The 72089-nt window shown below is 42.5% G+C and overlaps 1 protein-coding gene across 2 annotated transcripts; it reads left to right on the top strand.

Annotated features, from left to right (window-relative positions):
* The first annotated feature begins 17150 nt into the window (after positions 1 to 17150).
* Positions 17151 to 44244, top strand: LOC138663554 (oocyte zinc finger protein XlCOF8.4-like). 2 transcript variants are annotated; one of them, XM_069749797.1, is made up of 7 exons: positions 17151 to 17192; positions 25910 to 26059; positions 26189 to 26368; positions 26446 to 26569; positions 26658 to 26755; positions 26958 to 27048; positions 42825 to 44244. In XM_069749797.1, the coding sequence occupies exons 1-7, from the start codon at positions 17166 to 17168 to the stop codon at positions 43508 to 43510; spliced, it is 1356 nt and encodes a 451-aa protein (XP_069605898.1). In that variant the 5' UTR covers positions 17151 to 17165; the 3' UTR covers positions 43511 to 44244. The 2 variants fall into 2 exon arrangements, with proteins under 2 accessions (XP_069605898.1, XP_069605897.1); XM_069749796.1 differs by having other exon boundaries at positions 42822 to 44244.
* Positions 44245 to 72089: the final 27845 nt, after the last annotated feature.

The following is a 72089-nucleotide window of genomic DNA, read 5'->3' as shown; positions in this document are numbered from 1 at the left end:
GGAAACCAATATGGCTAAATAGAGCTGTAAGGGGCGCAATAAGTGACAAAAAGAAAGCATTTAGAGAATTAAAGGAAGTAGGTAGTGATGAGGCATTAAATAAATACAGAAAATTAAATAAATTCTGTAAAAAGCAAATCAAGGCAGCTAAGATTGAGACAGAGAGACTCATTGCCAGAGAGAGTAAAAATAATCCCAAAATAGTCTTTAACTATGTAAATAGTAAGAAACTAAAAAATGATAGTGTGTAACACTATTGTAGGAACTCTAGGATTCTGGTAGCGTGGGGCAATGAACAGACAGAGATGGGTTTCTTTAGTGCAAATAGTGTATTTGTACCACAGCAATAACACCCAAAACAATATACTGATAACCCGCAATGAAACAAGTCCCTTAACCATATACAGCAAATCGGAAGAGTTCTTAGGGCAGAGTCCTCGGCAAGGTGAGTGTGACAGGTAACGTGGTGCAGATCCAAAACACTGTTGGTGCAGAAAGAGTCAAATCCAGGTATGTAGTAAACACAGGGAAGTCCAGAACAAATTCTCAGGTTAATCCCAGGTGTGGCATGAACACGGGTAAGTCCAGAAACAAGTTCTCAAGTTGACCTCAGTTGTGGCATAAACAGGGGTAAGTCCAGAACAAGTTCACATTAAGTATACTGGTGTAAATTCCAGTAGCTCCCACCGGGGGGGAGTAAATGAAGGATTAAGTAGCAAAAACACAGTCCAGCAACATAGTTCCAAAACACAGTTCAAAAACAGAGTTTTCTTACCAGGAGGAGTGAACCAAGGGTTAAGTTCCAAAGCCAACAGACTGAGAGTGTAGCTTACATAGGCAGAGAATGTTCAGAGCCACGGGTAGAAGCACAGTAGAACAAGCAGCTGAGCTGAAGAGGAAACGGAAGCAGAATACTCCAGCAAAGAGGCTGACACCTGAGCCGGGTTTTAAACAAATGAACAGGAAGTAGGGCAGACAAAAACAGCAAACTCCATCTTAACAAAGGGCAAAATCATTCACAAGGTGACTTGGAAAACCCGGAAAACTGACATAGTGTTGGCCCCCTTAAAAATAGTCTGGGTGAAATGGTGGAAATTGATGAGGAAAAAGCCAATATGCTAAATGACTTTTTTTATCAGTATTTACACAAGAAAATTCCATGGCAGACAATATGATCAGTGATAACAAAAATTCCCCAATAAGTGTCACCTGCTTAACCCAGCAGGAAGTACGGCAGCTCTAAAAAATCACTAAAATTGACAAATCTCAAGGCCCGGAAGGGACACACCCTTGAGTACTGCAGGAATTAAATACACTCATTGATAGACTATTGTTTTTAATCTTTAAAGAGTCCATAATAACAGGGTCTGTACCACAGGACAATAAGGGGATAAAAACTGAACTCGGAAATTATAGGCCAGTAAGCTTAACCTCTACTGTGGGTAAAATCCTGGAAGGCCTGCTAAGGGATGCTATACTGGAGTATCTGAAGAGGAATAACCTCATGACCCAATACCAACATGGGTTTACTAGGGACCATTCCTGTCAGACTAATCTGATCAATTTCTATGAAGAGGTAAGATCCGGACAGGACAAAGGGAACCCAGTGGACGTAGTGTATATGGACTTTTCAAAAGCTTTTGATACTGTGTCACACAAAATGTTGATACATAATATAAGAATAATGGGGATAGGGGAAAATATGTGTAAGTGGGTTAAGAGCTGGCTCAGGGATAGGAAACAAAGGGTGGATATTAATGGAGCACACTCGGACTGGGTCACGGTTAGCAGTGGGGTACCACAGGGGTCAGTATTGGGCCCTCTTCTTTTTAACATATTTATTAATGATCTTGTAGGGGGCATACAGCGTGGAATTTCAATATTTGCAGATGACACTAAACTCTGCAGGGTAATCAATACAGAGGAGGATAATTTTATATTACAGGATGATATATGTAAACTAGAAGCTTGGGCTGATAAATGGCAAATGAGCTTTAATGGGGATAAATGTAAGGTCATGCACTTGGGTAGAAGTAATAAGATGTATAACTATGTGCTTAATTCTAAAACTCTGGGCAAAACCGTCAATGAAAAAGACCTGGGTGTATGGGTGGATGACAAACTCATATTCAGTGGCCAGTGTCAGGCAGCTGCTACAAAGGCAAATAAAATAATGGGATGCATTAAAAGAGGCATAGATGCTCATGAGGAGAACATAATTTTACCTCTATACAAGTCACTAGTTCGACCACACTTAGAATATTGTGTACAGTTCTGGTCTCTGGTGTATAAGAAAGACATAGCTGAACTGGAGCGGGTGCAGAGAAGAGCGACCAAGGTTATTAGAGGACTGGGGGGTCTGCAATACCAAGATAGGTTATTACACTTGGGGCTATTTAGTTTGGAAAAACGAAGGCTAAGGGGTGATCTTATGTTAATGTATAAATATATGAGGGGACAGTACAAAGACCTTTCTGATGATCTTTTTAATCATAGACCTGAGACAGGGACAAGGGGGCATCCTCTACGTCTGGATGAAAGGTTTAAGCATAATAACAGACGCGGATTCTTTACTGTAAGAGCAGTGAGACTATGGAACTCTCTGCAGTATGATGTTGTAATGAGTGATTCATTACTTAAATTTAAGAGGGGACTGGATGCCTTTCTTGAAAAGTATAATGTTACAGGGTATATACTGTATACTAGATTCCTTGTTAGGGTGTTGATCCAGGGAACTAGTCTGATTGCCGTATGTAGAGTCGGGAAGGAATTTTTTTTCCCCAGTGTGGAGCTTACTCTTTGCCACATGAGGTTTTTTGCCTTCCTCTGGATCAACATGTTAGGGCATGTTAGGTTAGGCTATGGATTGAACTAGATGGACTTAAAGTCTTCCTTCAACCTTAATAACTATGTTACTATGATCTCTGTGTCCTGTGTAAGAACTATGGAGATCGCGCTATTCTTCTGTATAATGGGGCACGGTGCTGGGGCCTGAATATGAGACCTTGTCTGATCTCTGTGTCCTGTGTAAGAACTATGGAGATAACGCTATTCTTCTGTATAATGGGGCATGGTGCTGGGGTCTGAATATGAGACCTTGTCTGATCTCTGTGTCCTGTGTAAGAACTATGGAGATCGCGCTATTCTTCTGTATAATGGGGCATGGTGCTGGGGCCTGAATATGAGACCTTGTCTGATCTCTGTGTCCTGTGTAAGAACTATGGAGATAACGCTATTCTTCTGTATAATGGGGCATGGTGCTGGGGTCTGAATATGAGACCTTGTCTGATCTCTGTGTCCTGTGTAAGAACTATGGAGATAGCGCTATTCTTCTGTATAATGGGGCATGGCGCTGGGGCCTGAATATGAGACCTTGTCTGATCTCTGTGTCCTGTGTAAGAACTATGGAGATAACGCTATTCTTCTGTATAATGGGGCATGGTGCTGGGGTCTGAATATGAGACCTTGTCTAATCTCTGTGTCCTGTGTAAGAACTATGGAGATCGCGCTATTCCTCTGTATAATGGGGCATGGTGCTGGGGCCTGAATATGAGACCTTGTCTGATCTCTGTGTCCTGTGTAAGAACTATGGAGATAGCGCTATTCTTCTGTATAATGGGGCATGGCGCTGGGGGTCTAATATTCCTGTACAGGGGTCTCTGGAGAGATAATCTCACCCCAGCCTTCTGGATTGGGGGGAGGGAAAAGGGATTGGGGACATTTTACTGTAATAAAAGTGTTTTGTTTTCCCCTTTTTGTCTGTAGGAGGTAAAGAGCCGTGGCTGAAGATGCTTTATCTCCAGAAGGCTACAGAGGAGGGAGCATTGGCAACTCTGAATGTCCACATCTATTCTGGGACTGGGAGTTAGGAAAAGGGGCAGGAGGACATTTTTGGATTTGTTTTCGGGGTCGGGGGCAAGAGATGTAATATTTGTCCATATAGTATAAATATATGAATACAGTTACCGTAGGTCCTGGAATATTTGGACAGTGACTGAATCTTCGTGATTTCAGCTCTGCAGGCCACTAATTTCGATTTATAATGCAACAACTGAGATACAGTTGAAGTGGCAACTTTCAGGTTTAATTAAAGAGGTTGAAAAAAAAATATCCTGTGGAACGTTTAGGAATTTTTCTACAAATTCTCATTTCAGGGGCTCACAAGTAATTGGTCAAATTATCTTTACCATAAATAAAATGTTCATGTTTAATACTTTGTAGCTAATCAGATGTAGCCCCATAGTTTGTAAGCTTGCGAGCAGGGCCCTCACTCCTCCTGGTATCTGTTTTGAACTGTATTTCTGTTATGCTGTAATGTCTATTGTCTGTACAAGTCCCCTCTATAATTTGTAAAGCGCTGCGGAATATGTTGGCGCTATATAAATAAAATTATTATTATTATTATTATTAGCCTGGCATCTGACTAAAATGGCTGTGTGAATACTGAGCTCCCTCTCACCCAGAGCCAGGTTAGCAACGTATGCATTCATTCTACTTTTTATGGCTCATCCCTCACATGTAACACCCTCCATGATGACCCGAGGTAGAAGAAATCAGGAGAACCAAGGAAAGCTGGAGTTTTACTTCACAGAAGCCCGGAGCAGCAAGGAAGGCACTGAGACCTCCATTAACAGCCAGATCTCCACGGACGGTGTATTGGACACCTCCAGCGGAGTTGCGCTCTCCACCCGCAGCGAGTATGGGATCCATGGGTCTCTCCCTGCAGCAAAATCACTCACCAGGTTCAAGATATAGTCCCCTGGCAGACATGGAGGAGGATGTAGTCCCGTCGAGGAGGCGGAGGGATATTTCCTCTCCCACAGTTAACCAAGCTGCACACAGCCAGAGACTAGGTGAGGAGCTGCAAGTGTCAGCAGGGGAATCAGCCAGCTCTGCTACATCCAGTACTACACTTGAACTGGCACAGTTCAACACGGTTATACTGTGATCAATGACATTATACACTGGAGCTCTGTATATAGCGTCAGTGTAAAGGTAATACAGTGATCACTGGTGACATTGTACACAGGACCGCAGTATATAGTATAAAGTGTATAGTGTCAGTGTACAGGTAACATACTGAATCACCAGTGATGTCTCTAGGTGAAGTCCTTCATCTTTGCTTTTCATCTTCACCTGGCACAGACCACCATCACTTCTTCCAGCCAGGGCTCATCTCTGCAGGAAATAACACAGTTAGCTAGAGCACCACTTGCAGAACACATTACTTAATTTTTCCCAACTTCTAAACTACACCAGACGAAGAAAAAAAGGCGACATAGTGTCGCTCTGCACAGTAACAGGACCGCCTCCCACATTTAAAACATTATCTTCAAAAAATAAAATATATACATCACTGCAATAATAATATTCCTTAATTAGCCCTTATGGTAATAATATCATCCATCCTGGCCCCGTGTGTTTCATTCCTGGTTCCAGCCATATGTTCTCCCATCCTGCCCTCATGAGCATCCATTCTGCCCACATGTGATGTCCCATCCTGCCCCATCTGTCCTGTGATCCTGCCCCATCTGTTCCGTGATCCTGCCACATCTGTCCTATGATCCTGTCTCCATCCTGCCCTGTGTCTCCATGCTTCCCCCTGTGTCTCCATTCTTCTCCCTGTGTCTCCCATCCTGCCCCTGTGTCTCCCATCCTGCTCCCATGTCTCCCATCCTGCCCTGTGTCTCCCATCCTGGCCCCGTGTCTCCCATCCTGCCCCATATGTCTCCATCCTGCCCCCATTTCTCCCATCCTGCCCCCTGTGTCTCCCATCCTGCCCCATATGTCTCCATCCTGTCCCCATTTCTCCCATCCTGTCCCTGTGTCTCCCATCCTGCCCCATCTGTCTCCATCCTGCTCCCATTTCTCCTATCCTGCCCTCTATCTCCCATCCTGCCCCATTTCTCCATCCTGCCCTGTGTATCCATACTTCCCCCTCTATCTCTATTCTTCCCCCGTGTCTCCATTTTTCCCCGTGTCTCCCATCCCCGTGTCTCCTTTCTTCCCAGTGTCTCCATTCTTCCCACTGTGTCTCCATTCTTCCCCCTGTGTCTCTCGTCCTGCCCCGTGCCGCTTTCAATAAAAATAAACCTTTTTCCTCACCTGGCCGCGTTCCTGCGGCGATGCTCCCTCCATGCAGTTCAAGCGTGCACTTGCCGGCGAATGACAATGACGTCAGCTGCCAGCCTCCGATTGGCTAGCGGTTTTTAACTATTGCCGTGCGGGCCCAGACGCAGGTTCAGTTATTGCACCGGCAAAAGCCTGCCACTGGGGTCTGATGAGCAGAAGAGACAGGGACCGATGTGGGGCCCCTCTGCTCATCGGGCCCCATACGCTAGTCAGGGCAGTGATGCCGATGGCGGCCCTGTTCAAAAGATTTGTCCCCCAGAATTAAGACTCTATAGAAATAAAGGGAGAAAATGGGCGTCTGTGTGTTGAATGTAAAACGACAGTTGCTGCCCAAAAGGTCCTAAAGATTTAGAGGGACAGCACCCAAAGAGTCGCTCTTAAAGGGGACAGCAACCATAGAGACGCTAAGGTGGGGCAACCAGATAAGTTGCTCTAACATCTGTAATTATAGCAGCGGCTGTTGCAGAAGTAACTGGGGCCTCATTTATGAGAATTGCCTCATAGTAAGATCGTTCTAGTTACCTATAGCAACCAGAGTGCAGCTTTCAGCACTGAAGCTGCTGAGGTAAAGTGAAAGCTGAGCTCTGATTGGTTGCTATGCACAACTAGAACAGTCTGACTGGGAGGCAGTCACACATTTTCTGCTTTATATATATAGATTCACCTATTAGATCTCTAATCACCTTCAAAAAATTTTTTTACAATACACCTAGGCTAGGCAGCTTTCAAGAACAAATGCATAAAAAAAAAGGGAAAAAAGCTATTGCCGTAAAAATGTATACACTTTATTAGGGAATTTATTTAAAATACATATCTCAAATGTTATGGCAAGTAACAAAGAACAATAAAAACTGTGAAGACACATAGTACAAAATGAAAGTAGGCCTGACTCATGTGGTAAAATGTGCCAAGGGTTAGATTTGTCTAAAGGAGCCACAATAGAAAAATAGCAGAAAAATATATATAACACAATAAGTTGCTGAAATTTATATTAGAAAGGGCTGAAGCCTCTTTAAATGGTCAAAAAAGACCTGTGAGATAAATTTACAATAGCATGTCAAATGATTGCGGATGTATAAAGTGTCTCGAAGGGGTGGTCTCGAAAAAGCTGTACGCGAAACGCGCGTCGGGGACTCTGGCCTGAACTACAGAGGTAATGTGTCTTTGCCACTAGTGCTTCATTTATCCAGCTGGGTTATCTATAGCCACTTTATTCCCTATGTTTGCCTCCTATAGCTGCTAGTCAGCCTTGCTACCTGTTTTTTTCTCTTGCACTTGCACTGAGACACTTTATACATCCGCAATCATTTGACATGCTATTGTAAATTTATCTCACAGGTCTATTTTGACCATTTAAAGAGGCTTCTGCCCTTTCTAATATAAATTTCAGCAACTTATTGTGTTATATATATTTTTCTGCGATTTTTCTATTGTGGCTCCTTTAGACCAATCTAACCCGTGGCACATTTTACCACATGAGTCAGGCCTACTTTCATTTTGTACTATGTGTCTTCACAGTTTTTATTGTTCTTTGTTACTTGCTATAACATTTTAGATATGTATTTTAAATAAATTCCCTAATAAAGTGTATAAAATTTTTAAGGCAATAGCTTTTTTCCCTTTTTTTGATGCATTAGATCTCTAATCAGTGTGGTGTGATTGCTTAAGAGTCATAACACTAAGGCTGGTTTCACATTTGCGTTTAAAAACGCAGCGTTTTAAAAGCATCCACAAGAGGTGGAAAAAACGCATATAAACGCGTACAAACGCAGCGTTTTTTAGACGCATGCGTTAACGCATGCGGTTAAAAAAACGCCACGTTTGTATGCGTTTACATGCGTTTTTTCCTGCGTTTGCGTTTTTGGTGCGCATGATGAGAAATTTCACAAGAGAAAAATAAAGATAACCAGACACCACCAATGAGACTAAAGAGGGTGTATATGTTGGGATCTCTATATATAGACCCTAGGGCTACTGAAATTTTAACAGTTTGCTACTGTATCCTGTGTCATGATGGATCTTCGCATGGAGAGCTTTTATTTCAAACTGGATTTCAGCTTCAAGCTTTTTCTTGCCTGTGCTTTTGCTTGGGAGCAAGACAGAAATCGTGAAAGATGGAGGAGACAACGTAGGCGTTTTTGGAGGCACCCCATTATAGAAGTACGTGAGAGCCGTGGAGCCTATCACAGGCTCTATGCCGAGCTAAATGCCAACCCGGAGAAAATTCATGAATATACAAGGATGCCGCAAGACTCATTTCGGGATTTGCTTGCTCGTATCCAAGGAACCATACGGAGACAGGACACCCAGCTCCGTAGAGCGATTACACCGGAGGAACGTCTGCTAGTTACATTAAGGTACGTTACAAATCTAAACCCAATGACAGTCCAAATTTTTTGTTTTCACACATGTATGTTTTGGCTATTTACCTATCTTTCTTTAGCGTAAACACACCATAAATAAAATAGATTGTAATTTTTTTTGTTTATGTTTTTCTTACAGATTTCTGGCAACCGGAGAGAGTATATCATCCCTCCACTTTCAGTACCGGCTTGGAATATCCACCTTGTCCGGAATAGTTGCGGACACCTGCCGGGCTTTGTGGAATGTACTCCGGGATGAGTTTATACCCCTACCCACCACGGACATGTGGCTTGAAATAGCTGAAAAATTCAGGAGTGTGTGTGATTTCCCCAACTGTTTAGGAGCGGTGGATGGAAAGCACATCCGCATTATCAAACCTGCCAGAAGAGGATCGGAGTTTTTTAACTATAAAAAATATTTTTCTGTTGTGCTCATGGCAATAGCTGATGTGGACTGTCACTTCATTGCCGTGGACATTGGAGCTTTTGGCCGTGGCAACGATTCCCAGATTTTCAAGAACTCAGATTTGGGCCGGCGTGTGTATGGCAAAAATTTAAATTTTCCCCCGCCACAACCTCTCCCCAACACTCAAGGTCCACCTCCGCCATTCGTTATGGTTGAGGATGAGGCCTTCCAGATGTGTGAAAACCTACTGATGCCATATTCCAGACGGAAATTGAAAAACACTAGAAGGATCTTTAACTACAGACTGACCAGGGCCCGAAGAACAGTAGAGTGTTCCTTTGGCATTCTGGTCGCTGAATGGCGCATTTTTGCATCAGCCATAAATCTAAAAGTGGAAACAGTCGACGAGGTGGTCAAAGCCTGTGTGGTTCTCCACAATTACATAATGACTAAGGAGCGACCCAACATTGAACTGGATGAACCAGTTGCACACCCACTGCCCGAATTCCAGTATCACCCGCTGCGGTCAACTGCAGCCGTTGGTCACATGCGGGACCAATTTGCTGCCTTTTTTTATTCAGATATTGGACGTGTGTCATGGCAGGACAATGTTCTGTAAATGTCCTGTTGTAATTATATCTGTACCAGTAATTTTCTACAATGATAATAATATTTCTCATTAATAAACTTTAGTTTTGTTTGTGTTGACCATCTCTCCTATCTTTTTCCTCTCCAAACCAAGGTTGTCCTAAAACTGGCAGTATTTGATCTGTCTTTAATATCATTTTTTGTAATCCAAAACCAGGAGTGGGTGATAAAGGCAGAGGTGCTAGTTATTATGTTAATATCATAATTTACCTCTAATTGTTCAACTCCTTGTTTTGGTTTACAAATACTGATATAAAACACTGGCCACATACTGCTAGTAATGGCAGCCATGTTGCTTTATTGGTAAGCTTGTTGACGTCATTGCGTCATGATTGTCTTCTCCTGTATCCATTGTACACAAATCGAAGAGACAATCACTGTCACACTATCTATACTCATCAAGTCAGGTGTCAGAAATAATGAATTCATGATAAACATATACAGGCTCATGAATTCACTATTTCTGACACCTGGGCAAGTGAGCATAGATATGTAGCATGTGGCAACCATTGTCCCCTCAATTTGTGTGTAATAGATTATGTATAAAGAAGAGAAAATGGTGGTTATACAAGGTAGTTATCTACTCAACAGGTCAGGTGTCATAACTAATGAGTTTTTTGACACCTGACCTGTTCAGTTGAGGTCTGCACTGTATTTCCACCATTTTCTCTTCAGACTGCCACACTAAGCACAGACAAAAAGAGATTATGGAGATACATGTAATATTTTTTGGCCCACCTCATATCTGTATACTAAAGACACACAAAGCTGCAGTCTTTTTATTTTTAACTACTGGAGATATGATGTAGGCTAAAAAGTGTGTAACGACTTTTCTTGGCGCACGGTGTGTGTTGCCGGCGGCGATAGACACAATAAACCAAACATAATTGTGGCAAATCAAACTTTTTTTATTTGGTTAACAACTGAAAAAAATTATTTTTTACTGCGTCGGCTTGGGGTAGAGTGATGTAAACGGGGGGTGTGAAGAACTGAGGCCTGGCTAACCGTGGACGACGCAGAGGTGGCAGGAGAAGGGGCAATGAAACTAGAAGGGTCTGGAAGTTCAGGGATGGGGCTTGACACATGAGAGGCTTGAGACGCACTGGAAGGGTGAGACAAAACTGACATTACAGACACATTGGTAGGTGAAGGGGGAGGAATGCCAAGAGTCCTCTGTTTTTTTTTTCTGTTTTTTTTTGGGGGGTTTGCCTGGTTGGGGGACGTCTTGGTGGGCTCATATGCCGTGGCGTGGTGGCGGGTGACCTGTCATGGTCCGGCTGCACTGTGTCACAGTCCATAGCGATTGTCGAGCGGACGGCCATGCCAGGGTCCTGCTGCATCGTGGTGGGGGTGGTACGTAAAGGCATGCCAGGGTCCTGCTGCATCGTGGTGGGGGCGGTCCGCAAAGCCATGCCATGGTCCTGCTGCATCGTAGTGGGGGCGGTGTTGTGAATTCCGCTCTTGGGCTCCCTCCGGTGGTTGTAAGTGGCACTTTTGTGAGTTCTGCTCTTGGGCTCCCTCTTGTGGTTTCTAGTGGTGTGGCTGCTCCTTGGAGTTGGCTGTCTTCAGCTGCTTCCACTGATCGTCTCTGCTCTGCTATTTATGTCTGCTCTGTCCTTCAGCTGGTGCCACTTGTAAATGGTTCCTGGTTGGATTCACATCTCTTTGGATTTCCCTGTTATCCTGACCAGTTCAGCTAAGCTAAGTTTTTGCTTGCTCTTTTCTGTTCACAGATTGTGGACTTATCCGTTCTGTGTTTTCTATGTTTATCCAGCGTTATCAGTATGAATTAATTCTGTCTTGCTGGAAGCTCTGGGAAGCAGATTTACCCTCCACACCTTTAGTCAGGTGTGGAGATTTTTAGTAAACTCTGCGTGGATTTTTGTAGAGTTTTAATACTGACCGCACAGTATCCTTTCCTGTCCTATCTATCAAGCTAGACTGGCCTCCTATGCTAAAATCTGATTTAATTTCTGTGTATGTTATTTTCCCCTCCTCTCACCGTCAATATTTGTGGGGGGCTATCTTTCCTTTGGGGATTTTCTCTGAGGCAAGATAGGTTTCCTGTTTCCATCTTTAGGGGAAGATAGATCTTAGGCTGTGCCGAGGGGTCTAGGGAGCGTCAGGTACCCCCCACGGCTATTTTTAGTTGCGCTGCTAGGTTCAGGGTTTGCGGTCAGTACAGATACCACCTCCTTCAGAGCTTGTCTCATGTTGTTCCTAAACCACCAGATCATAACAGGGCGGTCCGCAAAGCCATGCCAGGGTCCTGCTGCATCGTGGTGGGGGCGGTCCGGAAAGCCATGCCAGGGTCCTGCTGCATCGTGGTGGGGGCGTTCCGGAAAGCCATGCCAGGGTCCTGCTGCATCGTGGTGGGGGTGGTCCGGAAAGCCATGCCAGGGTCCTGCTGCATCGTGGTGTCAGTGGAGGAGGTCCAAGCAGGAGCAGCAGTTGTCATCGTGGTGGCGGTGGGATGTCCAACTGCACTCGTCATGGTGCTGGCGCTGTAGTGGAGTCCTCCTGTGGAAGGAATAGAGGTGGCCGTGCAGTGGTATGCAGCAGAGGTCGGCATTGAGGTTAATCGTGATAGTGAAGGCACAGTTGGATATGCCGCCACTGTCTGCTGGAAATACCGACTCTGCTGCATAGCCTGCACGTAAGCAGCATTGCAGGCCTGCATGACACTCAGCTGGAGATCAGGAGTAAGGTGCTCCGACATGCCCTGCTCAATTTGGTTAAAAAAATGATGAGCTGGCCTCTGGAGGTCGGCTTTCACTTCATCAAGGCTTTTGGTGACCTCCTGGATACGGACATTCAAGAGGTTATGTGAAACATCCATTCGGTCACCTAAAGCCTTGATTGCTTTGTGTAAACCGAGCTCAAGTGCAAAAACTCGGGCATGAGTGACCTGTCCGAAGCCCTCTGCCGCTGCCGGGATGAGCCCCAAAAAAGGGGGCAGTGGAAGAGGACTGCGAAAGGGGAAGACCTGATGGACCAGCTCCCTGGTCTCCAGTTAGTGTGGAAGGCCCACCTGCTGCTGCGCTGCTGGATGGCTGGGACGGGTCCGTGGCTGTCGGATGAAGGACCGCTCCAGAACCTGGGCCGACAGTCATGCTGTATGTGCTGTGAAAAAAGGAAAAAGAAAATTAATACCAAAAATTAACCAGACGCAAAATCCTGTGGAATTTAAAAATACAGATTATGGCAATACACCACAACCTAATGCACATGATAAATACTTACGTTCTCTGGGCAAGGACCGGTCTTAGAAATGACAGAACTCGATGGTATTTGTATTGTCTGATCCTTGCTCCTGAACCACTGGGAACACGATTCTCTTCACGCAGGTCATTGTTGAAGCTGTCCTTCATCGAACGCCAACGTGTTTTTACTTTGTCCACTGTTAAAAAAAAAACCTTATGGTCAGAAAATGGACTTTTTGCCGTGCTCATCCAACTGTGTGTGATGAGAGAAACTCCGTAGAGTTTCTTTCATCACACAGAGTCGAGTGAGCACGGCCAAGGTCTCTGCTGCTTCACACTGCAGTGCAATACTTACCAAATGCAGTTCGGACCCGTGTCGTGGCATTATCCCAGCCATCCCACATCGCTTGGGCCACCTCATTCCACAACCGCCGGATCGTGGTGTTGTTCGAGTGCAGTGGATCCCGGCTGTCCCACAATGGGACTCTCTCCTGGACCAGGGTGATAAGTAGGTCATTGTCTATCAGGTTATGGTCCAGTTGTGAAACCTAAAAAATAAAGAAAGTCATTAAAGTTTGCTTAATTACGTAAGGAAGATTCAAGAATATTACACTGAGGACAGTCAGCCTTGTATACGTACCCGCTGCCGTCTTTCCACCGGACCTTGACTCCGCTGCTCCTGCCCTGTCTGTGCCGCAGTAGAAGAGCTCTAAAAAAAATGAAAAATCAAATTGTCACATATGTCGATGTGACAGTGAATACTTACCAATCTGACGAGGCAAATACTCACCTCACTGACATGCTCCACTTCCGACTGTCGTGGCTGAAACTCCTCACCAGATGAAGAATCCGAAGACGACATTCTGATGCATGTTGAAAGAAAAAAATGGCAGAAATTAGGACATGTAGAGACAGAAAATAGAAAATAAAGGCATTGGCTAGGATATACTCACATTGTTCAGGGTCTTGTCCTCCAAGATATGGCCTGTCCGTGTCTCTTCAGCTTCAGAGTCTGGTGGGAAGTGACCTGCAACTGTCCACACCCTCCCTTTTATCATCTTGATGGTGGGGGGTGGCTTATCAGTGTCTAGACATTGTTATCTTAATTGAAACGCATGCGTTCAAAAACGCAACAAAACGCATGCGCTAAAAAACGCATGCGTTTACATAGACAGCAATACGTTTTTTTTACGCAATCGAACGTATGCGTTTTTTTGTGGCAAAAAAACACCTCTCGAAATTACTACATGTTGCATTTCCGCACCAAAACGCAAGCATCGAAAAAACGCATGCGTTTATATGTATTAAAACACAGCGGCAAAAAATGCAAATGTGAAACCAGCCTAAGAACTGGTTTTTAAAATGCTGCCCCAAAAACGACCTTCTATGGGCCAAGTTAATCCAAAAGCTAAGAAAGTGAACCTTCTCAAACAGCTGAGACAAGTGAACAATGTGAGTCCTGGCTTGAAAAGAAATGGATGAGACAGGCTGAATCAAAGCATGCAGAAACATCAGAGCAATGGGAATGTCAGGCAGGCTGACTTGAGTTTGGAAGTTAGGTCACATCTGAAAGTCATAATAAGCAAAATGGACCTAATATGAGAACATTGTTCAGCAAAAAAGGTTTAACTTTAAATCACATGGAATGTGGTGGTCAAAAGGAAATGTCAGTTTGCCATCTTTAACTCTACCTCCTAAACCACTTTTCTCATACATGGCGGGAACTCATGAGTCTAAGCCTTTACTGCAAATTATTAGGAGATACAATTCATCTTTCCAGATGACATCCTCTGGTACTACAGCTGGACTCGAGGAAGCTGCATTTATGCCGACTGTAGCAAATCAAGACTCAATATTTTTTACAAATTTACTGTTTGGGAGATGAACAGATACAAGCTGATTGACCTTGTGAAGTTATACCTGAGACAAAAAGATTTTGTTTTGAATTTGCAAAAATTTTTCCAGCAAAACAATCAGTTAGTAAACCTTTATAAAACAGCCTTATAAAGAATGTCAAGTGCGGAATATCAGGGTGTAATAAGAGCAGACAAGACACCGGCTGGTGACACAAAAGGAGATTTACTTCTCCCGGGGTTAATAAAGTAGCTATTGTAATGGTTGGACGGGACTTTCTAAGCCAAGATATAATTATTCAGTGATGTAGAGAACATGTTCAGCGTATTACAGAAACACATAGATCATATGATGCTCTGCAATATCCTATAATATTGTGGAATGGCCAAGATGGCGATCACTATAATCTAACGCAGACTGATCCCAACACTGCGAGGCCAACCAATAAACCAACCAATAAAATATCAGCTATGAACTTCTACACCTACCAAATAATGATCAGACAGCAATGGAGGCAACTTTCTCTTCAATGTATAGTAGATCTGTATGCCAAGGTGGAGAGCGAGCGTCTTCTGTACATACAACTGAACCAACAAACACTTACAGGGAGGCCATGCCAAAAGCGTGGTCTGATGGAGGATGGTCCACACTGGGACCTGACATTGCAGGAGACGTCCCTCACTCGCTTTCCACATCATCTTCTAACCTGCTCCCTATAATAACTACAACCTGTGCACCTTCCAATCCCCGGGCTCTGTGGGACAAATACACAGAATATCCTAGAGAAGATCTTCATAGAGAGCGCAGGAGAGGTAATCCGGACTTAGACATCAATGTCACTGCCGACAGATTCACCAAAGTCTTCCTAACTCTAGAAGAAAGGAGCCGATGTATCAGTAGTGACCGTCTAATAGCATCAGGTTACCGGCACCAGCTCCACCAGCCTTTGTGTTATGGGCAGAGATATTCTTGGAGAAAAGCCAGGATTTGGGAAAGATGAGAGGATTTGTCCCAGTAAATAAGCCTCTTCTGGTTGATGACCACAGATCGGGGGATTTGGCAATTATGGCTCAGATTCCAGGTGGGAATAGGAGACTGTTTTCCTTGATGCCCCAGGAGGTTCCGGTAAAACATTCTTATTAATTCACAAAAAAACAAAAGAGAAACACGGCACTGCTCCCATATAAAACATTAGAGTCTAAAGGAACCACTGCTGTGTGCCGCTGCTGGGTCTGAAATGCCGAGAGGACACCGGGTGCACTAATCAGGACAACGCATAAATCCAGCAAGAAAAAAGAAAGTGCACTCACCGGTCCTTCAAAGTAGTATGTATTTAATCAGAACATGTGCAGGGAACTTACATGAGAACGTGGAATGACGGACGGACCACTGAGATTCTGATAGTCTAGTTTTTAGTTCTTCTTTTGTTTTAGCAAGGTCCAATTTGGTGCTTTCATAATTAGCCATATTGTGTTGGAGAACCAAAGATAACAAGTCCTGGGAGCATTTTAACAAAATATCTTCCCACGCTTTGGAAAAATGGATATTATCCTGGAACTGCGACATTTCTTTCCACACTCTAAGACATCGAGGAACCCTGCCGCAGTCAGAGTATGACTGAAAGGAATTGTTGGTCCAAAAAAGGTTGACTTCACGTTCGGCAATATTAAACAACTTGAACTCCAGTGATTTCGTGCTCAAAGAAAAAATATCACACTCAGAGAAATACGAGGCCACGTTCTCCCGGCCTGCTAGAAGTTCCACTGATAAAGGTAAGGCATCAGACTCCATAACGAAAAAATGCAGCAGGTGAAAAATCACCGCTTGGCAACTAATGAAGCAGGTGGGACCGACACAGACAAGGAGCGTGCTCAGTGTGAATGAAACCAGTCCAGAAGAGCACAAAAAATAAAAGAGAAACACGGCACTGCTCCCATATAAAACATTAAGAGTCTAAAGGAACCACTGCTGGTTAACTCATACTCTGACTGCGGCAGGGTTCCTCGAGGTCTTAGAGTGTGGAAAGAAATGTGGAAAGACTATCAGAATCTCAGTGGTCCGTCCGTCATTCCACGTTCTCCTGTAAGTTCCCTGCACATGTTCTGATTAAAGGCATACTACTTTGAAGGACCGGTGAGTGCACTTTCTTTTTTCTTTTTCCTTGCTGGATTCTTCATTAATTTGCTGCTCTCAGAAATTCCCTCCATCAATAACATTGCTCCGGCCGCTGCATCGTCTGGGGTTGTGGCCGCTCTCTTAGATGGAGGCGCACGGCTCAGTCAGCACTAGGATCACCCCTGAATCTAGCGCTCTTGGAATCTCCCGTCTGTAATATAACTAAGGTCTATGAAAGATCTGGGGGGATCCAATCACTTAATGGGGGGAATTGTTCTACTGTTTGCAACGTTACCTGTTCTTAAAGGAGCAGCACCGGCAGACGGGCTGAATACTTGTCAGCACAGCAGAGTCCTGCATACACTGAGGGCCCTGATCATGTGACCCCTGACTCCTCCCTCCTGTGACCTCATCACAGGTCCTGTGCGCACAGAAAAGCCATATATGTGGAGTGCGGCTCTGCGGGTGGAGGTAGGTGCTGGTGACTCCCCATTACTAGGTGTGGGGGACATTAACCCCTTCAGCACTGAGGCACTTTTGGGGTCTCTGTGTGGTGTGAACAGTGATGTAACGCAGAGGCGTAGCTAGGGTTTTGGTTCGGGGGGGCGAAGCTTCTGAGTGGGCCCCTAACCCGGTAACCTTGATTACAACTGGATGACGCCCCCTAATAGTGGAGGAGAACCTCAGCAGATGACCGCCCTGTTACTGAACATAAAGACCGTGATATAACCGCCATATGGTCAGTGGTAGATCCCAGTCCTACAGAACATATAAGAGATCACAGCACAGTTACAGATGGTGACTTACCGCTGACGTTCTTTCTGATGGAATCGTTCACTTTTCCCGTCTTTTCCATCTGGCCCAGACCGACATGACGACTTCTCCAGCCAGGACTCGACAGAAGAATACAACAAAGACACATTTCACATCTTTTATTTTCAGCCCTATCACCATCACAAATTATAGGCCAGTAAGTCTAACCTCTATTGTTGGTAAAATATTTGAAGGGTTTCTGAGGGATGTTATTCTGGATTATCTCAATGAGAATAACTGTTTAACTCCATATCAGCATGGGTTTATGAGAAATCGCTCCTGTCAAACCAATCTAATCAGTTTTTATGAAGAGGTAAGCTATAGGCTGGACCACGGTGAGTCATTGGACGTGGTATATCTCGATTTTTCCAAAGCGTTTGATACCGTGCCGCACAAGAGGTTGGTACACAAAATGAGAATGCTTGGTCTGGGGGAAAATGTGTGTAAATGGGTTAGTAACTGGCTTAGTGATAGAAAGCAGAGGGTGGTTATAAATGGTATAGTCTCTAACTGGGTCGCTGTGACCAGTGGGGTACCGCAGGGGTCAGTATTGGGACCTGTTCTCTTCAACATATTCATTAATGATCTGGTAGAAGGTTTACACAGTAAAATATCGATATTTGCAGATGATACAAAACTATGTAAAGCAGTTAATACAAGAGAAGATAGTATTCTGCTACAGATGGATCTGGATAAGATGGAAACTTGGGCTGAAAGGTGGCAGATGAGGTTTAACAATGATAAATGTAAGGTTATACACATGGGAAGAAGGAATCCATGTCACCATTACACACTGAATGGGAAACCACTGGGTAAATCTGACAGGGAGAAGGACTTGGGGATCCTAGTTAATGATAAACTTACCTGGAGCAGCCAGTGCCAGGCAGCAGCTGCCAAGGCAAACAGGATCATGGGGTGCATTAAAAGAGGTCTGGATACACATGATGAGAGCATTATACTGCCTCTGTACAAATCCCTAGTTAGACCGCACATGGAGTACTGTGTCCAGTTTTGGGCACCGGTGCTCAGGAAGGATATAATGGAACTAGAGAGAGTACAAAGGAGGGCAACAAAATTAATAAAGGGGATGGGAGAACTACAATACCCAGATAGATTAGCGAAATTAGGATTATTTAGTCTAGAAAAAAGACGACTGAGGGGCGATCTAATAACCATGTATAAGTATATAAGGGGACAATACAAATATCTCGCTGAGGATCTGTTTATACCAAGGAAGGTGACGGGCACAAGGGGGCATTCTTTGCGTCTGGAGGAGAGAAGGTTTTTCCACCAACATAGAAGAGGATTCTTTACTGTTAGGGCAGTGAGAATCTGGAATTGCTTGCCTGAGGAGGTGGTGATGGCGAACTCAGTCGAGGGGTTCAAGAGAGGCCTGGATGTCTTCCTGGAGCAGAACAATATTGTATCATACAATTAGGTTCTGTAGAAGGACGTAGATCTGGGGATTTATTATGATGGAATATAGGCTGAACTGGATGGACAAATGTCTTTTTTCGGCCTTACTAACTATGTTACTATGTTACTATGTTACTATCTATTCCCAACCTGCACAACTTCGTTATCCTGCTGATGCCCCAATATTGAGCCGCTGCTGCCGTATGTGACCCTATTACTGCACCTGATACCCCAATACTGAGCCGCTTCTGCCGTATGTGTCCCTATTACTGCACTTGATACCCCAATACTGAGCCGCTGCTGCCGTATGTGTCCCTATTACTGCACCTGATACCCCAATACTGAGCCGCTGCTGCCGTATGTGTCCCTATTACTGCACCTGATACCCCAATACTGAGCCGCTGCTGCCGTATGTGACCCTATTACTGCACCTGATACCCCAATACTGAGCCGCTGCTGCCGTATGTGACCCTATTACTGCACCTGATACCCCAATACTGAGCCGCTGCTGCCGTATGTGACCCTATTACTGCACCTGATACCCCAATACTGAGCCGCTGCTGCCGTATGTGTCCCTATTACTGCACCTTCTGGGTTGTTCTCTGTGTCCTCTAAATTCTAAAGCACCCCTCTAGAATACAGTAATGCCAGGCGCAAGTGCTCCAGAAAACAGTGCCCACATTTTGCCCCCTAGAAAGTAATAATGCCCTGTGTGCCCTTTTGACAGTCACAGTAACCTGAGTTCCCCTATAACAATAAGTGCCCACTTTACATTAATGTCCTGAGTCTCCCCCTGTACAGCTCCCCAATACACAGTATGATGCTCTCTTATACACAGTCTGACCCCCTCACTGTACATATGCTGACTGTTTAGTATCCACCAAACTGTTTGATAGCTCCAACTCTGTAATCTCCACACTGTATGATGGCCCCCTAGATAGCCTCCATATAGTATAATGCACCAGATCGTCCTAAATATAGTATAATGCACTCCCCATAGGTCTACTCTAGATTGTATAATGCACTCCCCATAGGCAGACTCCATACAGTATAATGCACTCCCCATAGACAGATTCTATAGTATAATGCAGCCCCCCACATGCAGCCTCTATAATATACTGCAGCCCTCCATAGGCAGATTCTATAGTATAATGCAGCCCCCCATAGGCAGCCTCTATAGTATACTGCAGCCCACCCATAGGCAGCCTCTATAGTATACTGCAGCCCACCCATAGATAGCCTCTATAGTACATTGCAGTCCTTAATAAAATGCACCCTCCCTAGGCAGACTCAATAGCATAATGCAGTCCCTAATATAATGCACCCCCCATAGGCAGACTCTATAGCATAATGCAGCCCCTAATATAATCCACACCCAATAGGCAGCCTCTATAGTATAATGCAGCCCTTAAAGGGAACCTGTCACCAGTTTTGGCGTATATAAGTTACGGCCATCAAATGCCAGGGCTTTCAGATTCCCCTCTTGGAGCATACTCTGCACAGTTTTTGTGATCTTCCTTTCTTCGCAGTTTGGGGAACCGATCCTGGAAAATGTTGTCCTGGGACATTAAGGGCACTGTCAGTTTCAGAATTACCGGAACCCTTACTTACCTGAGTGCCAAACATTAAGACCTTGATGACTTCCTCCTGAAACTGAAGGAAGGTCCCCGTATTGCCTGCATATTTGAACAGCACAAAAACATTGTAAGGTGCCATCTATACAATGTGCACAGCCAATTTTTTGTACCATACTTTAGCTTTTCGCATGGCACTGTATGGTTGGAGGACCTGATCTGTTACAATCTGGCTTTGGGACTTGTTTGTGTTGTGGTACCACGAACAGTGACAAGGGAGCTGTTGTCACGGTGTATGGTGGTGAAGATTAGTACATCCCTTTTGTCCTTAAACTTGACCACCAGCATGATGTTGCTGCACTGTCCTCTGCTTTTGACTTTTCTCTGCGTTTGCCCAATTAGCGGCTTAGGCGGGCCTCTCTGATTTTTTCACATGGTGCCGCGTGCAACTGTACTTCTGACAGAGAGGGCCTTGTAGAGTGGGATGCTGGTGGGAAAGTTATCAATGTAGAGGTAATAACCCTTATCCAGCAGTGGGTGCAGCAATTCCCACACAATTTTCACACTCGCCCCAGCACAGGATGGCATTCAGGGGGGTTAATCTGGGTGTCCTTTGCCTTGTAGATCCTAAATCTGTGGGGGTATCCTAGAGTACTTTCGCATAGTTTGTATAGTTTAATTCCATACCTGGCCCTCTTACTGGGCAGGTATTGTTGAAATATTAGCCTCCCTTTGAAATTAACCAGACATTCATATATAGCGATGATCCTTTGGAGGTTGTACGCTTCAGCAAATTTTCTGAGGAAGTGTTCAACTACTGGCCTAATTTTATATAGACAATCAAAGTTCGGATCGTCTCAGGGAGGACACTGTGCATTGTCATTATAATGCAATCATTTTTGGATCTGTTCAAATCGTGTCCATACAGAATATGGGTGTACTGTAGAGAATATCACTATTCCAGTATCGCCAAAGCTCTAGTTTTCGGAGGATTATGGCCATGTGCAGCACATTTCCCCAAAATGTTATCATCTCTGCTGCATTTACAGGGGTCCAGCTGGCGTTTGATGGCGTGGGATTTTGGGTGAAAAATAGATGGGCATGCAAGTTTGTCGGGGCCACCATAAGATTTATTATTTCCTCACTGAAAAAGAATTTTAATAAGTCAATTTCAGTGAGGCCAGTGGTGTCAAACTGGATTCCTGAGCTGCTCCTGAAATCCAGAATGACTGGCTGATAATTTTCAGGGAGTGCAATCTATGTGGGATTGATTGTTGGAGGGGTTGGCTGGGTCCTAGGGCACCTTACCAGGGGTCCTTCCTAACTAATTGAGAAGGAGGAGGACAAAATAAATGTGGGATCTTCTTCACTGGCTGAATCTGTGTTGGAGGCAAGGAAAGCATATGCCTCCTCTGGTGAATACCGTCTTGATGAATGGGCCATTTTTGTTTTTTTCTTTCAAAACCCCAGGAATATGTGTGTAACGGTGCTTTACACGTGTAATGTGTGGGGCTTGTGTATAGGATACTATTATAAAAAGTAGATAGAAAAAATTTAGAAGAAGCACTTAGAAGAAAAAAATAGATGTAAAAAAAAAGTTTGTATAAAACAATTAGAGACTTTCACTACACTAATGTCCTCCCTATAAATTTACCTGGCACTAACTATTCTTTTTTTTCTGCAAAAGAAAAACGGACGTCATCAACAATGCAACATATGCTCCCTTAATGCACTACCTAAAAATTTACCCAATGCAAACATTTTTTTTTTTACAAAAGAAAAGATGTCACGAACAATGCAATGCATGCTCCCCTAATGCACTCGCTAAAATTTACAACGCAAATAATAATTTGTTTGCAATAGAAAAATGAACGTCACCAGCAATGTGATGTATGCTCCCCTAATGCACTAGAAATTACCCGGCGATTACCTTTTTTTGTGCAAAAGAAAGACGCTACCTCCCTATGTGTACAGGTACTTGTACATTTTTTTTCTTAAAAACAAATTCCGACATCACCAAATACCGTGACATCTGCTACAGTAACACGCTACCTCACTACGTATGAAACTATTATGTGCAATTTTTGTTCTCTAAAACTACTGTATTTTTCGTACTATAAGACGCACCCCAAATTTTGGGGTGGAAAATAGCAGAAAAAAAGATTTTTATATGATGGGGTCCGACCAAGGGTATGTGCACACGTTGTGGATTTGCCTGTGGAATTTTCGGCTCAGATTCTTCCTCTCTTGGCAGAAAACGCAGGAAAAAAATTTGATGCGTTTTTCATGTGTTTTTGTAAGTTAAATAAAGATGTATTATTTAGCAAAAAAAAGAATTGTGATGTAATTTCTTGTCTAACCTCTTCATTTACATACTCCATTGAAAAAAAGTTTACACACAGATAGATAGATAGATCGATAGATAATAGATAGATCTATAGATAGGTAGATAGATCTACAGGGTGGGCCACTTACAGTATATGGATACACTTAATAAAATGGGAATGGTTGGTGATATCAACTTCCTGTTTGTGGCACATTAGTATATGGGAGGGGGAAAACGTTTCAAGATGGGTGGTGACCATGGCGGCCATTTTGAAGTCGGCTATTTTGGATCCAACTTTATTTTTTCCAATGGGAACAGGGTCATGTGACCCATCAAACTTATTGAGAATTTCATAAAAAAGCAATGGTGTGCTTGCTTTTACGGGTGTGGCAATGGGGGCCAAATTTTCACCTTCTTTGGCGAATTTAGTTATGGCGTTTTGGGAATATCATTTTCTGTTTTCCGTTTCCCACCATTTTTCATCTTTTATTTCATGGCATAGCAGATACATCGACGATACGCTCATTATTTGGAGGGGCGATGTATCTGCCATACAAGATTTTATTTCTTATATCAATAGTAATGAGTATAATATCAGGTTTACTTTTGTTCATGAGACATCTAAAATTTATTTTCTTGATTTGGAGCTCACAGGTGTCGTTAACCAATTGATCTGAACTCAAACCCATTCTAAGCCATTAGCAGGTAACACCATCCTGCACGCAAACAGTAGTCATCCGAAACACACTGTTCGATCGATTCCTGTTGGGGAGTTTACAAGGTTAAAAAGGAATTGCAACAACAACAATGCCCTCAAAGATGATCTGGCCAAATCGTGTATTAAATTTAATAAACGCGGTTATCCCAATTGGATGTTAAATAGAGCCCTTAACATAGTTTCTCAAAAAAATCAAGAAGATCTTACCGCATCACGAGCAATTAATGATACAAAAAACAATAATATTAATAAAAATATCAATTCAGTCACTAACCAACGTGTTGGTAAACCTTTTGTTTGCTTACAGTACAGCCCACAATTTAATGATATTAAAGCTCTCATTAACAAATCTATTCCGATTCTGTATGAGGATCCAATTCTTGCTAGGATCCTGCAGGGGGGATGTAATATTGTAGCCAGGAGAGCACCCACTTTGGGGAATATCTTGTCACCCAGCATGTTTGTCTCGGGTAAACCGCAAACAACTTGGCTAAGCTGTAAAGGCAGTTACAAATGTAACGTCCTTAATTGTTCCACCTGTAGACACATGATTATAACTAAATCTTTCAGTGATCATAATAATACAAATATTTTTCACATACAAGGGTTCATTAATTGCAATACACGTTTTGTAGTGTATAAAATCGATTGTGTTGCATGCAGTAAATCCTATGTAGGTTGCACCATTTGCAAATTAAAAAATCGTATTTCGGAGCATTTGTATGATATTTCCAACATAAGGAACACCAATCGCAATATTTCTTCTGCAGCCAAACATTTTGTTGATCACCATTCACGTGACATTTCATCTTTTCGGGTCACTAGCATAGAAAGGGTAATTAAACCACATCGCGGCAGTGATATGCATAGACTTTTACTTACCCGTGAGGCTTACTGGATTTTCATATTGGGCACCAGGTTTCCTGACGGCCTCAATCGTAAAAACGAAATTATGTTTCACTATTAATATCCGTCATATTGCAGCATGTGTTCATTTAATGTTGTTTTTTTATTTTTATGGTGTGTAATTCAGTACATTTTGTAGATTTTTGCCTTATTGCGTTAAATTGTATATGTTTTTCTTGATTTTAGCATTCACATTTCAGGACCTTTTGATCATGTGATCTGTGCAAGACATTTCATTGGTATTTGGGTCATTTTATACCGGTGTCAATACCGGATAGACTAGCTTGGATAAAGACTGCTGCTGCAGTCGAAACGCGTCGCTTTTCCTCACGGGGTTTATGGTGGGTCCCAGGAGCATGTACTGCTATTTTAACCATTTGGGTTAAAGTTTTACATTTTATCAAGAGGAAGCTGGAATATTCGTTTTTTCTTTCATACATTTCCACGTCTCATCAGGACTGGTTCCGTGCTTCTCTTCAGGATCTGTGAGCTGGCTTTAATCTTTCTTTTTTCTACGTGCTTGCTTTTAACATAACTTTATTCTTTCATGAGTTATTTAGGCCATTCACACCATTGTTTTTCTTGTGGAATTCTCAATAAGTTTGATGTGTGACATGACCCTCTCATGGTCTCATGGCACAGGGCCCCCACACAGTATAATGTTCTTACGGTACCGCCAACCTTCAAACACATTATGATAATATGAGATAACCCACACACAATATTCTACCACCCAAACCACTAGATAATAACTCACTTATCCCCATTCTTGATACCATATAGCCACTTTCTGTTTTTCGTGTAATATATGGAAACCTACAAGAAGATGCTAAAAAAAAAACACAACATAATATAAAAAGAAAATATAACACTGTACATGGAGACATTGCTATCAAATATCTCCTCTCTTGTTGTTCTTACAAAAATATCTTTTCTAAAAGCCTCCAACTTCTGTGTGTGAATCAGACCTGAGATGTAACGTGATAGAAGATTACAGTGCGGGGAAGACGTGAAACCTTCATATAGACGGCCGGTGGTGATGGAGTCAGTGACCGAATCTGGACAAATATGTTTCTAGAGCCATAGTAGAAGATGAAGATGTCGTCCTCATCATGAAGTAGTTATTTCTCCTGTCACGTGTAATGAATATCTCCTGCAGTATTGCTAATGCCGATTCCAGTGTCGGTAAATGAGACGAGAATTAGCGTTATGGAAGATGAGTCTATGAGAAACGTATTCAGCTGCCGACTCCAAGGAAGAAACTACTTGTTGTTTGTGGCCTAAAATATATAGGTTTTATTAGTAGATGTAATGAAGAAAACTAAATACTGTAAAATAATAAATCTCCTCATATGTTTCCCTTATTATATCTAGTAATTGTATTATTACACAGGATTCTTATGATGTTACATCGGCTCATCTTCTTCTCATTCAGGTCTCTACAATATCGGATCCTCTCAGTGAAGATCTTCTATATAAGAGAATTTTTCTGATTTACCCATCAAGGATGAATATGGACAGAGACAAGATGGCCGAGAGGATATTACACCTCACCCTAGAGATACTCTTCCGGCTTACTGGAGAGGTGAGAGATTCTGATAACGTCACATTACATCATTCTTATCTATCGGAATAACAGATGGACAGAACTGGAGAGGTGAGGACTCTGGCAATGTCTGTAGTGAGATTTATTAATGTGTCTCTCCATAACCAGGATTACACAGTAGTGAAGAAAACCTCTAGTGATCGCTGTCAGGACCCTGGGTCTGAGGGATGGGGAAGACAACTGAGCCCAATCACGGGGCATCCACGTCACCCCCTGATACATAAGGACATCAATGACCAGAAGATCCTAGAACTCACCTACAAGATGATTGAGCTGCTGACTGGAGAGGTGACACTGCTGGGAATGCTGGGACATTATATAGTAAGAAGGGATCGGGGGAATGACGGTATCATTGTATGTGTCAGGTTCCTATAAGATGTCAGGATGTCACCGTGTATTTCTCCATGGAGGAGTGGGAGTATTTAGAAGGCCACAAAGATCTGTACAAGGACGTCATGATGGAGGTTCCCCAGCCCCTCACATCACCAGGTAATAGACAGGACTAAATACAAACGGCCTATAATTATCCGTATGTAAAGAATTAATTTAGTCCCATTCCTGTATTTGTTTCCTTCAGATGTATCTAGTAAGAGAACAACACCAGAGAGATCTCGCCTTCCTCTTCTTCCAGAGGACTGTAAACAAGAACATCCCAAAGTTCCTCAGGATCATCAGGTAGATGGAGAGAAGGTGCCATGAGATCTCTCCTATGATGTGTAGACTGCTGTGAAGGTCTTGTGCTCAGTCTTGTTTTATCCACCAGTCTTATATGTTTTATACTTGTGTGATGAGAACGGTGGGGATGGCAGGATTAGAGCTGATCATAGATGTGACTTCTCTGTCTGTCTGTCTGTGACTTATACAATATTTGTTTCAGGGTGAAGATCTTACGTATATTAATTCTACAGGGACATATGTGAGGGGTGATGTATGGTGTAAAGAGGAGATTCCTACATATGACTACCCAGGTGAGTAGTAACCACTAAATACAGAGAAGTCACAGATTCTTCTTAGTCACCGGATATGGCTGCTTTATCGTTTGTGTAGTCCGGCTGTATTACCATGATCGCCATTTTGCCTCTAGACCACATTATCCTCCAATCAAAACTTTTAAAATGACTTTGGTCATTGAAAGCCCTTTTCTATAGAACTTACAACCTGGAGGATCCACCTACCCTCTGGGATTAGAAGAATCTGACTGTTACCAGCCCAGATCTGTGAACTATAAAACCAAATGACAGTGTACATAGAATGTGCTAATAAGTTAGAAAATCACTTGAAGAAAAATATTATAATGGGCCTGTAAGAGCAAGTGGAGGGTAACGATGCTGTTGGCTTCCTAGAACGCTGATATCTTATTGGATGAATCTACCTTCTCTCCCTTCTGTGCTGCTGAATGTGCTCATATGGTCCCTACAAGACCAGGTCCAGTCATTCTGGCCAAACTTTGCTTTTATGATCGACAACATGACTTTTCAATTTGTTTTAAAAACTAATTTCAAGGAGGATTGTGATAACCATTACACATGTGCCATGATATATCTCTAAGCTGTGCGTGGCTGATGGCTTTAATATACATTTATTCACGCCTGCAGGAGATGTGTTGGCTCGAGTCCTGGTTTCATGGATTCACTCCACGTCATAAATTCCATTATGTTTTTGATCCGAAGGAATTCAGATTACTGCACAATCTCTCCTGAAATGGGGAGCAATATTATTTTCTCTACTCTTCTGGTCAGGACTCATAGTAGCTCCAATGGTCCACCATAAATGAGTGCAACTCCGGATTACTGTTGGAGTTCTCCCCTCGTACATACATTGTTGTTGGGAATGTAACATATTTTTTATTCTATGTCTTTTTTTTACCTCTTTATTCTGTACTAGATGGTGGCCCGATTCTAACGCATCGGGTATTCTAGAATATGTATGTATATAGCAGCCACATAGTATATAGCACAGGCCACGACATATTCTTGAATACCCGATGCGTTAATAGAGGCCAAGCAGTATATAACAGTGGCCACGCAGTATATAACACAGCCCACGCAGTATATACAGTCATGGCCAAAAGTATTAACACCCCTGCAATTCTGTCAGATAATACTCAGTTTCTTCCTGAAAATGATTGCAATCACAAATTCTTTGGTATTATTATCTTCATTTAATTTGTCTTAAATGAAAAAACACAAAAGAGAATGAAGCAAAAAGCAAAACATTGATTATTTCACACAAAACTCCAAAAATGGGCCAGACAAAAGTATTGGCACCCTCAGCCTAATACTTGGTTGCACAACCTTTAGCCAAAATAACTGCGACCAACCGCTTCCGGTAACCATCAATGAGTTTCTTACAATGCTCTGCTGGAATTTTAGACCATTCTTCTTTGGCAAACTGCTCCAGGTCCCTGATATTTGAAGGGTGCCTTCTCCAAACTGCCATGTTTAGATCTCTCCACAGGTGTTCTATGGGATTCAGGTCTGGACTCATTGCTGGCCACCTTAGAAGTCTCCAGTGCTTTCTCTCAAACCATTTTCTAGTGCTTTTTGAAGTGTGTTTTGGGTCATTGTCCTGCTGGAAGACCCATGACCTCTGAGGGAGACCCAGCATTCTCACACTGGGCCCTACATTATGCTGCAAAATTTGTTGGTAGCCTTCAGACTTCATAAAGCCATGCACCCGGTCAAACAGTCCAGTGCCAGAGGCAGCAAAGCAACCCCAAAACATCAGGCAACCTCCACCATGATTGACTGTAGGGACCGTGTTCTTTTCTTTGAATGCCTATTTTTTTCTCCTGTAAACTCTATGTTGATGCCTTTGCCCAAAAAGCTCTACTTTTGTCTCATCTGACCAGAGAACATTCTTCCAAAACGTTTTAGGCTTTTTCAGGTAAGTTTTGGCAAACTCCAACCAGGCTTTTTTATGTCTCGGGGTAAGAAGTGGGGTCTTCCTGGGTCTCCTACAATACAGTCCCTTTTCATTCAGATGCCGACGGATAGTACGGGTTGACACTGTTGTACCCTCGGACTGTAGGGCAGCTTGAACTTGTTTGGATGTTAGTCGAGGTTCTTTATCCAACATCCGCACAATCTTGTGTTAAAATCTCATGTCAATTTTTCTTTTCCGTCCACATCTAGGGAGGTTAGCCACAGTGCCATGGGCTTTAAACTTCTTGATGACACTGCGCACGGTAGACACAGGAACATTCAGGTCTTTGGAGATGGACTTGTAGCCTTGAGATTGCTCATGCTTCCTCACAATTTGGTTTCTCAAATCCTCAGACAGTTCTTTGGTCTTCTTTCTTTTCTCCATGCTCAATGTGGTACACACAAGGACACAGGACAGAGGTTGAGTCAACTTTAATCCATGTCAACTGGCTGCAAGTGTGATTTAGTTATTGCCAACACCTGTTAGGTGCCACAGGTAAGTTACAGGTGCTGTTAATTACACAAATTAGGGAAGCATCACATGATTTTTCGAACGGTGCCAATACTTTTGTCCACCCACTTTTTTATGTTTGGTGTGGAATTATATCCAATTTGGCTTTAGGACAATTCTTTTTGTGTTTTTTTCATTTAAGACAAATTAAATGAAGATAATAATACCAAAGAATTTGTGATTGCAATCATTTTCAGGAAGAAAATGAATATTATCTGACAGAATTGCAGGGGTGTTAATACTTTTGGCCATGACTGTAACATTGCCCACATAGTATATAACACTGGCCACGTAGTATATAGCAGCCATGCAGTATATAACACAGCCCACACAGTATATAACACTGCCCTCATAGTACATAACACTGCCCACATAGTATATAGCAGCCATGTAGTATATAACGCAGCCCACACAGTATATAACACTGCCCACGTAGTATATAGCAGCCATGTAGTATATAACGTAGCACATGCAGTATATAACAGTGGTCACGCAGTATATAACACAGGCCAAACAGTATATAACACAGCCCACACAGTATATAACATTGCCCACATAGTATATAACATTGGCCACATAGTATATAGCAGCCATGCAGTATATAACGCAGCCCACACAGTATATAACACTGCCCACATAGTATCTAACACTGGCCAGGTAGTATATAGCAGCCATGCAGTACTGTATATAACGCAGCCCACGCAGTATATAACACTGCCCACATAGTATATAACACTGCCCACGTAGTATATAGCAGCCATATAAATAGGAGAAAAACTGGAGTAACCAATAAATAAGTAAGAAAGTACAACATTTATTTAAAAAAAATCAAAGAAAAACACATATAATAAAATTGTCAATCAGGACAAGGACACGGAAGTACATACAGTAGTGAGGTGCACATGGGAGTTCAGAGGTAGTACATCTATCTGATTTACATTTGAATACTTGTCCATGTGCTAGGTAAGTAGAGCCAAATATAAGGCACAATAAATAAAGCCCAAGTATTGTATAACAATGCGGGGATCCACAGCAGCAGCGGGAGCTCTATAGCAAGGTTTAAAGCCAAAAGTAAGGCAAAAAAAAAAGTCAGGGTAAATCAACATAGATCAAGCCCAGCTGGAGATCCGCAGATTAAAGGGACTGTATCATAAATTAAGGGCAAAACTTACCAGGCCCAGTGCACAACACTACTCAGATGGTAATGAGCCCCAAATGATGGCGGGTGACCCCGACGTACGTTTCGTGTCTATACCAGACACTTCCTCAGGGGGTATATAGCAGCCATGTAGTATATAACGCAGCCCACACAGTATATAACACTGCCCATGTAGTATATAGCAGCCATATAATATATAACGCAGCCCACGCAGTATATAACATTGCCCACATAGTATATTACACTGCCCAGATAGTATATAGCAGCCATGTAGTATATAACGCAGCCCACACAGTATATAACACTGCCCACGTAGTACATAGCAGTCATGTAGTATATAACGCAGCCCACGCAGTATGTAACAGCCCATGTAGTATACAGCAATGTGGGTACTATATGCATGGTTAAAAAAGACTTAAAATAAAAAATAAACATATACTCACCTTCCGAAGGCCAATTGAAGTCCTGGCGCCTGTGTGCGGTGCACGCGGCAGCTTCCCGTCCCAGGGTTGGTATAAGCGCAGGACCTGTGATGACGTCACGGTCACATGACCGTGACGTCATGGAAGGTCCTTCTCGCATAGCATCCTTGGCACCGGAACCTGCCGCCTGCCCTGCCGAGGACAACGCCACGTCGGAGGGTGAGAATAAGCTTTTTTTTCATTATTATTATTTGTAAAATTAGATCTTTTTACTATTGATGCTGCATATGCATCATCAATAGTAAAAAGTTGGTCACACAGGATTAATAGCTGCGTTAATGGAGTGCGTTATACAGCGGCATAACGCGGTCCATTAACGCTGCCTGTGTGAGGGCTGACTGGAGGGGAGTATGGAGCGGGCACTGACTGCGGGGAGGAAGGAGCGGCCATTTTGCCGCCGGACTGTGCCCGTCGCTGATTGGTCGTGGCAATGGTCGTGAGCGTTTTACCACGACCAATCAGCCACTTGGATTTCCATGACAGACAGAGGCCGCGACCAATGAATATCCGGGACAGACAGAAAGAAGGAAGTGAGCCTTAGACAATTATATAGTAGATAATAGTTTGATTGTGATATGTGAGTCTGTATCTCCCTGATATAATCACGATGAGGAAGGTGCTCACTAATAGGAGGTGCTCAGGAGAAAAAGACAGTCAAATATAAGAGTCATGACATTCGTGCCTCTCACACAGCGGTCACAGTTCCCCGGCCATCTGTATTAGATGCGTTTCTCATTGGTGACACCTGGATAAGTGGATTTCCCTGCCTAGTTCTGCATACCAGCAAACGGACATCTCTTGAGAAAGGCTCTTTAGCCGAAACGTTGAAAAATTATATACCGTATGTCCCATCAAAGTATACAGAACGATCTCTTTTTGTTTTTTGGAAATTCCATTTTGATCAATAAAAATTCCCTTTGGACTTATAGTGTGCCGGAGTTTCTCTTATATTTGTATCTCCCTGATAGTCTTGAAAAAAAAAAAAAAAAAAAAAGAAGCTCTCCATCGCCTCTTCCAAATGCCTAAGATTTAAATTTAAAGTGAACCTGTCAGCAGGATTGTGCACAGTAACCTACAGACAGTGTCAGGTCAGCGCCGTTATACTGATTACATTGATACCTGGTGATGAAATCCGTCTTGTGATTGTTGTTTAATCTTTATTTGTAGTTTTCAGATAATGAGATTGTTGTGCTGTGGGGTGGGGCTGATAGTGGGGCTGTGGGTGGGGTTTTTCATTGTGATCTGCTTACGTATTCATCTGCATTGGCCTATGACAGGTCACTGATCCTTCAGTGACCTGACCCCCATTTTTATATAATGCATATAATATTGTGTCTATTGTGAGGCTTAGACAACAAAATTTACATCCAACTTAATGACACTGGCAGCGCCTGTTCAGTATCATCTATCTCTTACGTATAGATGCTACTGCGCATGCGCTGCCACCTCCGGTGACATTTTGCTGGATATAATTTTTTTCTAAGCCTCACAATAGTCACAATATTATAGGTATTATATCAACAATATTATATGCATTATGTAAAAATGGGGGGGCAGGTCACTGTAGGAGCAGTGACCTATCATAGGCCAATACAGATGCATATGTAATCAGATCACCACATAGTGATCGCCTTAGTTTTAGGTGCTCCCTCAAAACACATTTGTTCAGAGCAGCCTATCATGTTCCCTAATCAGTTATTTTGTTTGTGTGTAGCCCATTCACTATCTCCATCTATCCCCCACTCCCTGAAGATGGTTGGACCATCGTTGTAAAGACATACCGTAATTGTAAATACACACCTGTACTTTGTGTCTCCCCCACCTCATTGTAGATTGTAAGCTCTCATGAGCAGGGTCGTCTTGTGTTGCTTTAATTATTGTATTGTTAACATTCTTACTTATGACTGTTATGATTGAAGCTGTTAAACTGTAAAGCGCTGCGGAATATGTTGGCGCTATATAAATAAAGATGATTATTATTATTATAAAGCCTCGCCCACAGCCCAGAGCAAGAGAATCTCATTAACTGAAAACTACAAATACAGATTAAACAACAACCACAAGACGGATTTCATCACCAGGTATCAGTGTAATCAGTATAACGGCACCGACCTGACAGTGTCTGTAGGTTACTGTGCACAATCCTGCTGACAGGTTCCCTTTAAGACTTCTCAGCTCTGCACTATTATACACAGTTCTTTAAATGTGTAATATTTCTTCTTGAAACTCATCTGACAGAAAATATTGGCCTTTACAATAGATTAGATTGTGAAGTCACCGAGCCCCGTCCTCTAATTACCCGAGAGAGGTTTCACCACTAGTTACTCATTTATTACTGATGGAGACTGTTGAGTTTGATCATTTCAGTAGATTTGTTATTCTCTATAGTCACAGTTTTTGATTACAGTAGTGTCCAAAATACTCTGATTTAATGTCTTCTCGCAGCCAGTTTTGTGTTCTTAATCAGGCCCCATTTTTAAAATCTGACATGTGACAACTTTATGTGGTGATCACTTTGGAATTATTCACAAAGTGGGGGTGCGTCTTAGAAAGCATACATGCCTTACCTATACCGTGGGTGTAAGCCGCAGGCTGGGATGAGGGGGTGTTCAGGTGTCTCCAGGTGCCCGGCCATTGCTGGCCGCTCTCCAGAAATATGGCCGACACGGGAGGCGGCGCATGCGCAGATTGTGATCTCGGGATTGAGATCTCGAGAGATGATATTTTAGATCTTGGTCCCAACATCACCATCTTGTCATATTTCTGGAGACCACTGCACATGGAACCGGGGAAGTGCCGGGGCTCTGGCCTACTACAAAATGTTGGCAGAGCCCCGGGCAGCGCCGGACACCCGTGCAGCACCGCTGGGCACCGGAGATACCTGCAGCACTGGCCAGCAACCGCCGGGCAACCAGAGACACCCGACAGCAGCACAAGACCCCCACAGCAGCATAAGACCCCCGCAGCAGTGCGCCGTACATCGGAGTCCCCCCTCATCCCTGCCTGCAGCATCACCCCACTCCTGCCTCCTCCAGCAGCGTCCCTTGGACCCTGCTTCACCACAGCCACCAACCCCAGTAAGCAATAAAATACAAGGATTATAAGAAGCACCTCCATTTAATTAAAAAATATTTTTTCTTATTTTTCTCCTCAAAATTTGGGGTGCGTCGTATAATCCGGAGCGTCTTATAATCCGAACAATACAGTATATATACGGCTACAGATACTCAGTGTGCTGTTTGGGGACATGGTGTGTATCACACTCAAAATGGACCAGTGGAAGCAAAGGAAAGAGTTGCCATAGGAGATTAGAAAGAAAATAATAGACAAATATTTTAAAGGTAAAAGTTATAAGACCATCTCCAAGCAGCTTGATGTTCCTGTGACTACAGTTGCACATATTATTCAGAAATTTAAGATCCATAGGACTGTAGCCCACCTACCTGGACGTGGCCACAGGATGAAAATTGATGACAAATCAAAGAGACGGATAATACGAATGGTAACTAAAGAGCCCAGAAAAACTTCTAAACAGATTAAAGGTGAACTTCAAGCTCAAGGAACATCAGTGTCAGATTGCACCATCCGTCGTTGTATGAGCCAAAGTGGACTTCATGGGAGATGACCAAGCAGGACACCATTGTTGAAAGAAAATCATAAAACAGAAAGACTGTAATTTGCCAAACTAAATGTTGACAAGCCACAAAGCTTGGGAGAATGTCCTATGGACAGATGAGACAAAAATGGAACTTTTTGGCAAGGGACATCAGCTCTATGTTCACAGACGGAAAAATGAAGCATATCAAGAAAAGAACACTGTCCTTACTGTGAAACATGGAGGAGGCTCTGTTATGTTCTTGGTCTGCTCTGCTGCATCTGACACAGGGTGTCTAGAATCTGTGTACGGTACAATGAAATCTTAAGACTATCAAGGGATTCTAGAGGGAAATGTGCTGTCTAGTGTAATAAAGCTTGGTCTCAGTCGCATGTCATGGGTCTTGCATCAGGATAATGACCCAAAACACATAGCTAAAAACACCCAAGAATGGCTAAGATGAAAACATTGGACTATTCTGAAGTGGCCTTCTATGAGCCCTAACCTTAATCCTATTGAGCATCTTTGGAAAGAGCTGAAACATGCCGTCTGGAAAAGGCAACCTTCAAACACGAAACAACTGGAGCAGTTTGCTCTTGAGGAGTGGGCCAAAATACCTGTCGAGAGGTGCAGAAGTCTCATTGATAGTTACAGGAATCGTTTCAGTGCAGTGATTGCCTCAAAAGGTTATGCAGCAAAATATTAAGTTAAGGGTACCATCATTTCTGTCCAGGCCTATTTCATGAGTTTTATTTTTTGTTTAATTCTGTGCAAGCATGGTTGAAAAGCAATGTCTGACTTTCATCCATTCATTTTCATAGATTTTTTATTATTACTTTTGTCAGATTCAAGTTATTTCTGTGACCTTTTGTGGGAATTTTTGTCTTTAAATATGGGGTACCAACAATTTTGACCACGTGTGTAGGAGGAGTGAATATTTTGACTCCACAGCCACTTTCTGGAAATTAACATGCAGTGGATGTTGGAGAGTGAAAATTACACATTTGCCATTTTATTACCCAACACATAGTGACAGACTGTGCTCCAGGAGACACACACACCGCAAATTAAGTGGATTCTTCTCACTATATAATATTGCTAAATACAGGGATCCTAAATGTTGTTTGAGCACTCTGCTATACTCAGAAGTGAGAGAGGATTTTGCTGGATTGGTTTATAGAAAACCTGTTGCTTTTCAACAGAATTTGAACCATTAATGGTGTGGGAACCTCTGTTTTTCCATTGACAGCTGATGGACCTCAGTGGGGACTTTTGTGAGATGAGAATTAGTATTATTTTCCCCTACATAACATTGATTGGTTTCTTTTGTTCGATATTTTGGAGGCAGAATGAACAAACAGTTGAACACCATGCACTACTGGTTCATCCAAAAAGGTTTTCTATTAGACTGTGAACTGTCATTGTTTTGCTAAATAATTAAAGTTTTTTACATAGCTTTCCATTTTTATGGACAGTTTAAGTAGAAATGTTCAAAACTATAAAACTCAAGGATATTTTATTAAAAAATAATAATTGAGTGTTCACCAAATTCATATGGGGTAAACTTCAACCTTGCATAAGCATACAGACCCTTTCTCAACCTAAATCTATAAGTGGTGTTGGTCTTCCCAATTTTAGGAGGTACTTCCAGGCTACTGCATTACTTAGGATTCTAGACTGGCACTTTCAAGCTGACGCTAAACAATGAGTGGGGGTGGAACCGGAGACTTTGGATGTCCCTTTAAGACATCTGCCGTGGTGTTCTGGGTAATCATTGACTATAGTCAATTGTAATTTAACTAGAGACACACTTAAAATATGGCGCACTCTGAGAAAGAAGGGGTTCCCAGATAGGAATATTAGCCCACTTACATCAATGTTTTTCAATCCATCCTTTCTCCCTGGATACTTGAACAGATCTTTTCTCGGTCGGAGGGCAGTGGAGGACACCCAATTGTTTCAGGTGCTAGAAGACGGGGAGCTGCCTTCTTTTGTCTCTATACAGGCTCAGTTTCCAAATGAGAAAATTAGGTGGTTTGAATACTTGCAATTACAATCTTTCCTAGTGGCACATAATTTTGATAAAATTTTGATTTCAAACGGCACCTTTTTGAGAAATTGTTCTTAGAAGAAAATAGGCCGCCACATGCTATATCAGTGAGTTATGAAGGCTTGAGCTGAGAGGGGGAAGCCGAGAAGTTAACATTTCAACAGGCATGGGAGAGAGACTTGGGGATAAGCTTGTCTCCTCAGGATTGGGAAAGAGGGTTTCTCTTCACTCATAAACTTGCTAGCGCTGGGATTGCACAAGAGAAGAACTATAAAGTAATAAAATTCTTCCGTTTTGTCTAACAGCAGTACAAAATGGTAATCCTGCGGTTTTTGAAACTTACAAACCTTTCTGACATATTAAACTGGTATAAGGAAATGGTCAACCTGTGTAGACAGGAGGAGCTGTCTGCAGACTGCAATGGAACAAACGATAAATTTAGAAGGATTTGGAGTTGATGGATATTATTTCAGGACTCACCTGATTTCCATAATTTGTTCCGCTGACTTTTACAGTTACATAAGAATTTGCACATTAATATGATATACAGTGCTTTGCGAAGGTATTCGGCCCCCTGGAACTTTTCAACCTTTTCCCATATATCATGCTTCAAACATAAAGATACCAAATGTACATTTTTGGTGAAGAATCAACAACAAGTGGAACACAATTGTGAAGTTGAACGAAATTTAATGGTTATTTTAAATTTTTGTGGAAATTCAAAAACGGAAAAGTGGGGCATGCAATATTATTCGGCCCCTTTAACTTTTTTCTTTTAATCAGATAAATTTTTATTAGAAATGACAGGATATTCCAAGTAATTCTCATTACATTATTTTAACTCAAGTAACATTTTAAAAGTGAAAAAAATCCCCACCCCCTATTCCTCTCTCCCCCCTACCCTTAGAGACCATAACGTAAACCGCCAATGTTCCTTGCATTGTATACTTAGTTAAATATCGAGCATTCGTATTTCCTGAGAGTCTTATATATCCACATACTTCCATTCAACACATTAGCTCCAGTCAATCCATGGTTGCCATATCTTGTAGAAGAGATCCAACTTATTTATCTTAGTGTAAATACTTCTTTCCAGTAGAAGTATATGATCCGTCTGTATAAGAAAGTCTCATCTTGTCTGGGGTCCTCTCTGATCCAAAATTTAGCAATCAACTTTCTTGCGATGAATAATAATCTTGCAATTACTATTTTGGTCATATTAGCCGTTGTAATTTCCTCCACGTATCCCAATATGCATATCAATGGGTTTCTAGGGACAATGCATCTATACACCAATTCAATAGGGTTTAATACTATCCAAAAGGAAGACATTCTGGGACAATGCCACAACATATGCAGTATGCCCGCCTGAGAATGTGAACACCTCGGGCATTCGGAGTTAGGCCTCAATCCAGCTTTGAATAACCTTTGAGGTCTTCTATAGGCCCTATGAATTACAAATAACTGCGATAACTTCCCAGGAAATCTGTGTAGTCTCGAAAGCTTGCAATTTGTTACCATCTTTTCAGTTAGCCATTAAAAGGTATCAACCACTGAGGACTCTCAATTCTAAATATTTTTCTATCCACTGGCTAACACGGTACCAAGATATATTTCTTTCCTGCAGGAAATCTTAGGCACATATTCTAAAATCAATTCCAATCTATCATTATCAATCACTCCCAGTTCAGTTTCCCATTTCCCTCTAGTCTTAATAGGATGTTTAACAAGAAAAGCAAATAGAAGATACCCGTTTACCTCCGATATCACCCCCTTCGTGCAACTGTTCTTAAGGATAAAATCCAACATAAGATCTACTTGCAACACTATGGGCCTCCTTCTACTTTGTGCCTGATATGCATGGGAAATCCGGTTATATTGATACAGTTCAAACCGTGATCACTGGAATTCTTCCTGCAGCGCCTCAAACGTTTTAAGGCTGCCCTGACTAACCAGCTGACCCATCCATCCAATACCTGCCTCTTTCGAGGAACAAAAACCCTTCATCTGCCTAAATTCTTGCAAATACATGTTGTCCCATATAGGTGAGAATCTAGTGAGGCCGTTCACCCCCCTGATATGCTTCACTTTTTCCCACTCCCTATGGATTAAATTAATAGTGCAATACTGAGAGCCTACCTTCCTAAAATGCCCCCCTTCCAGACTTTCACATAATGCCTCCGTCTTTAGCAAGAACCTCAGGCTATTAGGTGTCTGTAAAATATTATAAAGCACACCGGCGCTCCCTGAGAAAAGCAGAATGTAATATAGGTACAGCTGCAGGTGCCTAGGCAGCTGCTGCGCTCAGTCTGTCAATGCTGGGAGAGGCAAACAAAATAACAATAAAGGTCACCACGCTACCTTATATAAAATAGGATGTGTGAAAAATTTAAAAGGGCCGTTTCCAGAGGCTAAGTTATAAAAAGTGCAGCAGTAAATGCGTAACCAGTCTGCAATGAATAATCTGATTATCAGTCTCTGCCAGATGTTGACAATCACGATCATATGTCAGAGAAAAGTAATACAATATATCAATTTTTCACACATCCTATTTTATATAGGGTAGCACGGTGACCTTTATTGTTATTTTATTAGGTGTTTGAACCCTCTCTGACTCCTCCCCCCAATCTTTGAGATGTTCACACTGTGCCGCTAAGAAATATAGCCAGGGATTAGGGATCGCCAACCCCCACCCTCCGTTTTGGGCCTCTGAAGTATTTCCTGTTTGAACCTGGGCCTCTTTCCCCCCCATATTAATTCACTAAACAGAGAATTAATCCTGCAAAATCTACACTGTGGAATCCAGATGGGGGAATTATGCAGCACGTAGAGTAGTTGTGGCATTACAATCATCTTCAAAAGATTCACCCTACCAACTACCGACAAGTGTAATTTATTCCATGACAAAATTTTAATACGTATTTTTTGCAATAGCGGGCTTAAATTTAGTTCCTCAAAACTTGTTAGAGGAAGGGCAATATGAATCCCTCCGTATTTAAATTTATGAACCACCTTCAATTTTGTAGATATTTCCCTCTCTCCTTTACCATCATTGTCCCCATATATCAACATAATACATGATTTGTCCCAATTAATCATGAGTCACAAAAACTTCCCATATTCCTCAATTATAGCCACCACGTTGCTAAGGGTCCCCTCCGAATCCTCCAAGAATAGCAAGATATCATTCGCATATAAGGCCACTTTTTCCTCCTTAATACCATAAATAAAGCCCTTCACCTCTTGTGCTCCTCTTATTTTAGCAGCCAACGGCTCTACAGCTAAAGCGAAAAGCAACGGGGACAGCGGACACCCCTGTCTAGTACCTGTCTAGTACTTCTAAACAATGAGAAGCTCTCTGACAATTTATTATTAACTCTAATTTTTGCAGTTGGAGCGGAGTACAGCATCTTCACCCAAGAGATAAATTTGGGCCCAAACCCCGGGCGTTCCAGCACCGACCACGAGTAATTCCACTCAACACAGTCAAAAGCTTTGTGGGCATCTAAAGACACCACTGCTCTCTTACCTGCATTATCAGCAGGAATTTGCATATTTAAATATAGTCTTCTTAAGTTGATTGCCGTAGATTTATTGGGCATAAAGCCAGATTGGTCTGGATGAATCAATTTATCAATCACTTGGGTCAGTCTGTTCGCCAAGACTTTTGCCAAAATCTTTATGTCTACCATTAGGAGTGAAATTGGTCTATAAGACTCTGGCAACTGTGGGTCTTTGTCAGCTTTAGGGATGGCCACATCAATGGCCTCTCTCATTGATGGAGGCAACAATCCCCTTACCAATGACTCATTAAATACCCGTTCCAATTTGGTGATTAATTCTGCATTAAGAATTTTATAAACCTCTGCCAGAGTGCCATCTGTCCCCGGAGCCCTGCCCCCACCACATCTACCAGAGCCGCCTTCAATTCTTCCCCCCCAAGCGGTTTATCCATCCACTCACAATCCTCTTTACTTACTCTAGGCAAATTGACCTCTTCCAAATATCTATTTAACTTCTCTTAATCCTTTTGCACCCTAGAGGAATATAATTCACTATAAAATTCCTGAAAGACTTCTAAAATTTGTTTCCCCTGAGTAACCACTTTTCCCTCCTCTGATTTTATGGAATAGACAAGAGAAGAATCCCGCTGCGCAGAGGCCACTAATGAGAGCAAATGTCCCATCTTTTCCCCCTCTGAGTAAAAGGTTCCTTTTTGAAATACTCTCAACACTTCTGCTTTGCGCATATGCAGTTGATTGACCTCTGCCTGCGCTGCCTTCATTCGGTTTTGCGTGTCCCTTGTACATTGAGTGCATAATGCTTCCTCTGCTGACTTCAATTACTCCATCACAGCTTTATCTTGGTTTTTAGACCTGGTTTTATGCCTTGAAATGTCCCGAAATAGGATTCCTCTTAGCTACGGCCTCACAGTATCCCATACTACGTGACTCCCTGCACTCCCTTCATTTATCCTAAAAAATTCCGCTAGTTCCTCCCCCACCTTTTCCATATCCAAAAGCTGTAACCAGGAAGGTTAAATTTTCCATCCCACCCCCTAATTTACCCTGATTAGCCAATTGTAATGATACCAATACTGGGCTATGATCGGATAATACTCTAGGCCTGTACTCCACCTCTTGTATTAGGTTATTCATCCCTTCGTTTCCCAAAGCTACATCTATACGAGACAGAGAGCCGTACGTCACCGAATAGCAGGAATAAATATATTTATCAACATTACGTACCCGCCATAAATATATCCATCCTATTTCCCTTAGATAATTCCCAAAAGGGGTAACATTCCCGTCCCCTCTCAACAAAGCATGACTACAGGTTTTCTTCAAGAATGGTCCTGTATTTGGCTCCATCCATCTTCCCATCAATTTTAACCATCTTCCCTGTCCCTGCTGAAGAAAAGCAGGTCCAAACCATGATGCTGCCACCACGATGTTTGACAGTGGGGATGGTGTGTTCAGGGTGATGAGCTGTGTTGCCTTTACACCAAACATATCGTTTGGCATTTTTGACAAAAAGTTTGATTTTGATTTAATCTGACCAGAGCACCTTCTTAGACATGTTTGCTGTGTCTCCCAGGTGGCTTGTTGCAAACTTTAAACAACACTTTTTATGGATATCTTTGAGAAATGGCTTTCTTCTTGCCACTCTTCCATAAAGGCCAGATTTGTGCATTGTATGACTGATTATTGTCCTATGGACAGACTGTCCCACCTCAGCTGTAGATCTCTGCAGTTCATCCAGAGTGATCATGGGCCTCTTGGCTGCATCTCTGATCAGTCTTCTGGATGTTTGAGATGAAAGTTTAGAGGGACGGCCGGGTCTTAGTAGATTACAGAGCAGGTGCATTTATACAGAGACTTGATTACACACAGGTGGATTATATTTACCATCATTAGGCATTAAGGACAACATTGGATCATTCAGAGATCCACAATGAACTTCTGGAGTGAGACGGCTGCACTGAAAGTAAAGGGGCCAAATAATATTGCACGCCCCACTTTTCAGTTTTTGAATTTCCACAAAAATTTAAAATAACCAATAAATTTCATTCAACTTCTCTATTGTGTTCCACTTGTTGTTGATTCTTTACCAAAAATTTACATTTGGTATCTTTATGTTTGAAGCATATGTGGAAAAGGTTGAAAAGTTCCAGGGAGCCGAATACTTTCGCAAGGCACTGTATATGATTTTAAGGACTCCTTTATCCATGACCCCTTTTTTTTTCTTCCCTTGTCTTTCCCTCTTTTTCTTATCCTATGTCTTTCTTCTACATAATATAGAGGATACTTCCTTTCTTTGAATACCTTGTTGGCGTTCGCCATATGGTTATTGTTATTGTCTACCATGGTATGTTTGATTTACTGTTAAAAGTGGTATTCTCATTTTGAATGGTAGATATTTTCTATAATTCTATATATTATCATTTTTCATATATTTTTTGTTTCAAAAATGTTTAATAAAATAGATTGAACATAAAAAATGATAATGTTTTATCTTAGCAGATGACTGTACCAGGAGATCAGAGAGACTGCGGACATCTTCAGTTTTTAAATCTGATGATCTTGAGTTCCTACAAGATACAACTGACTTGATTGCTGTTACTTCAGCTATACCATCATCCATTCACAGCAAAGATCTGTCATCTGATCCTATGAAACAGGTTCCATCTTCTGATTCATTACCGACTACTAAGGAAAATCAAAGTCACAAAACAGGCATTGAAAAACAAACTGCTTCTAAAGCAAATAAGTCATTTTTCTGTTCAGAATGTGGGAAATGTTTTGCAGATAAATCAGATTGTGTTAACCACCGGAAAGCTCACACAAGGGAGAAGCCATTTTCATGTTCAGAATGTGGGAAGTGTTTTAACTGGAAAAAATCTCTTATTGGTCACCTGAGAACTCACACAGGAGAGAAGCCATTTTCATGTTCAGAATGCGGGAAATGTTTTAACTGGAAAAATGCTCTTGTTAGTCACCAGAGAACTCACACAGGGGAGAAGCCATTTTCCTGTTTAGAATGTGGGAAATGTTTTAACAAAAAATCTCATCTTGTTTGTCACCAGAGAACTCACACAGGGGAGAAGCCATTTTCCTGTTCAGAATGTGGGAAATGTTTTAACCGGAAAGATAGTCTTGTTAGACATCAAAGCGGTCACACAGAGGAGAAGGCTTTTTCATTTTCTTAATGTGGGAAATATTTTACCTGGAAATCAACTGCTAGTAAACATCAGAGATGTCACATAGGGGAGAAGCCTTCTTTTCCATCACCCATGACATCACACATGTGCAGCATGCAATTTGAGCTATATAGGTTGCACCACCCGAATGCTGAAAATTCGTTTTTCAGAGCATATTACTGACATTCTTATCTCCACTAGTGCTAATCGCTCCATGTCATTTGCATCCAAGCACTTCGTCTCCTGTTATCAAAGTAATACGGCATCTCTGCAAGTGATCGGCATTGAGAAACTTACATCGCTGGCAAGAGGAGGAGATGTCAAAAGACGCTTAATGACTAGTGAAGCGTACTGGATATTCTGCTTGAATACCTGTCACCCTGCAGGTCTAAATGCTCGAAAGGAGATTATGTTCCACTACTAGAGTTTACCCTTGTATGTAACTTGTATTTCTTAATTTGTTCTTTCATTTCTTTGTTTGGTTTTTATTTTTCTCTTTGTATATCCTCCAGATATTTATCTTCTCTGTGATTTTAAACTTTGTGAGTCACTATGTGTCATGTGATTGGTAATCAATTTTCATTGGTTGGGGCTGATATATAACCATGTTGTTACCAATGCTGAGTAGCTTTGAGAAAGAACAAGCTGTTGTTCGAAACGCGTAATCTGTTACTCATTTTCATGTGAATTCATCCTACTGGACTTCATGTTTTATTCACAATAAATTTGGAATTTTTTTGGAAGCTGGATTTTCCTTTTTTTGCTCTACCAGGTAAGTAATACCAATGCTTTATGTTCAGAATGTTGGATTAGTTTTAAAGGGAATCTGTGACCCCAAAATTCGCCTATGAGCTAAGGCCACCGGCATCAGGGGCTTATCTACAGCATTCTGTAATGCTGTAGATAAGCCCCCTATGTCACCTGAAAGATAAGAAAAACAGGTTATATTATATTGACCCAGGGGCAGTCCCGATGTGGTCCGGTCCGATGGGCCTCGCGGTGCGGGTCCAGCACCTCCCATCTTCATATGATGACTTCTTTCCTTCCTGCCGCGTTTCCTGCGCAGGTGTACTTTATCTGCCCTGTTGAGAGCAGAGCAAAGTGCTGCAGTGCGCAGGTCCCGGGAAAGGTCAGAGAGGCCCGGCGCCTGCGCACTGCAGTACTTTATGCTGCCCTCAACAGGGCAGGTAAAGTACGCCTGCGCAGGAGCCGCGGCAGGAAGCAAAGAAGAGGACGTCATCGTATGAAGATGGGAGGGGCGGACCCAGATCGGGACTGCCCCTGGGTGAGTATAATATAACCTGTTTTTTTTATCTTGCAGGTTACATTAATGCAGATAAGACCCTGATGCCGGTGGCCTTAAGGTACCTTCACACTAAACGACGCTGCAGCGATCCAGACAACAATCCGGATCGCTGCAGCGTCGCTGTTTGGTCACAGACAGCTCTCCAGCGACCAACGATGCCGGTAACCAGGGTAAACATCGGGTTACTAAGCGCAGGGCCGCGCTTAGTAACCTGATGTTTACCCTGGATACCATCCTAAAAGTAAAAAAAACAAACGCTTCATACTTACCTACCGCTGTCTGTCCCCGGCGCTCTGCTTCTCTGCTCTGGCTGTGAGCACAGCGGCCGGAAAGCAGAGCGGTGACGTCACCGCTCTGCTTTCCGGCCGCTGTGCTCACAGTGAGTGCAGAAAAGCACAGCGCCCAGGGACAGACAGCGGTAGGTAAGTATGAAGCGTTTGTTTTTTTAACTTTTAGGATGGTATCCAGGGTAAACATCGGGTTACTAAGTGCGGCCCTGCGCTTAGTAACCCGATGTTTACCCTGGTTACCAGCGAAGACATCGCTGAATCGGTGTCACACACGCCGATTCAGCGATGTCAGCGGGAGAGCCAGCGACCAAAGAAAGTTCTGGCCCTCTAGCCCCGACCAGCAACATCACAGCAGGATTCTGATCGCTGCTGCGTGTCAAACTAAACAATATCGCTAGCGAGGACGCTGCAACGTCACGGATCGCTAGCGATATCGTTTAGTGTGAAGGTACCTTTAGCTTATAGGCGAATTTTGAGGTGACAGATTCCCTTTAACCAAAATTGGATCTTCTTAAATCGGTTGTCTCTTGTCATTCCTTATATTGGCTGATAAAAGGACAAAACTAAACTTTATTAATTCCAAATTTAAAACTATACCCATAATTCACTCCCTGAAGGTTAGCCAGTAGGTGACTAATAGAAAAAACATATACCCCACATCTCAGTTTATAAGGTGAGGTGACGAACACACACTCACTCTCCAAGCCTCTCATTTCTATGGGTTTCATCATCCTCACCAAAGGCATCTAGTCTCGCTTGAATATAGGGCAATATTAAATAAAGTCTCCTGATGAGTCGCCTTTGGTGAGGACGACGAAACCTGTAGAAATGAGAGGCTTGGAGTGGAGAGTGAGTGTGTATATGTCACCTCACCCTACAGTGGGTTCGGAAAGTATTCAGACCCCTTTAAATTTTTCACTCTTTGTTTCATTGCAGCCGTTGGGTAAATTCAAAAAAGTTCATTTTTTTCTCATTAATTTACACTCTACACACCATCTTGACTGAAAAAAACAGAAGTGTAGAAATTTTTGCAAATTTATTAAAAAAGAAAAACTGAAATATCACATGGTCATAAGTATTCAGACCCTTTGCTCAGCAGTGGGTAGAAGCACCCTTTTGAGCTAGTACAGCCATGAGTCTTCTTGGGAATGATGCAACAAGTTTTTTCACACCTGGATTTGGGTATCCTCTGCCATTCTTCCTTGCAGATCCTCTCCAGTTCCGTCAGGTTGGATGGTGAAAGTTGATGAATAGCCTTTTTCAAGTCTATCCAGATATGCCCAATTTGGTTTAGGTCAGGGCTCTGGCTGGGCCAGTCAAGAATGGTCACAGAGTTGTTCTGAAGCCACTGCTTAGTTATTTTAGCTGTGTGCTTAGGGTCATTGTCTTATTGGAAGGTGAACTTTCGGCCAAGTCTGAGGTCTTTTGCTGCATTCATGTTTCCTACAATTGCAACCAGTCGTCCTGTCCCTGCAGCTGAAAAACACCCCCATAGCATAATGCTGCCACCACCATGATTAACTATTGGGATTGTATTGGGCAGGTGATGAGCAGTGCCTGGTTTTCTCCACACATACCACTTACAATTATCACCAGAAAGTTTTATTTTTGTCTCATCAGACCAGATAATCTTATTTCTCATACTCTGGGAGTCCTTCATATGTTTTTTAGCAAACTCTATTCGGGCTTTCATATGTCTGGCACTGAGGAGAGGCTTCCATCGGGCCACTCTACTATAAAGGCCCAACTGGTGGAGGGCTGCAGTGATAGTTATTATTATTATTATTATTTATTGTTATAGCGCCATTTATTCCATGGCGCTTTACATGTGAAGAGGGGTATACATAATAAAAACAAGTACAATAATCTTAAACAATACAAGTCATAACTGGTACAGGAGGAGTGAGGACCCTGCCCGCGAAGGCTCACAATCTACAAGGGATGGGTGAGAATACAGTAGGCGAGGATAGAGCTGGTCATGCAGCCGTTTGGTCGATCGGTGGTTACTGCAGGTTGTAGGCTTGTCGGAAGAGGTGGGTCTTCAGGTTCTTTTTGAAGGTTTCGATGGTAGGCGAGAGTCTGATGTGTGGTGGTAGAGGGTTCCAGAGTAGGGGTGATACGCGAGAGAAATCTTGTATACGATTGTGGGAACAGGAAATAAGAGGGGAGTAGAGAAGGAGATCTTGTGAGGATCAGAGGTTGCGTGTAGGTAAGTACCGGGAGACGAGGTCACAGATGTATGGAGGAGACAGGTTGTGGATGGCTTTGTACGTCATGGTTAGGGTTTTGTAGTGGAGTCTTTGGGCAATGGGGAGCCAGTGAAGGGATTGACAGGGGAGAGGCCAGGGAATAGCGGGGGGACAGGTGGATTAGTCGGGCAGCAGAGTTTAGAATAGATTGGAGGGGTGCGAGACTGTTAGAGGGGAGGCCACAGAGCAGGAGGTTGCAGTAGTCAAGGCGAGAGATGATGAGGGCATGGACTAGGGTTTTTGCAGATTCATGGTTGAGGAATGAATGGATTCGTGAAATATTTTTGAGTTGAAGTCGGCAGGAAGTGGAAAGGGCTTGGATATGTGGTTTGAAGGAGAGATCAGCGTCAAGGATTACCCCGAGGCAGTGAGCTTGTGGGACTGGGGAGAGTGGGCAGCCATTTACTGTAATGGATAGGTTTGTTGGGGAGGTCGCGTGAGATGGGGGAAAAGATGATGAATTCTGTTTTGTCCATGTTAAGTTTCAGAAATCTAGCGGAGAAGAAGGATGAAATAGTGGACAGACATTGAGGGATTCTGGTTAGAAGGGAGGTGATATCTGGTCCAGAGATGTAGATCTGTGTGTCATCAGCATAGAGGTGATACTGAGAGCCATGAGATTCTATGAGCTGTCCCAGGCCAAAGGTGTAAATGGAGAAGAGCAGGGGCCCAAGGACTGAACCTTGTGGGACTCCGACAGATAGGGGGCGAGGTGAGGAGGTGGTGTGTGAGTGGGAGATGCTGAATGTCCGGTCTGTTAGGTATGACTTTGTGTAACTTTCTCCCTACTGCATCTGTGGAGCTCAGCTACAGTGATCTTGGAGTTCTTCTTTACTAGTGATGAGCGAATATACTCTTTGCTCGGGTTTTCCAGAGCACGCTTGGGTGATCTCCGAGTATTTGTTAGTGTTCGGAGATTTTGTATTTGTTGATTCAGCTGCTTGATTTATAGCTACTAGCCAGCCTAAATACATGTGGGGGTTGCCTGGTTGCTAGGGTCGCAGATCATCTAGCTGCAGCAAGGAAAACTAAAACTCCGAACACTAACAAATACTCGGAGACCACCCGAGCATGCTCGGGAGCAACGAGTACATTCGCTCATCACTATTCTTTACCTCATGGCTTATCTCTAACGATTGCTCAGTTTGGCTGGACGGCCAGGTCTAGGAAGACTTCTGTTGGTTCCAATCGTCTTCCATTTAAGGATTATGGAAGCCACTGTGCTCTTAGGAACCTTGAGTACTGCAGAAATTCTTTTGTAGCCTGGGCTAGAACTGTACCTTGCCACATTTCTGTCTCTGAGCTCCTTGGCCAGTTCCTCTGACCTCATGATTCTCATTCATTTGGTCTGTCATGCACTGTGAGGTCTTATATAGACAGGTGTGTGCCTTTCCAAATTAATTTCTATCAGTTTAGTTACACACAGCTGGACTCCAATGAAGTAGTAGAACCATCTCAAGGAGGATCATAAGGAAATAGACAGCATGTGACTTAACCCCTATCTGACCTCGGACGGGATAGTACGTCCGAGGTCAGATCCCCTGCTTTGATGCAGGGCTCCGCGGTGAGCCCGCATCAAAGCCGGGACATGTCAGCTGTTTTGAACAGCTGACATGTGCCCGTAATAGGCGCGGGCAGAATCGCGATCTGCCCGCACCTATTAACTAGTTAAATGCCGCTGTCAAACGCAGACAGCGGCATTTAACTACCGCTGACGTCATCGCCGACCCCCGTCACATGATCGGGGGTCGGCGATGCGTCTGAATGGTAACCATAGAGGTCCTAGAGACCTCTATGCTTACTGATGACCGGTGGCTGTGAGCGCCACCCTGTGGTCGGCGCTCACAGCACACCTCCATTTCTGCTACATAGCAGCGATCAGAAGATCGCTGCTATGTAGCAGAGCCGATTGCGTTGTGCCTGCTTCTAGCCTCCCATGGAGGCTATTGAAGCATGGCAAAAGTAAAAAAAAAAAAGTTAAAAAAATAAAAAAAATATAAAAGTTTAAATCACCCCCCTTTCGCCCCAATCAAAATAAATCAATAAAAAAAAATCAAATCTACACATATTTGGTATCGCCGCGCTCAGAATCGCCCGATCTATCAATTAAAAAAAAGCATTAACCTGATCGCTAAATGGCGTAGCGAGAAAAAAATTCGAAACGCCAGAATTACGTTTTTTAGGTCGCCGCGACATTGCATTAAAATGCAATAACGGGCGATCAAAAGAACGTATCTGCACCAAAATGCTATCATTAAAAACGCCAGCTTGGCATGCAAAAAATAAGCCCTCAACCGACCCCAGATCACGAAAAATGGAGACGCTACGAGTATCAGAAAATGGCGCAATTTTTTTTTTTTTTTTAGCAAAGTTTGGAATTTTTTTTCACCACTTAGATAAAAAATAACCGAGTCATGTTAGGTGTCTATGAACTCGTACTGACCTGGAGAATCATAGTGTCAGGTCAGTTTTAGCATTTAGTGAACCTAGCAAAAAAGCCAAACAAAAAACAAGTGTGGGATTGCACTTTTTTTGCAATTTCACCGCACTTGGAATTTTTTCCCGTTTTCTAGTACACGACATGCTAAAACCAATGATGTTGTTCAAAAGTACAACTCGTCCCGCAAAAAATAAGCCCTCACATGGCCAAATTGACGGAAAAATAAAAAAGTTATGGCTCTGGGAAAGAGGGGAGTGAAGAACACGGAAAAACGAAAAATCCCAAGGTCATGAAGGGGTTAAATATGAGTGTCTGAGCAAAGGGTCTGAATACTTATGACCATGTGATATTTCAGTTTTACTTATTCAATCAATTTGCAAAAATTACTGCATTTCTGTTTTCTTCAGTTCAGTTCAGTTCAGTTCAGTTAAGATTAATGAGAAAAAATATGAACTTTTTTGAATTTACTAAATGGCGGCAATGGGGTCTGAATACTTTCCATACCCAATGTAGGGTGAGGTGACATATACACACTCACTTGTGTTTTTCCTCCTATAGAGACTGCCCTAGTTTGGTTTTGTAACAGCTGTCTATTAGTAGTGCAGACAAATTGTCCTAGACTAGTCTCAGTTTTCAGATGGCACAATATATACCACTCAGGGAAACTTACCTGCTCCAAAGATCAATAGCAGCTACTAACTAATGGCCATGCTGCAGTCTGTCAGGGAATGAGTGCAATATCGTTATAAAGACTAGGGATATGTGCAACTATAATGTCTGGGAGATTATTTAGTATGAATATGGAAATTATATTTTGATCAGTTAAGTGTTCCCTGAGTGGTATATACTGTATTTTCACATACTATCTATTCCTGACACTGGAGTGGCTTATAAACCACTTAAAATGAATATAGTTTGAAGGCTGCGGTCTGCCAATATGTGCCTAGTTTTCTGACTCTTTCAGATAACATGACACATGATTTTAGGGTTTTCTTCATCTAGTCTCTCTTGAATATACAGCTCTGGTAAAAATTAAGAGACCACTGCAAAATGTTCAGTTTGTTTGATGTTTCTCTTTAAAGGTATACTAGCTGAGGAGCCCAGCGTTGCCTGGGCATAGTAAATATCTGTGGTTAGTTATAGCACCTCACTTCTCATATTTTCCCATTACGCCTCTCATTTTCCCCCTCACATCTTTCATTTTCCCCTCTCACATCTCTCATTTTCTCCCTCACACCTCTCATTTTCCCCCTCACTCCTTTTATTTTCCCCCTCACTCCTTTTATTTTCCCCCTCACTCCTCTCATTCCCCCCTCACTCCTCTCATTCCCCCCTAACACTTGTCATTTTGCACTCACACCTTTTCATTTTCACCTCACACCTCTCATTTTCCCCTCAGTATATACCGGTACATGTTTGTCATCTCCCTTATATATAGTATACACCTGTATGTCATCTCCTGTATATAGTATATACCTGTATGTCATCTCCCCTATATATAGTATATACCTGTATGTCATCTCCCCTGTAAATAGTATATACCTGCTGTATGTCATCTCCTCCTGTATATTGTTGTAGCGTTTCACCCACTACGTGTCTTGGGGGACACTCGCTTGGCAGCAGAATAATCATAGACAGGCACGGTTATTTCAGATAAACAGTCCGTGTGGTTTATTATACTTTCAGCATAAACCACTGTAGGCCGTGTTACATATCACAGACCTCACATCGTCCTTTAGTTCATCATATACGGCTTTACAAAACCTTCAGTGGTCACACTGGTATCTCTCCAGTCACCGGGTGACTGCACAGTTCAGCAACTGTCCTATTTTAGCGCACACAGTTCTTTTCCCCTTACCAGGGGTTACCTCTTAGGAGCTCCTGCTCCACAGGTGGACTCCACGTCAGTCCAAGGTCCACAACAGGACCGTCCAGGTCAATGGTCTCACAGTGCTTCCAGGACGACTCCACTCCCAGGAGCCTCCAACACTGACCATCCAGGTCGATGGTCTCACAGTACTTCCAGGACGACTCCACTCCCAGGAGCCTCCAACACTGACCATCCAGGACCTACAGCACACAGACTACTCAGTGGCAAAGCCCAACCATGTGCTATTCAGGAATTCCCAGGATTTCCAACACAGGTTTCCAGGGCCTTGCACTTGGACCATTCAGATCCAAACACAGGAACACACAGGAACATGTGACCCACACCCTGGTCACATTACATACCTGTAACCACTCCCTTGGTGGGAGTGTGGGTATGTGTGGCTAGTTTTTCCCGCCCATCTCACACAATTAGCCCTGCCAATCTCCCATTAGAACTTACACATTTACATGTGGGACTACAGGTCCCAGACCACAATATAACTTTAGATTGACAGCGCAGTGTCCTCCTCTGCGACACACATACCGGCCATCTACAATTCTGCCAGTCACTGTTTCATCACATTTATGCCTTCAAGCGCATCTTGAAGCACACACACAGCGCCCCCTGGCTGTAACACTGGTCACTGCACCACAATTGTATATACCTATGTGTCATCTCCTCCTGTATATAGTACTGTATATACCTGTATGTCATCTCTTCTGTATAAAGTATATACCTGTATGTCATCTCCTCCTATATATAGTATATACAGTGGGGCAAAAAAGTATTTAGTCAGTCAACAATAGTGCAAGTTCCACCACTTAAAAAGATGAGAGGCGTCTGTAATTTACATCATAGGTAGACCTCAACTATGGGAGACAAACTGAGAAAAAAAAATCCAGAAAATCACATTGTCTGTTTTTTTAACATTTTATTTGCATATTATGGTGGAAAATAAGTATTTGGTCAGAAACAAACAATCAAGATTTCTGGCTCTCACAGACCTGTAACTTCTTCTTTAAGAGTCTCCTCTTTCCTCCACTCATTACCTGTAGTAATGGCACCTGTTTAAACTTGTTATCAGTATAAAAAGACACCTGTGCACACCCTCAAACAGTCTGACTCCAAACTCCACTATGGTGAAGACCAAAGAGCTGTCAAAGGTCACCAGAAACAAAATTGTAGCCCTGCACCAGGCTGGGAAGACTGAACCTGCAATAGCCAACCAGCTTGGAGTGAAGAAATCAACAGTGGGAGCAATAATTAGAAAATGGAAGACATACAAGACCACTGATAATCTCCCTCGATCTGGGGCTCCACGCAAAATCCCACCCCGTGGGGTCAGAATGATCACAAGAACGGTGAGCAAAAATCCCAGAACCACGCGGGGGACCTAGTGAATGAACTGCAGAGAGCTGGGACCAATGTAACAAGGCCTACCATAAGTAACACACTACGCCACCATGGACTCAGATCCTGCAGTGCCAGACGTGTCCCACTGCTTAAGCCAGTACATGTCCGGGCCCGTCTGAAGTTTGCTAGAGAGCATTTGGATGATCCAGAGGAGTTTTGGGAGAATGTCCTATGGTCTAATGAAACCAAACTGGAACTGTTTGGTAGAAACACAACATGTCGTGTTTGGAGGAAAAAGAATACTGAGTTGCATCCATCAAACACCATACCTACTGTAAAGCATGGTGGTGGAAACATCATGCTTTGGGGCTGTTTCTCTGCAAAGGGGCCAGGACGACTGATCCGGGTACATGAAAGAATGAATGGGGCCATGTATCGTGAGATTTTGAGTGCAAACCTCCTTCCATCAGCAAGGGCATTGAAGATGAAACGTGGCTGGGTCTTTCAACATGACAATGATCCAAAGCACACCGCCAGGGCAACGAAGGAGTGGCTTCGTAAGAAGCATTTCAAGGTCCTGGAGTGGCCTAGCCAGTCTCCAGATCTCAACCCTATAGAAAACCTTTGGAGGGAGTTGAAAGTCCGTGTTGCCAAGCGAAAAGCCAAAAACATCACTGCTCTAGAGGAGATCTGCATGGAGGAATGGGCCAACATACCAACAACAGTGTGTGGCAACCTTGTGAAGACTTACAGAAAACGTTTGACCTCTGTCATTGCCAACAAAGTATATATTACAAAGTATTGAGATGAAATTTTGTTTCTGACCAAATACTTATTTTCCACCATGATATGCAAATAAAATGTTAAAAAAACAGACAATGTGATTTTCTGGATTTTTTTTTTCTCAGTTTGTCTCCCATAGTTGAGGTCTACCTATGATGTAAATTACAGACGCCTCTCATCTTTTTAAGTGGTGGAACTTGCACTATTGTTGACTGACTAAATACTTTTTTGCCCCACTGTACCTGTATGTAATCTCTTCTGTATATAGTATATACCTGTATGTCATCTCCTCCTATATATAGTATATACCTGTATGTCATCTCCTGTATATAGTATGTACTTGCTGTATGTCATCTCCTCTATATACCTATGTGTCATCTCCTCTTTTATATAGTATATACCTATATGTCATCTCCTCCTGTATATAGTATATACATGTCATTTCATCATGTATATAGTATATACCTGTATGTCATCTCCTCGTGTATATAGTATATACCTGTAAGTCATCTCCTCCTGTATATAGTATATACCTGTGTGTCATCTGCTCCTGTATATAGTATATACCTGTAAGTCATCTCCTCCTGTATATAGTATATACCTGTGTGTTATCTCCTCCTGTATATAGTATATACCTGTAAGTGATCTCCTCCTGTATATAATATATACCTGTGTGTCATCTGCTCCTGTATATAGTATATACCTGTAAGTCATCTCCTCCTGTATATAGTATATACCTGTGTGTCATCTGCTCCTGTATATAGTATATACCTGTATGTCATATCCTCTTATATATAGTATATACCTGTATGTCATCTCCTGTATATAGTATATACCTGTAAGTCATTTTCACCTCACACCTTTCTTTTTCACCTCACACCTCTCATTTTCACCTCACATCTCTCATTTTCCCCTCAGTATATACATGTTTGTCATCTCCCTTATATAGTATACACCTGTATGTCATCTCCTGTATATAGTATATACCTGTATGTAATCTCCCCTGTATATAGTATATACCTGTATGTCATCTCCCCTGTAAATAGTATATACCTGCTGTATGTCATCTCCTCCTGTATATTGTATATACTTATGTGTCATCTCCTCCTGTATATAGTATATACCTGTATGTCATATCTTCTGTATATAGTATATACCTGTATGTCATCTCCTATATATAGTATATACCTGTATGTCATCTACTACTGTATATAGTATATACCTGTATGTCATCTCCTATATATAGTATATACCTGTATGTCATCTACTCCTGTATATAGTATATACCTGTATGTCATCTCCTATATATAGTATATATCTGTATGTCATCTCCTGTATATAGTATGTACATAGTAACATAGTAACATAGTTAGTAAGGCCGAAAAAAGACATTTGTCCATCCAGTTCAGCCTATATTCCATCATAATAAATCCCCAGATCTACGTCCTTCTACAGAACCTAATAATTGTATGATACAATATTGTTCTGCTCCAGGAAGACATCCAGGCCTCTCTTGAACCCCTCGACTGAGTTCGCCATCACCACCTCCTCAGGCAAGCAATTCCAGATTCTCACTGCCCTAACAGTAAAGAATCCTCTTCTATGTTGGTGGAAAAACCTTCTCTCCTCCAGACGCAAAGAATGCCCCCTTGTGCCCGTCACCTTCCTTGGTATAAACAGATCCTCAGTGAGATATTTGTATTGTCCCCTTATATACTTATACATGGTTATTAGATCGCCCCTCAGTCGTCTTTTTTCTAGACTAAATAATCCTAATTTCGCTAATCTATCTGGGTATTGTAGTTCTCCCATCCCCTTTATTAATTTTGTTGCCCTCCTTTGTATGTCTCCTCCTGTATATAGTATATACCTGTATGTCATCTCCCCTGTATATAGTATATACCTACTGTATGTCATCTCCTCTATATACCTATGTGTCATCTCCTCTTTTATATAGTATATACCTGTATGTCATCTCCTCCTGTATATAGTATATACATGTCATCTCCTGTATATAGTATATACCTGTATGTCATCTCCTCCTGTATATAGTATATACCTGTGTCATCTGCTCCTGTATATAGTATATACCTGTATGTCATCTCCTCCTATGTATAGTAAATACCTGTATGTCATCTCCTCCTGTATATAGTATATACCTTTAAGTCATCTCCTCCTGTATATAGTATATATCTGTGTGTCATCTGCTCCTGTATATAGTATATACCCGTATGTCATCTCCTCCTATATATAGTATATACCTGTATGTCATCTCCTGTATATAGTATTTACCTGTATGTCATCTCCCCTGTATATAGCACTGTATGTACCTGCTGTATGTCATCTCCTCCTGTATATACCTGTGTGTCATCTCCTCTTTTATATAGTATATACTTGTGTGTCATCTCCTCCTGTATATAGTATATACCTGTATGTCATCTCCTCCTGTATATAGTATATACCTGTGTGTCATCTCCTCCTGTATATAATATATACAGTACCTGTATGTCATCTCATCTTATATATAGTATACATACCTCCCAACCATCCCGGATCCAGCGGGACTGTCACAATTTTGACAGTCTCCCCTGCTGTCACGGTTGGGACAAGTATGTCCCGCCCTGGCTGGGAGGTGTGGAGAATTTATGACTCCATTACCGATGCCATTTTATAAACGCCGCCTAATAAAAACTAAGTAGGTTTTTATCTTCGGAAAAATGGCCGCCCTCAGTGATGTCACTAGAACATCTGGAGACAAACCTGTGTATTACAGTGCGCGCTCTTGTGTTTAGAATTCTGTTAGGGAATGCACCACCGGAGATTGATTGCTGGAGACTTCTTTGACTGACAGGCCCATCCACCAATCAGCTGCTCGCCAAGCTCTGTGGAAAAATTAGAGAAGAGCTGAGCGGCAGATAGGAAGGATGGAGAGGGAAGAAGAGTTGGTGGAGTTTCGTAAGGCAAGTGTTACATTGCATACCTTCTCATGGAGGTGCTTACTGAGCATAAAGTTATGTGCGTGGTGCGTCTGCATGTTCCGCCATGGAGTGTGTGTTCTTACACTGAATACTGCATACCCAACTTGCTATGGTGCTGCTGGATGAGGTAAGTAAGCTGCCTTATGTGTGGGGTCAGGAGGTGTTTACAATGTGGATGTAGTAGAGCCATGTGTGTAGGGGTCAGGTGTATGGAGCGGGGCCGTGTGTGTATGAGGTGTATGGAGCGGAGCTAAATGTGTACGAGGTGTACGGAGCGGAGCCGTGTGTGTATGAGGTGTATGGAGTGGAGCCGTGTGTGTATGAGGTGTATGGAGCGGAGCTAAATGTGTACGAGGTGTACGGAGCGGATCCGCGTGTGTACGAGGTGTATGGAGTGGATCGCGGGTGTACGGAGCGGAGCCGTGTGTGCAAAGTGTACGGAGCGCAGCCGCGTGTGTAGGAGTAGCTATGTGTGGCCATTATACAGTATGGAACATCATGTGCGGCCAATATACAGTATGGAGCATCATGTGCGGCCATTATACAGTATGGAGCATCATGTGTGGCCATTATACAGTATGGAGCATCATGTGTGGCCATTATACAGTATGGAGCATCATGTGCGGTCATTATACAGTATGGAGCCTCATACATACAAGGAGAAACAGGAGCAACCAGGTACAATTTATCAAAGTATTATTTAATAATAGTAGGATCAAGACCAGTAGATCCAGTAACCATAGACCAGCACAAAAATCCATCAAATATTAAGACAAATACAGGAAGAAAACACACAGAAACAGTGTAGAAACATAGTGGAGGCTATATATTGCCGCTGCCCGATTGTGCAAACATGTACATAAAGTTCTAAGGTGCTTATATAGTACCATGAACCATTATTGGTAAAGAAGCCGCCCCTTATATGAGAAGTCTCAGAAAATCATTGCCAACAATACATATTTTATCTAAAGAGTGAAGGCTTACCATAGGCAGAAGTCAATACGGATGTTGGATGACCCCAAGGAAACACCCCGATGCGCGTTTTGCATGCTCCCAGCAATGCTTTATCAAGGGGAGTGATCATGGAGCATCATTTGCAGCCAATATATAGTATGGAGCATTATGTGCAGTCATTATACAGTATGGAGCATCATGTGTGGCCATTATACAGTATGGAGCACTGTGTGGCCATATTTTTTGTTTATAATTATTCTTTATGAAACAGTGTGATAAGCAGTGCTAAATGGGTGTGGTTGGGATGTGGATATGGGTGTGACTAGTTATGAATGGGTGTGGTCAGAGGCGTGGCCTAAAATTTGCCACGGCGCGTGTTGCACGCCGCAAACTTTGTCCCTCTTTCCCATTTTCAAAAGTTGGGAGGTATGATAGTATATACCTGTATGTCATCTCCTCCTGTATATAGTATATACCTGTATGTCATCTCCTCCTGTATATAGTATATACCTGTGTCATCTGCTCCTGTATATTAGTATATACCTGTGTGTCATCTCCACTGTATGTAGTATGTACCTATTTGTCATCTGCTCCTGTATATAGTATATACCTGTGTGTCTTCTCCTCCTGTATATAGTATATATCTGTGTGTCATCTCCTTCTTTAGTAGACCTCGTTCAAACGTTATGTGGTCAGTATTTTTACCTCAGTATTTGTAAGCTAAATTGACAGCCTGATAAATCTCCAGCCAACAGGAAGCCCTCCCCCCTGGCAGTATATATTAGCTCACACATACACATAATAGACATAATTAATCAGATTTTTATTTTTGAAGGATAATACCAGACTTGTGTGTGTTTTAGGGCGAGTTTCATGTGGCGACATGCATGTAGCGACTTTTGTGAGATGAGTTTTGTGTGGTGACATGCGTGTAGCAACTTTTTGTGTGTCAAGTTGTATGTGACAGGTTAGTGTAGCAAGTTGTGTGCAGCAAGTTTTGAGTAGGTGCAAGTTTTGTGTGAGGCAACTTTTGCATGTGTTACTTTTGTGCATGTGGCAATTTTTCCACATGTGCAAGTTTTGAGTGTGGTGAGTTTTCCATGAGGTGAGTTTTGCACGTGTGGCTAGTTTTGCGTGAGCCTAGTTTTGCATGTGGTGAGTTTTGCATGTGGCGAATTTTGCGCGTGGCGAGTTTTGAGCAGTGACTTTTGTGTTTCGACTTTTATGTGGCGAGGTTGGTGTATGTGTGGTGAAATATGTGCTGAGGGTGGTATATGTGTTCAAGCACGTGGTATTGTGTGGCGCATTTTGTGTGTGTTCATATCCCCATGTGTGGTGAGTATCCCATGTCGGGACCCCACCTTAGCAACTGTACGGTATATACTCTTTGGCGCCATCGCTCTCATTCAAGTCCCCCTTGTTCACATCTGGCAGCTGTCAATTTGCCGCCAACACTTTTCCTTTCACTTTTTCCCCATTATGTAGATAGGGGCAAAATTGTTTGGTGAATTGGAACATGCGGGGTTAAAATTTTGCCGCACAACATAGCCTATGATGCTCTCGGGATCCAGATGTGTGACTGCAAAATTTTGTGGCTGTAGCTGCGACGGTGCAGATGTCAATCCCGGACGTACACACATACACACACACACACATTCAGCTTTCTACATTAGATTTTTGAGTCAAATGTAAATTGTTCTTCTATTCTATAAACTTCTGACAACATGTCTCCGAATTTCCAAGCAATACATTTTATATTTTTTTTCTGACAAAGAAAAATGGTCAAAATGTAAAAAAAAAACCCCAGTGCTTTCAGACCTCAGATAATGCAAATAAAACAAGTTCATAATCATGTAGAAACAATACTAATGTTTTAACTCAGGAAAAGTTCAGAAATCAAGGTTTTGTGGAATAACCATGTTTTATAATTGCAGCTTTCATTCGTCTTGGCATACTTTCCACCAGTCTTTCGCACTGCTTTAAGCAGCTCTTCTTTGATGACTTGCGACTATCCATCATCCATTCAGGTTTGGAGATTGGGCTGCCCATGACAGGGTTTTGATATGGTGGATTCTTAATTTTTGTCAGAGCTGTAGGTCAATATTAAATAGTCTCTTGATGAGTCGCCTTTGGTGAAGATAACGAAACGCTTAAAAATGAGAGGCTTGGAGATTGAGTGTGGTATACGTCACCTCACCCTATATACTAAGATGTGAGGTATATGTTTTTTCTATTAGTCACCTCCTGACTAACCTTCAGGGGGTGAATTATAGGTATAGTTTTACATTTGGAATTAATAAAGTTTAGTTTTATCCTTTTGTCGGTGAATCTTCTAATCAAGGGATAATTATATATAGTTATATACGCACCTCTTCAACCTCTCACTCACAACAGGTGTCTTTCCCTCATCCTTCAAGCATGCCAAGATCACACCCATCCTCAAAAAGCCCTCCCTCGACCCATCCTCTGTGTCTAGCTATCGCCCAATATCTCTTCTCCCTTATGCCTCCAAATTGCTGGAGCAACACGTCCATCTTGAACTGTCCTCCCACTTCTCCTCCTGCTCCCTCTTTGATCGGTTACAATCAGGCTTCCGTTCCCATCACTCAACTGAAACTGCCCTAACTAAAGTCACCAATGACCTACTAACTGCCAGGAGCAAGCGACACTACTCTGTCCTCCTTCTCCTGGACTTGTCTTCTGCCTTTGACACTGTTGACCACTCCCTTTTGCTACAAATCCTCTCATCCCTTGGCATCACAGACTTGGCCCTTTCCTGGATCTCGTCATATCTGACAGACCGAACATTCAGTGTCTCCCTCCCCCACACCACCTCCTCACTTCGCCCCTTGTCAGTCGGTGTTCCTCAAGGCTCTGTTCTAGGACCCCTACTCTTCTCCATCTACACTTTCGGCCTAGGACAGCTCATAGAATCCCACGGTATGCAGTACCATCTCTACGCTGACGACACGCAGATCTACCTCTCCGGACCTGACCTCTCCTCCTTGCTTACCAAAATCCCGCACTGTCTGTCTGCCATTTCAGCCTTCTTTTCTGCTCGCTTTCTACAACTGAACATGGACAAAACAGAATTCATCATCTTTCCCCCATCTCACTCTACCCCTCCACCACATCTATCCATCAATGTCAATGGCTGCTCACTATCCCCAGTCCCACACGCCCGGTGTCTCGGGGTGATCCTCGACTCTGCCCTCTCTTTCAAGCCACATATCCAAGCCCTTGCCTCCTCCTGTCGTCTCAAACTCAAAAATATTTCCCGGATCCGTGCTTTCCTTGACCGCAACACTGCAAAAACGCTAGTGCATGCCCTTATCATCTCCCGCCTCGACTACTGCAACCTCCTACTCTCTGGACTCCCCTCTAGCACTCTGGCACCACTCCAATCCATCCTACACTCTGCTGCCCGACTAATCCACCTGTCCCCCCGCTATTCCCCAGCCTCTCCCCTGTGTCAAGCCCTTCACTGGCTTCCTATCGCCCAGAGACTCCAGTTCAAAACCCTCACACTGACATACAAAGCCATCCACAACCTGTCTCCTCCATACATCTGTGACATGGTCTCCCGGTACCTACCTACACGCGACCTCCGATCCTCCCAAGACCTCCTTCTCTACTCCCCTCTCATCTCTTCTTCCCATAACCGCATCCAAGACTTCTCCTGTGCTTCCCCCATACTCTGGAACTCTCTACCCCAACACATCAGACTTGCGCCTACCATAGAAACCTTCAAAAAGAACCTGAAGACTCATCTCTTCCGACAAGCCTACAGCCTGCAGTGATCCTCAACCTACTGAACAGCCGCACAGCCAGCTTTTCCCTCTCCTAGTGTATCCTCACCCACCCCCTGCAGACTGTGAGCCCTCGCGGGCAGGGTCCTCCCTCCTTATGTACTCGTGTGCCTTGTTATCTGCTCATGTTTAATGTATTTGTCTATATTTGCCCCGTATTCACATGTAAAGCGCCATGGAATAAATGGCGCTATAAAAATGTATAATAATAATAATAATAATATAGTGTATAATTTATATATATATATATATATATATACAGTATATACTGTATATATATATTTTTTTCTCAGTGAACTCATTCCTCATGTTTGGCTTTATTAAAATAAAAGCACTCCTACTCTGCTGGCGTACGGCCTCTGCTTCATTGGTATCGAGACTCACTGTCCCAGGACTTATGTAAGGTTGTTACATCACACAAGTCCTGTGCCCAGTCAGCGGCAGCTTCACTGTTCCCGCCTTTGGACGTATTGAACATCAACAGGAAGCCAGGGCCGCGGCTGCTCTCTGACTTCCTCATGATGCTTGATTTGTCCGAAGGTGGGTACAGTGACACCAGGGCTGATTGGGCACAGGGCTCACATGATGTAAAAATCTCAAAAGAGACCCAAGAACGCAAGTGACGACAACGCTGGAATGGTGCCGGCATGGGAGGTTTGTATAAGTGTTTTTATTTTAATAGGACTAAACATGAGATATGAGAAGAGGTTGTGGACAACCTTTTTAAACATCAAAAATCCCACACAGAGAGAAGTCATTATCATACCTAGACTGTGAGAAATGAATTACAGGGAAATCGTATTTTGTTGACCATCAAAAATAACACTGGGAGAAACTATATATATTATTGACAAATTGTACAAAAACATGATGCGCGCGGCGTGCGTTCAAGGATGGAATATTATATGGGAGTATTATAGAATAAATTCAATATGGGAATATTATATGGGAGTTTTATAGGATAAACCAAATACCAACATAAAATAAATGACTCAAAACAAACATTTATCAGTACAAAATAACTCCTCTTTATTAGGTAAAGTATAAAAGAATTGCACCATTTTCTGATACCCGTCGTGTCCCCATTTTTCATGATCTCGGGTTGAGTGAGGGCTTATTTTTTGCGCACCGAGCTGTTGTTTTTAATGAATACCACTTTGTTGCAGATACATTCTTTTGATCACCTGTTATTGCATTTTAATGCAATGTTGCGGCGAACAAATAAATTTAATTCTGGCGTTTTGACTTTTTTCCTCGTTACACCATTTAGCTATCAGGTTAATTCTTTTTTATTTTGATAGATCGAGCGATTCTGAATGCGGTGATACCAAGTAAGTATGTTTGATTCTCTTTTTTTTATAATTTTATTTTGAATGGGTTGAAAGGGGGGTAACTTGAACTTAATATATATTTTAATTTTTTTAAATATTTTATGTTAAATATTAATTATTGGTTATTTTATTCTTATTACACTCAATGTTGTACTGAGCACATGCTGACAGGTTATTTCTGTATATTTAGCCAGGGTAAATGTTAACACTATATAGAGAGAACACGTGCTTTGTGGGACGTATATAACCACATGACCCACAGGAAGAGGGGCTCGCTAAGCTTTCTTCGGTTACACTTTGCTTACATTTCACACAGACATCAGATGAATTGGTGGTGAGTTAACCACGTGTTTCTTTCTTCAACCATGCTCTTGACAGAGACAGATGCAATCTACCACTCAGGATCCCAAGAAAAATGAGGAACAAATTTTGATATGGACAATATATTTGCAACTCTTTCACCTATTTTATGTTGTAATGTAATGATGCTTTTTGGAGGACAATCCAATAAACAACTACATTTTTTATAAGAAACCTCATGACAGATTCTTTAGAGTATTGCATCTGGTAAAAAGTCCTGAATAAATAAATTTACAAAATAAGTATATTTAACATTTGGTGAGCCAGCCATACCTGATTTTTTGTGCTATTTTGCGTGGATTTCCTTCTACTTGCACATGGGGGAACATAGAAAAACTTTGTAAAAGTCAGTTGTGCAAGTTGTCAGGAATTCCACTACAATACTTCAAGTCATAAGGATCAGACATACAGTTAGGTCCATATATATTTGGACAGAGACAACATTTTTCTAATTTTGGTTATAGACATTACTACAATGAATTTTAAACAAAATAATTCAGATGCAGTTGAAGTTCAGACTTTCAGCTTTCATTTGAGGGTATCCACATTAAAATTGGATGAAGGTTTTAGGAGTTTCAGCTCCTTAACATGTGCCACTCTGTTTTTAAAGGGACCAAAAGTAATTGGACAATTGACTCCAAGGCTATTTCATGGACAGGTGTGGGCAATTCATTCGTTATGTCATTCTCAATAAAGCAGATAAAAGTCCTGGAATTTATTTGAGGTGTGGTGCTTGCATTCGGAAGGTTTTGCTGTGAAGTAAACTTGCGGTCAAAGGAGCTCTCTATGCAGGTGAAACAAGACATCCTTAAGCTGCCAAAACAGAAAAAACCCATCCGAGAAATTGTTAAAATATTAGGAGTGGCAAAATCTACAGTTTGGTACATCCTGAGAAAGAAAGAAAGCACTAGTGAACTCATCAATGCAAAAAGACCTGAGCGCCCACGGAAGACAACAGTGGTGGATGATCGCAGAATAATCTCCATGGTGAAGAGAAACCCCTTCACAACAGCCAACCAAGTGACCAACACTCTCCAGGAGGTCGGCGTATCAATATCCAAATCTACCATAAAGAGAAGACTGCATGAAAGTAAATACAGAGGGTTCACTGCACGGTGCAAGCCACTCATAAGCATCAAGAATAAAAAGGCTAGACTAGACTTTGCTAAAAACATCTAAAAAAGTCAGCACAGTTCTGGAATAACATTCTTTGGACAGATGTAACCAAGATCAACCTCTACCAAAATGATGGAAAGAGAAAAGTATGGCGAAGGCGTGGTACAGCTCGTGATCCAAAGCCTACCACATCATCTGTAAAACACAGCAGAGGCAGTGTGAGGGCTTGGGCATGCGTGGCTGCCAGTGGCACTGGGTCACTAGTGTTTATTGATGATGTGACACAGGACAGAAGCAGACGAATTAATTCTGAGGTATTCAGAGCCATACTGTGTGCTCAGATCCAGCCAAATGCAGCCAAACTGATTGGTCGTCATTTCATACTACAGATGGACAATGACCCAAAACATAAAGTCAAAGCAACCCAGGAGTTTATTAAAGCAAAGAAGTGGAATATTCTTGAATGGCCAAGTCAGTCACCTGATCTCAACCCAATTGAGCATGCATTTCACTTGTTAAAGACTAAACTTCAGACAGAAAGGCCCACAAACAAACAGAAACTGAAAACCACCGCAGTGAAGACCTGGCAGAGCATCAAAAAGGAGGAAACACAGTGTCTGGTGATGTCCATGAGTTCAAGACTTCAGGCAGTCATTGCCAAGAAAGGGTTTTCAACCAAGTACTAAAAATGAACATTTTATTTAAAATTATTGAATCTGTCCAATTACTTTTGGTCCCTTTAAAAACAGGGTGGCACATGTTAAGGAGATGAAACTCCTAAACCCTTCATCCAATTTTAATGTGGATACCCTCAAATGAAAGCTGAAAGTGTGAACTTCAACTGCACCTGAATTGTTTTGTTTAAAATTCATTGTGGTAATGTCTATAACCAAAATTAGAAAATTGTTGTCTCTGTCCAAATATATATGGACCTAACTGTAATCTACAAATGAGGACTAAAAGGTGCCAGATGGATTGACAAGTACCAGAAGTACTACAAGTGCCAGACATACTGAAGATAGATGTGCTGATGACCAGAGCCTAGCATTATCCAACATAGGAACTACAAGCTAAGGTATTTCAAGGTATGGAAAATGGATGTTATTACTTCTTTTTCTAAGCAAAGTGGACTGAGATTTATCATATATACTCAAGTATAAGCCAAGATTTTCAGCCCTTTTTTAGGCTAAAAGTGCCCATCTCGGCTTATACTCGAGTCATTGTCCCAGGGGGTGGGAGGAGGAGTGGCGGCTGTCACATCATACTCACCTCCACCTGACGCGTCTCTGCACGTCCCTGCTCGCCGATGGTCTCCGGCGCCTGCAGCTCTTCCTGTATTTAGCAGTCACGTGGTACCGCTCATTAAAGTAATGAATATGGACTCGACTCCACTCCCATAGGCGTGGAGTGCATATTCATTACTTTAATGAGCTGTGATCACTGAACACAGGAACAAGCTGCCAGCGCCAGAGACCATCAGAGAAGCAGGGACCGCATCAGGAGGGGGTGAGTATGATGGGGGAGGGTGAGCCATGTGATATTCACCTGACCCCGTTCCAGCGCCGGGCTCTGTCTTCCACATCCTCTGGCTGTGACGTTCACGTCAGAGGGCGCGATGACGTGATTAGTGCGCACCCTCTACCTGAACAGTCTGCAGAGACTCGGAAGACATAGTGGCATGGAGCTGTGGAACGCTGACAGGTGAATATCGCAAGTCCCGGTGTCCTGAGCCAACAGCGACTCCCGCACCTGGCACCCATAGCACGCCGGTGTCCCCGCCTGCTCAGGACACCGGCACCAGACCCCCAGCGACGAGAGGAGAGTATGTCTTTTTTTATAGTAGCAGCAGCATATGGGGCATAATAATCTATGGAGCATCTTATGGGGCTGTGGAGGGAGGATCTAAATTGATCCTTCACGTTTGATTCCGTGATTTCCAAATTAATCTACAGGGTGTTGCCGGCAACTGAAAATGACCAGAAGGAAATGTGTGTCTCTGTTTGGGGGGATCGAGCAGATCTCTCGCCCCCATTTATTGTGTATCACTTTTCATAATCATAGAAGTTATACCTCAAACAATCAGCATAAGAACGCACTTTCAGCACTTAACCTATAAGAATGCAGGAAAAACTTAACCCATGAGGATACCAAAAAACCAGAAACTACATATATGGTCGTGTCTTTTTGGCATAGAAAAAGCATACCAACAGGTGCCTCGGAATCTTGTATACACCCCCGAGTCCCTTATCTGGTTCAAGAGAACACTCTGGCCTTGTAGCAGAACATAAACAATAGCCTAGTTGAATAACAGACTTGTGAACAACAAGATAAAGTTACTTCATGGCAGCTATAACCTTTTACCTAATTAAATAACATAATTTATCTTTAAGCAACAAGAAAATGGAGTAAAAAGCACAAAATGGAGAATCTTTCTTAATTTGTTCCTTCACAGGGCCATCAACCTTTGTGCAGCATTATATGGACATATTATTCTATGGAGCATATTATGGGGTGATCATTAACCTTTGTGCAGTATTATATGGGGCATAATATTCTATGGAGCATTTTATGGGGCCATCATTAACCTTTTATGGTCCATTATATGGGGAATATTTTAATATGGAGCATCTTATGGGGCCCATCATGAACTTTATGGAGCATTATATGGGGCCTATTTTGTATGGAGCATCTTATGGGCCCCATCATGAACTGTATGGAGCATTATTTGAGGCTCCTGATTCAATACGGATATTTAAAAGCACTTAACCTACTGATGTCTCAATTAATTTCTGAAATTTACCAGTTGCTGCTGCATTTCCCACCCTAGGCTTGTATTCGTGTCAATAAGTTTTCCCAGTTTTTTGTGGAATAAATTAGGGGTCTCAGCTTATACTCAGGTCATCTTATACTCTAGTATATGCGGTATGTCTTTAGACAAGTCTAACTTGGAAGTTTTGTGGCTCAGTTTATATGCAGAATGTGAAATGGAAAATCTAAAGTTAAATTCTAAGCTGGTATCCTTTAACCCCTTTACCCCTGAGGGTGGTTTGCACGTTAATGACTGGGCCAATTTTTACAATTCTGACCACTGTCCCTTTGAGGTAATAACTCTGGAATGCTTCAACGTATCTTGGCGATCCTAGTTACAGTGGGGCAAAAAAGTATTTAGTCAGTTAGCAATAGTGCAAGTTCCACCACTTAAAAAGATGACTGGCGTCTGTAATTTACATCATAGGTAGACCTCAACTATGGGAGACAAACTGAGAAAAAAAAATCCAGAAAATCACATTGTCTGTTTTTTTATCATTTTTTTTGCATATTATGGTGGAAAATAAGTATTTGGTCAGAAACAAACAATCAAGATTTCTGGCTCTCACAGACCTGTAACTTCTTCTTTAAGAGTCTCCTCTTTCCTCCACTCATTACCTGTAGTAATGGCACCTGTTTAAACTTGTTATCAGTATACAAAGACACCTGTGCACACCCTCAAACAGTCTGACTCCAAACTCCACTATGGTGAAGACCAAAGAGCTGTCAAAGGACACCAGAAACAAAATTGTAGCCCTGCACCAGGCTGGGAAGACTGAATCTGCAATAGCCAACCAGCTTGGAGTGAAGAAATCAACAGTGGGAGCAATAATTAGAAAATGGAAGACATACAAGACCACTGATAATCTCCCTCGATCTGGGGCTCCACGCAAAATCCCACCCCGTGGGGTCAGAATGATCACAAGAACGGTGAGCAAAAATCCCAGAACCACGCGGGGGGACCTAGTGAATGAACTGCAGAGAGCTGGGACCAATGTAACAAGGCCTACCATAAGTAACACACTACGCCACCATGGACTCAGATCCTGCAGTGCCAGACGTGTCCCACTGCTTAAGCCAGTACATGTCCGGGCCCGTCTGAAGTTTGCTAGAGAGCATTTGGATGATCCAGAGGAGTTTTGGGAGAATGTCCTATGGTCTGATGAAACCAAACTGGAACTGTTTGGTAGAAACACAACTTGTCGTGTTTGGAGGAAAAAGAATACTGAGTTGCATCCATCAAACACCATACCTACTGTAAAGCATGGTGGTGGAAACATCATGCTTTGGGGCTGTTTCTCTGCAAAGGGGCCAGGACAACTGATCCGGGTACATGAAAGAATGAATGGGGCCATGTATCGTGAGATTTTGAGTGCAAACCTCCTTCCATCAGCAAGGGCATTGAAGATGAAACGTGGCTGGGTCTTTCAACATGACAATGATCCAAAGCACACCGCCAGGGCAACGAAGGAGTGGCTTCGTAAGAAGCATTTCAAGGTCCTGGAGTGGCCTAGCCAGTCTCCAGATCTCAACCCTATAGAAAACCTTTGGAGGGAGTTGAAAGTCCGTGTTGCCAAGCGAAAAGCCAAAAACATCACTGCTCTAGAGGAGATCTGCATGGAGGAATGGGCCAACATACCAACAACAGTGTGTGGCAACCTTGTGAAGACTTACAGAAAACGTTTGACCTCTGTCATTGCCAACAAAGGATATATTACAAAGTATTGAGATGAAATTTTGTTTCTGACCAAATACTTATTTTCCACCATAATATGCAAATAAAATGTTAAAAAAACAGACAATGTGATTTTCTGGATTTTTTTTCTCAGTTTGTCTCCCATAGTTGAGGTCTACCTATGATGTAAATTACAGACGCCTCTCATCTTTTTAAGTGGTGGAACTTGCACTATTGCTGACTGACTAAATACTTTTTTGCCCCACTGTAACTACAAATTAAAAGTTTTGAATTTTTTTCTTCATCAGTTAATTTCTTACAGACTTCTAAAGTTATGAAAAAGCGCGAATTTTGGCCTGGTATGGCTTTACATTTTTTATCATATCTCGGGCTAGAATTAAGATAAAGAGGCGCGAGAGACATCATTTTTCTCAGAACGGTACCGGCTTTCATTTGATATGTCACAAGACAATGTTTCTTTATATTTTGTTTTGGAGAAATCTAGTTCAAAATTTTGATGCACAATTGTGAAAAAAACATATGTTTTAAAATTGTGAAAAAATGCATGTGTGTTACTTCTGTTCTTGTTTATATTTGTACAGGGATTCAACTTGGGACCTATTAAATTTCTTTTTTTGTAGCCTTGAATCATCTGATTTTATGATTGTGTGAGTTTCTTCCTTTTATCTTTTCAAATTACAACTTATTAATCTTGTGCCTACTTCTACCACTTCAAGGACTTCACTGTATTTGCTGAATGAAAAAATCCTTGTTTTTATTTCTGTTTCACTACATGGGATGACAGTGTGTTATTGCTGAGTCCCTCTGATGGGTTCTGCTTCCTGTAACCGATGTTTTAACAAACTCTCCTCTTCTTCGTAGTCCTGGTTTGTACAATACATGAAGAATATTTTTCTCTCTCCATTTGAAAAGTTGCCTGGGTGTTAAGATTTGGTCTGAATATGGCCTCTGGAGGCTCGAACTGCTGGCCTGTCATCTGCTCTGCATTCACTGTCTACCCCTGCTCATTCTCAGGTTGAGCCCTAAGGCCAGGTTCATATTGCGTTAATGGCAATGCGCTGATGGCATCCGTTACACAGCGGCACTAACGCAATGTAAAGGATGCTTCAGTGCACCCAGTAACTGAGATTATGTAGTTCATCGCTAACGCATGTCATAATCAGCATGCGTTAGCGATGTGCCATCATTCTGTGATCAGAGCCGTATTTAGAGTTTCTGCTGCCCTAGGCACTTTTAGCGCTGCCTCCCCCTCTGGTGAGTATGACACTATCGGCAGTGACTTTGGCAAGAATCGCTGTTGTGAAAGTTGCCTTTTGCAGCAGATCAGGCAGTTTTTCTGCATCTGCCACGTAACGGATCACTTACGGCAACACTGCGTTTGGTTTCATTCATTCCCTATGGGATTTGCGGTACTTGGTGTGATCTGGGAAATGCGGTGCCATACCTCCCAACTTTTGAAGGGAAAAAGGTCTAAAGGTTGCGGCGCACGTAGTGCGCTGTGGCAAATTTTAGGCCACGCCTCTGACCACACCCATTTCACAACTAATCACACCCATATCCAAGTCCCAACCACACCCATTTAGCACTGCTGATCACACTGTTTCATATACATTAAAACAAAAAAAAAATATGGCCACGCAGTGCTTCATACTGTACAATGGCTATGCAGTGCTCCTCCACATACTGTATAATGGCCCTACATGATGTTCCATACTGTATAATGGCCACACATGATGCTCAATACTGTATAAGGGCCACACATGATGCTCAATACTGTATAATGGCCATTGGCCACACATGATGCTCCATACTGTATAATGGCCACACATGATGCTCCATACTGTATAATGGTCCCACATGATGCTCCATACTGTATAATGGCCACACATGATGCTCCATACTGTATAATGGCCATGTCTGTCCTGTGTCCTTGTGTGTACCACATTGAGAATGGAGAAAAGAAAGAAGACCAAAGAACTGTCTGAGGACTTGAGAAACCAAATTGTGAGGAAGCATGAGCAATCTCAAAGCTACAAGTCCATCTCCAGAGACCTGAATGTTCCTGTGTCTACCGTGCGCAGTGTCACCAAGAAGTTTAAAGCCCATGGCACTGTGGCTAACCTCACTAGATGTGGATGGAAAAGAAAAATTGACAAGAGATTTCAACGCAAGATTGTGCGGATGTTGGATAAAGAACCTCGACTAACATTCAAACAAGTTCAAGCTGCGCTGCAGTCCAAGGGTACAACAGTGTCAACCCGTACTATCCGTCGGCATCTGAATGAAAAGGGACTGTATGGTAGGAGACCCAGGAAGACCCCACTTCTTACCCCAAGACATAAAAAAGCCAAGATGGAGTTTGCCAAAACTTACCTAAAAAAAGCCTAAAATGTTTTGGAAGAATGTTCTCTGGTCAGATGAGACAAAAATAGAGCTTTTTGGGCAAAGGCATCAACATAAAGTTTACAGGAGAAAAAAAGAGGCATTCAAAGAAAAGAACACGGTCCCTACAGTCAAACATGGCGGAGGTTCCCTGATGTTTTGAGGTTGCTTTGCTGCCTCTGGCACTGGACTGCTTGACCGTGTGCACGGCATTATGAAGTCTGAAGACTACCAACAAATTTTGCAGCATAATGTAGGGCCCAGTGTGAGAAAGATGGGTCTCCCTCAGAGGTCATGGGTCTTCCAGCAGGACAATGACCCAAAACACACTTCAAAAAGCACTAGAAAATGGTTTGAGAGAAAGCACTGGAGACTTCTAAGGTGGCCAGCAATGAGTCCAGACCTGAATCCCATAGAACACCTGTGGAGAGATCTAAAAATGGCAGTTTGGAGAAGGCATCCTTCAAATATCAGGGACCTGGAGCAGTTTGCCAAAGAAGAATGGTCTAAAATTCCAGCAGAGCATTGTAAGAAACTCATTGATGGTTACCGGAAGTGGTTGGTCGCAGTTATTTTGGCTAAAGGTTGTGCAACCAAGTATTAGTCTGAGGGTGCCAATACTTTTGTCTGGCCCATTTTTGGAGTTTTGTGTGAAATGATCAATGTTTTGCTTTTTGCTTCATTCTCTTTTGTGTTTTTTTCATTTAAGACAAATTAAATGAAGATAATAATACCAAAGGATTTGTGATTGCAATCATTTTCAGGAAGAAAATGAGTATTATCTGACAGAATTGCAGGGGTGTCAATACTTTTGACCATGACTGTACTGAGCCCGAGTGACGGGCGAGACACCACATGTACTG

This window comes from Ranitomeya imitator, chromosome 2 (genome assembly GCF_032444005.1).
Source record: "Ranitomeya imitator isolate aRanImi1 chromosome 2, aRanImi1.pri, whole genome shotgun sequence".
Taxonomy (NCBI): Eukaryota; Metazoa; Chordata; class Amphibia; order Anura; family Dendrobatidae; genus Ranitomeya; species Ranitomeya imitator.
This window is presented reverse-complemented; position numbering and strand designations above follow the sequence as displayed.

Bases quoted from the DNA above. Each gene is read 5' to 3' on its own strand.
- LOC138663554 (XM_069749796.1), top strand. From the start codon at position 17,166: ATGTGGAGTGCGGCTCTGCGGGTGGAG. The intron at 26,570-26,657 runs GTAATAGACAGG...TGTTTCCTTCAG, and splicing joins CCAGCCCCTCACATCACCAG to ATGTATCTAGTAAGAGAACA. The intron at 27,049-42,821 runs GTGAGTAGTAAC...GTTTTATCTTAG, and splicing joins TCCTACATATGACTACCCAG to CAGATGACTGTACCAGGAGA.